Here is a 61209-nt window from a genome sequence, read left to right as displayed (position 1 = left end):
TTTCACTTAATTTAGAGATCGTAGAAGTGAGAGTGATGATGGTTTGACCTGTGGCCCCAATGCACCCATTCTCAGGGGCCTGGGACTAGTGAGACAGAATGGCCCATAGCTTAGTCCCCACAAACAAGAGACTTGATTGTCCAAATGAAGCAAGAGTCAAGTGCTGCATTATAATGTAGGTACTCAGGTAATAGCACCAGAAAGTATTAATAAAAAGCTAACAAAATAGCCTAATTTAAACATATATTTTGTACACATACTTTAATAGGACACTGTTTTTCAAACTGGAATCCAATGACAGTCTGAGTTTTTCTACAAGCATGTCTTACTTTTACATCCAGTGTTAAGCATATTCTGGAGTGCCTGGATGACTGAATGATAACAGCTGCCACATAATTTGGACATGTATTTGAGTCTGTTTTTAAAATCAAGCTGGCACAAGGTAATACTACTTTGTCATAAGTTAGTGAGAAAATAAATGAGGTGAACCTCCTACTTCATGGCTTACTGTACAAATGAAGATTTTCCAGTAGTTTGCGAGAGGAAAGTGATGGGAAAGGAGAGTCCTCACAAGACATACAAGCATGCTGAAGGTCAAGAGCACACACTGGCCAGTCAGTAGTATGTTCAGGTTTCTAAGGGCAGTTTTGTCTCAGCAAACATCATGTATCACATTAAATGAACATTATTTTTTATTTGTGCATAATTTGTAAATTTACGTTGGTGTTGAATTTGTATAAGAGCTTTATGAACAGCAGAGTTCATATTTAGTTTTGTTTGTTTATATTTAAGAAATAGTAGTATAAAAAGAATTTACATAAATGATTGGGTCTGAGAGAATGTTTTTCTTTTAAGAGTTCCCTTGAATATATTTTTCAGCTGAGAAACAGTGATATAGATAATGACAGTACATAGAGTCTGTGCACTATGTGTGTAATGTTTACTTAAATATGTGGTAATTATGTACTAATACATCTTTACTATGCTCTTAGCCACTAGGAGTTGATGACTGTTGTGCATCCTCCCTTCTTGCCCCACTTCAATTTGTTTGGTTTGTCCCTTGGGTGTACCTAGTCTGAATGCATTTACCCAATTCGTCCCTCCCTTCCATTATAATGGAATGGAATAATTCTAATATGTATGTATTAGTTCCCTACCTTCTTTGAGGGTCTGGGCCTGGAAGGAAACTCTGGAGTGATCTACCTTCCTCAGATGCATAACTTAGCACCCAGAGAGTTGATGAACTGCAAGAGTGTTGTGAGAGACTGAACAGGACTGAGAATTGCCAACCAATCTTTATCGTTTTAGTTACTATTGGATAAAAAAATATTGAACTTGACCCAATGATCTATGATCTAACCCTTATAATTTTTTCATGTGATTGATGGATGCAACGTATGAGTGTGTATGTATTGACATCTATATCTACATCTATATATATTAAATAATATATATATTATATATATAATAAGCTCCCCAAATATCACCAACACAACCTGAAAAACAAAGCTTGAGTATATTACTTATCACAGCAAGGGAGAACATCTATTCCACAAAGATTTGGCAGTGTCTCAGAGGGAAGAGGTAAGGATAGAATTCATTAAAATTGGAAGTTTGGTTTAAAGTAGACATTTCAGTGTGGAGACTCGATTAGGATTCAGAATCATGATACAACAGTCCAAGAGTGGTGGAAGCAGCAAGGCAAGAATTGAGGTAAGAAATTCAGAGAATCTTAGGGTGCAAACTTTGTTGATGCTTCCCATTGAAGAGTTAGTGGGTCTTTTGGGAAATTCTTATGAAGGGTATATGGTCTGTGTCTAGACTAATTTTTTTGCATGTGGATGTCCAGTTGTTCCAGCACCATTTGTTGAAAAGGGTATCTTTTCTCCACTGTACTGCCTTGACACCTTTGTTAAAGATTATTTTATGTGGGCCTAAACTGGGACTCTTTGTGCTGTTCCACTGATCTATTTGTCTAGTCTTTTGCCAATACCACACTGTTTTGATTACTGTAGCTTTTATAGTAGGTTTTCAGGTCGGGTAGTGTCAGTTCCCTGACTTTGTTCTTCTTCTTCAACATTGCGTTGGCTATTCTGGGTCTTTTGCCTTTCCATATAAACTTTAGAATCAGTTTGTCGATATCCACAAAATAATTTGTTGGGATTTTGATTGGGATTGCATTGAATCTATAGATCAATTTGGAAAGAACTGACATCTTGACAATATTGAGTCTTCCTGTCCATGAATGTGGAACATCTCTCCATTTATTTAGTTCATGTTTGATTTCTTTCATGAGAATTTTATAGTTTTCCTTATATAGATCTTATATATATCTTGTTAGATTTACACCTAAGTATTTCATTTTGGGGGTGCTAATGTAAATAGTACTGTGTTTTTAATTTCAAATTCCACTTGTTCATTGCTGGTATACAGGAAAGTGACACTTTTGTATATTAACCTTGTATCCTGGGGAAGTTCTTGGGATGAGCAATCAAACCATTTACCTGGGCAGGACAGTCCTGAAAATAAAGAGATGCTCATGAAGACAGAGGAATAGCAAAGTTATATTAATATAGACAGTAAAGCATAGTTTTGGTTCTCAGAGTCCAGGCTGAGTGTGGGGCTAGTTTGGGCTCTCAGTTTTTCCTTAAATACATCATTAATGTCTAAGGTGTGATCATTCTTGATTTTCACTGTTGCTTGAGGTGTCACAATCATATTTCAAGTTTCTGTCTATGGTTGTTCCAGTCTCTAAGTTTCCCACAGTGGTTGTTTATATCTCTGTATCAGGTTTTTCTGCTCTTTCTGCTATATAACCACTTGCTCGATTGTTTGACAGAACAACAGCTGTGATGGAGATCATAAATCTGAAACCGCAAAACAAACAATACTAAATACTAAAGGAAGGATTGTGATCAGATTTTGTATGTTTGATTATGATCAGAGTTTGTGGTACACTTCTCAGCCAGGAGCCAAGAGTGCCTATATTAAACCAAGGGAATATATCCCATCTCTGATCTGAAGAGTCTGCTGAACCAGCTATGAGGTCATTCTCCAGATTACCCAATTTCTGATTTCTTGGTTTACTTCCTGGATTTTTAGTAGTATCACAGATCTCAGAGAAGTCTGCAGGGATGTAAGCACAACATTCTACTGTTAAAGTAGCTCACATTCTCCCTCAAGAAGCCAATCATATCTGAGACAGTTCAATTCTGAACCATGGCCTGCTCAATTCTATGAACTTCTGAGGCAAGAAGTTCTATCATCTTAGTGGCTGTATTAGTTTCCTAAGGCTGTTATAACAAATTGCCACAAACTTGGTGGCTTAAAACAACAGAAATTTATTCTTGCACAGTTGTGAAGGCTAGAAATCTGAAATCTGGCAGGACCACACTCACTCTGGAGGCCCTAGGGGAGAAGTGGTTCCCTGCTTCTTTCAGCTTCTTGTAGCTGCCCTGGCATTAATGGGCTTGTAGCCTCATTTCTTCAACATCTGCCTTCATCACACTGCCTTCTTTGTGTGTCTGTCAAATATTCCTCTGCCTCACTTTTATAAGGACACTTGTCTTTGGATGTAGGGCCCACCTGGGTAATCTAGGATAAGGTCTCCTCTCAAAATCCTTAAATTTATCTTTTTTTTTTTTTTTTTTTTTGCTTACCATATATTGTAATATTCAAAGATTTCAGGGATTAGGAAGTGGAAATATCTTTCAGGGGGTTACCATTCAGCCCACTGCAGTGGCATTGTCTAAATCGCTTGATATTCTCTGAACCACAGCATGTAGGATTTGCTCTACTTTCTGGGCCTTTTATAAAGCATGAAATTAAGAGGCCTGAGGAGAGGAAAAAGAAATCCAGAATTCCCCAAAAGTAGTTAGGGTTTCAGTTCTCTAGTCAGAGTCCCCCTCCCTTTTTTTCTTTCTTGAATTAAATTATCTGCTTATCCTTTTTCCTAGAAGACAAACCAATGGGCCAAAATGTATGATATAAAAGACAATCCCGATAATAAAGCCAATTCCCAAAGTTTTAGACAAAATATCTATAAGGATAATGATTGAGCTTATTTTCATCAGACAGTAAATGTTACATCTGATTTACAAAAAAAGATGAACATAGTTTTTATAGAGGAAAAAACTGTAAGATATGTAATAATACAGAGATATAATGTACATTCTATACCATGAATATACCAAACATACAGGAAGAATATATATTGACAGAATATCAAGAACACCAACTAAAGAGATTCAGTAAATCTGGAGCAGGTACCAAAAAACCTTTATTTTAATGGAACTCCATAGGTTAAGTCTGATGCACATCCTCATTTAAAACCCACTGGCCTTGAAGATGCTAGATTCAAATTAATAAGAAGTAAGGTTGCGGCCAAGAAACGGTTTAAAATAGTAATTGAAATTATAACCGATAATGCTATACTGCTATTGCCTAATATTCTCAGGCAAAGAATCACCAGGACTCTGACAAATAGAAACATCATGGAGACCAAGGGCCTTGAGAAATCTCTAGGTACTTCCCATTTAGCATACAATTTTGAAATTTTTATGTTAATAACATTTTTCCCATACAGATTTAACCTGGAGAAGGCTGAGCATCTCTTCTGATTAGATAACTCTTCCCATGCGTCTCATCAATAGTAACATTGAATAAAGATAATAGTTTCTAGCATCTTTTTCCAAGGTGAAAGAACAAGTTTTTGATTGTCCAGGGGCCTGGTGGAAAATATATCCTGAAAGTTATTTTATTTCATTTTACATTTAGGAGTCAATCTTAGGAAGGAAACAAAATCAAAAGTCAGGAGATTTGGATACTTAAAATAGGAGAGTTGGTGGAAAGAAACGATATTTGGCTATTCATATGAAAGGAGCAATAAAGCATTTAAAAATAAACAAAGAAGTAATATGACTATCAAGAACATTAGCTCTTTCATAAGTGAGGAAACTTTGTTTTCTTAAATAATCAAGGACATGATAAAGTCAATACAAAGCACAGAAAATTATTCTGGTAAAACATGAGATCTTTTTTATCTAGGCAGATTACATGGAATAACCCTTCATATTGTAGGTGAAGGAAATGAACAGCAAACAATGTCTTGTACTATGCTAGGCCCTGGAAATACAAAATAAATGTGACATACTCTAAACCATCCAAGATTTTACAATCTAGGTAAGGAAACATATATGAATTTTTAAAAAGTGAAAAAAATGTGACAGAGATCGCTAGTTGTCTATCACATACCTTTCTCCCCATTCTTTCTAAGTGATAAAATGTGGTTTTGTTGGGGGGTGGCTATGTACCCAAATGGGAAAGAATGTAATCTCTCAGCCTTCCTTTCAGATAGGGGTGCCCATGTGACTAAATATAGGTCAATGGTACGTAGGTGGAAGTTGTTGGGTGGGGCTTCCTAGAAAGCTTCATAATTTTGTCCATGTGTATGTGTGTGCACATACATGCACTGGGGTGGGGGAGGAGGAGTGATGGTGCTTATGAAGTTGCTAAGCTGGGAGGCATTACCTTTTTACTCATTCTTGCCTAGGACACGGGTGTGATGGCTGGAACTACAGCAACCATATTGTTACACTGAGGAAACTTTGCGTTAGGAAGGCAGAGCTTGAGCTTGGAAAACATAGCAAAAAGATGAAAGGAGCTGCTGTAACAATATTGAACTGCCTACCTTCGGATTTCTTTTATGTGATAGAAAAATAATGGGTTTCTTAATGACCGGCAGACACAATTGCTAATTGATGCAACATATAATTATAATGTAGTAAGATGTAAGGTCTAAAAGAGGTATGTATAAAGACCTATGAATGCACATTTAAGGAAAGGATGAATTCTGCATAGGAAAAAGGAGACTGGGAAGGTCTTCACAGAGGGAGTGACATTTGGCCTGGGCTTTCAGAATATGAGTATCTGTCAACTAGGCCAGGAAAGATGGGCATTTTGGATCAAACAGTGACACTGAAATTTCATATAATTTCTGTGGTGAAACTGGTGAATGTTGAAAGATAGATGAAGGACTTAGAAAATGTTTTTTTATTAGAAATGGATGATGTGATAGTAATCATATACAATCATGGAAACCCTTAAGGGTTGGTGGCCAGAAAATGTTTGAGAAATACCAACAGAGGGTACTATTGTAATAAAATGTACATATCTGCCCTCATATAATTTTCTTATTATTTCTGAAAAAGAAATAAGATATATCATTCCCCTGTATAATTCTATCCATTCCAATGTTTTAGCACTTTAAAATTTTTAATGAGTAATTCTCCATTCTTCAATTGCTCTTACCAAGACTTCATTTAACCATTATTACAAGTAAGTTAGGAAAGTCATCTCTCCTCTTCAGTATACCTGTGTTATGCAAGTTAAAATAGTATTCTTTCCTATGCTATACTGAAAATCTTGTACAGAACTAAAATACTACATAAGACCTATAAACATTGAGATTTATTTGACTAATGTAGAAAGGGCTTTTCAGAAACAACCAATATTTCTCAGATTAGTATACATTTTTAAATAATGATATTTTATTCTTACAAAATAGGAAACGCTTATTTCAGTTACCAAATCAAAAACAACCACTTAAAAGACCCTCCATAATCTGACTTTTTTCAAGGGAGGATACAATCAATATATTTCGCTAAATAACAAATAAAAAGGAATTGAAATAAATAATAACATAACATACAAATAAATACATGTAAATAAATAAAAATAATAAATAAAAAAGGGAATTAATGATGAGAGGTAACACTAAAAGGAATATATTTATTCAAATATACACAGAAATAAGTTTTCAGATATGTTTGGGTCTTAATTTAGATGGAAGTTAATTGAGAGGATAATCCCAGTGAAAAGAATTGCCTTGGCTCTTTTATTTTAAGCCAGAAGAGTGGATTTAGTTAACTGTTTTGGTATGGGTGGCTTTACAAAGGATATATAATAGGATTTATGTGTTGGAGGAAAAAAACTGAATGTGATACCAGAAGTTAAGGATTTTGTATGTCTGCAAATGTAATTTTAAAAATCTGGTCATTTTCAACCTGAACCCTTTTTCAACCTGAACCCTATTCAACCAATACCTATATACTTCTACAATATTATGATCAAGGTTTATAATAATGACCCCAATATGTCTTCTGAGTCATAGCAGAATTATTAAATTAGGATATATTTTTATTATTTGCAAACTGGCAATCTGGTCTGTTTTTTTAACACTTCTAGATTAATCAGAGCATCTTTATCGGGTATCCAACCTTGGGCTTGTTCTTTGGCCATCTTCAGTAACAGTTTACAGTTAACAGAAATGAAACAACCAACAACTGATAAATTTAAGATGCGTGTTATTAGAGCAAGAATATCTATCACAAAATAATTACAATCTAACCAAATTTTTAAGGAGTGTCACATAGCTTTTTCTAACAATTATAAGATTTTTTTCAGATTCTGTATTGAAAAAGAACTACAATGAAGCATGAACGAATTTACTTTCATTTCTAATTTCAGAGAATGTAGTCTGTTAATGTCAGCAAGACAAGAGATGTTATGAATAGGCTGAGCCTCATTTTCATTTGTTAGGTCATATGTCCAAGTTTAATTTGAGGGTCCCTATCTAGTTGCATCTTAACTCACCCCTGGCTTCCCCAGAGATGGTTATGACTGTTCTGCCTACAATGGGGGGCCTACAGAGGGCCTTGCTTGCTTAGTCCTCTGATAAACATGAGATAAAAATAAGTCTTAGGAAAGGAAACCCTCCTACACTGTTGGTGGGAATGTAAATTGGTACAGCCACTATGGAAAACAGTATAGAGTTTCCTCAAAAAACTAAAAATAGAGTTGCCATATGATCCAGCAATCCCACTCCTGGGCATATATGCAGAGAAAACTCTAATTTGAAAAGATACATGCACCCCAATGTTCATACCAGCACTACTTACAATAGCCAAGACATGGAAGCAACCTAAATATCCACTGACAGATGAATGGATAAAGATGTGGTGTGTATATACACAATGGAATACTACTCAGCCATAAAAAAGAATGAAATAATGCCATTTGCAGCAACATGGATGGAACTAGAGATTATCATACTAAGTGAAGTCAGAGAAAGACAAATATATGATATGAGCTGTATGTGGAATCTAAAAAAATGATACAAATGAACTTACTTACAAAACAGAGAGAGACTCAAAGACATAGAAAACAAACTTATGGCTACCAGAGGGAAAGGGGGTGGGGGAGGGATAAGTTAGGAATTTGGGATTAGCAGATACAAACTATTATATATAACATGGATAAACAAACAGGTCCTACTGTATAGCACAGGGAACTATATTCAATATCCTGTAATAAGCCATAATGGAAAATAATATGAAAAAGAATATATATCTATATATATCTGAATCACTTTGCTGTATACCAAACTAACACAACATTGTGAATCAACTATACTTCAGTTAAAAAAAAAAAGTCTTAGGGAGGGTTGCCTGAAGCAGAGCCTGAGACTGAGGTGCGGGGAGTGTGGGTTCTTCATGTGATTTATCGGGGGAGTGCTCTCAAGTGCAGGGGAGTGAAGGAAGCAGGATACGGCAGGGGGAAATAACTTAAGCCTACTGGAAACCAGCTTCAACCTGACCCCACAAGGAGTGCTGGGATAGGTTTTGCACCACAAAATTGGTCTACCTTGAGGTAGTCTGGCATTATATACTCTCATCATCAGTCATTGACTGCAGGTTGCAGGGGTGTGTGGGGAGTAGAAGTCTTGTAGAGTACTGAAGCTCTTATTCTGCAGAGTGCAATTATCCAGAAAAGGAAGCGGGTATAGTTAGCTGCTAACACCCACAGCTGCTGGGGGTGCGTCCATCTGCCTTGCAAAGGGGGCCTGAACTGGGCACCAGCAGTGTGTGTACACTACAGTATAGAAACACTGTCATATGTGTATTAGGACCCCAGATCAGCCCTTAAGAAACATAACTGAAAAATACCACAGAAAGCACTGCAGAACTTGAACACAAACTATGTATGACACTTTCTAAAATTATGTTATGAGAAAAACTGGGATGAGATGATGGGAACACATCTCCCTTTCTAACATTGGGTTTAGGAATATCCTCTCCCCTTACCTACTCTCTTTGCTAAGCAGTAGCAGCTGGTGGTGGCTTCTGTGATCAGGGTAAGATGCCCAGCAGTGAAAGAACAGGGTTGGTTGGGAGAATTTAAAGCAGATGAAGTCTCTGGAATGGGGATATGTGGTTTAGGGTGAAAGGAGCTGTAAGGGCAGGGTCTCTTGTTTGTGTCTGAGATCTGCACCCAACCTCTCTGCTTTGTTTATTTCTACTGGCCCTAGGGACACCCTTGTCTGCTTGTTTTCCCTCTGTCAACACTTTTGCTTTGCACCAGGCCTCTGGAACTGGACTTCTCTCAGCTTTACCCTTATGCTGACATTTTCTAATAGTTTGACACTAGAAATAATGGAGGAAATTAAGTTAAAAGCTTTCTCATGCTATCTCTCCTTCTTCTTTTTAAACTTAGCCACTTTTTAAAAAAAATTTTATTGGAGTATAGTTGACCCACAATGTTGTGCCAGCATGATGGCCTATATGGGAGAAGAATCTAAACTTAGCCACTTTACGTAGAAAACCAAGCCCAGACACGTGTGCTATTGTTGGGTGTTGTGAAGAAAAAAAGGCAAGTTGATTCTTCTGCAATTCAAGCCCAGAGGCTTTCCTGGGTGTGCAGGGTAATGAGTTCTGAAGTGCCATAAAGGAGTAAAGAAGGTCAGGGAGCTACAAAAGTGGTACAGGAGTGGAGACAAAGCAGTACTTGGTTTACCTTCAGCAAATTTGGGGACTTACCTTCTTCTCCTTCCCCAGTCCCTTTATCATCACCAGTCTTTCTCCTGAAAACAACCATTGTGGACGGCCTGAGAATAAGTTGGGAGGTGGGAGTGGGTAGGTGTGGAGCAAGCGTAACAAGACCCTGGGTACTGTAGGTTCTGAGGGAAAGGAGGGTATTCCTTTTTTGTTTTTATCTGGGAAAGAGGAGATTTCCCTGTGCTCTTGGGTTGAGGTAGAAATACCTTATTCTACCTGCTGCTAATGTGGAAATTACTACCACTTTGTCTGGAGTCAGAAGAGTATATTAAAGAGTCTCTTGGTGCTGTCTTAAAACAAGCAAAATCTTTTATAATATCCAAGTTTTAGAGACTGATGGGGTGAGTTGGGGGTCCTGCACCTTTTATCTCCGGTGGCCTTAGGCAGTATGGGCAGTAATGGGGCCTGTGTGGCACAATAGGGCACAATAATTGAGCTCACTCTGACTTGCTATTTTAGTCATCTTTGCTGTCAGCCTTCAAAGGAGAGACACTTGCTTTATTGCCTGCTGTCCCTTCTGTCTCTGAAGAGAACCTAGCCTTCCTGACCTGCATGGATATTGAGGCAACTCTTAGGGAAAAGAAGAGCACTCAGAAAGAATTTACGGCCGTTTTCTCAGTGATATTTGAGAAGGGCCAAGACATCTCTGAGTTTAAGTCTCGGCTCTATTTGTTATTAGCTCTGTGACCGTAGGCAAGTTATTGAGTTATCTGCTATCTCACTGGCCTGAATTTTCTCTTTTTTTAAAAAAGATATATGAACCCTTATGTTCTTTTTTTAAAAATTAATTTATTAATTTATTTATTTTTGGCTGTGTTGAGTCCTTGTTGCTGCACGTGGGCTTTCTTTAGCTGCAGCGAGCGGGGGCTACTCTTCATTGCAGTGCACAGGCTTCTCATTGCAGTGGCTTCTCTTGTTGTGGAGCATGGGCTCTAGGTGCACGGGCTTCAGTAATTGTGGCACACAGGCTCAGTAGTTGTGGCGCACGGGCTTACTTACTCCACAGCATGTGGGATCTTCCCGGACCAGGGCTCGAAACCGTGTCCCCTGCATTGGCAGGTGGATTCTTAACCACTGCGTCACCAGGAAAGCTCCTGGCCTGAATTTTCTTAGCTGCTTAGAGAAACAAAGAGGAGGAGAGAGAAGGATAGTACTTACAACTACCACCAATTATCATGAGGATTAAACAACAACAACAAAAATGGGTGTAAAACACTTAACATGGTACCTGGTCCACAGACGCTCAAACGTTAACCATGATTGTCGTTTATTATTTATCAGCGAGAAGGTCTTAGCTGAGAAGACATATCCATTAATGTCAATAATTATAATTTCTATTTCAATATACCGCTTAACTCTGTGCTAGGCAATGTTGTAGGTGCTGCTTGCATGTGACTTTTAAAATTCTCACTACAACCTACTATCATACCCATTCTACAGATGAGGAAGCCAAGGAATAGCGTGCTTAAATCCCTTGCCCAAGATTCCACGGTTGCATAGTGGTAGAATGGAGATTCAAACCCAGAAAGTCAGGTTTACAAAGCCTGTGCCCTTAACCATTGAGGTATGCAGTTAAATAATCAGACAAGAATCAAAAGGAGATGGGGAATGGAGGGTAGAAAAGGCACAGGTTCAAGGTGAACAGTTAGAAACAGGAAATTTAGAGTTTCGGTAGGTCCGGAAGCTTAAACGCATCATTATAAACCGTTCATGTTGTCAACTTAACAAGTTAAGCTCCTATTTAAAAACGAGGTAGTAAGCTTACAAGTCAACTTACAAGCAAGTTGAGAAAATCTTCGATAACTATAACTAAGGGACAGGCCCGGTCTTTTATGTATTTTACCAATTAGGTGTCCGGAATCTCACGAAGCAATCTGCGTGCCAGGGGGCGTCGATGGGCCAATGAACATGGACGTGAAGGGGTTAATACCGGAGTTTGGGGGTGGACCGAGCGGAGGCGAAGAGGACTGTGGGAGCTCCGTTGTACGTCGCCCCAGGGCGCCTGGGAAATATCCAGTGCGCGTCTCTATTATGACCAACCCTAAGTAAGGGCCATCGGCAGGCTGGATCTGGCCACTGCCGGCGCAGCTGCTCTCAGAGGCCGGAAGGCAGGGGCCGTCGGCCGCCACCGGGAGGGCGGACGAGGCGGAGGTTTGTAGCACTTGTTTTGGGCTGAAGGCGTAGGCATGTCCTGCCTCCAGCCGCGCTGGGACAGGGGAACGGAAGTGAGAGGGGGTGAGGAGAAGGGGGAACTGACAGAGTGACGGACCCGGCGGCGAAAATTGAGGGCGTGGGTGTCGGAAGGGGGCGTGTAACTGTGTTACGTAGGTGATGAGTTGTGTGAATCTTTTGGGAAGTATTTGGGGATGGGAGAGGTGGCGAATAGACGAATGGAGGGTAAAATCAGCAGGGTGAAAACGTGTTGTTGGCGGGACACCAGCACATATGAATCGTACCTATATGGGATGATTTTATTGGAGTGATTTTATTGGGCTCCTGGTTTCAGATTCTACTTTTGATGGGTTGACTCCCTTTAACAAATTACCAAGCACTTGCTCTGTGCTGGGTACTGTGCTAGAAGCTCTGTATGAGGAAAGGAATTAGCCTTTATCCTCGACACTTACAGCCTGTCAGTTACTATATGCATTTGGAGACAGGCAATTACAGTACAAGGAGATAGAGATACCCCAAGTGTTTCGATAACCTGCTGGGTGCCACAGACTCTCCTGAGGTTGCCATCTGGGATGATCTTTGATGTGGTGATTTGACATATATTTTAAAGATAAAATAAGCAGGGCAAAACTATGTGCAATTTTCTCCAAGCGTGTTCCCTCCCTGTTTAGCTCGGGTGCAGCTACCTGGAGGACTGAGTAGCACTTAAGGCCCAAACTCGTTTATTCCTGGTGAGAACATTTGTCCATCACAGTGGCACTTCCAGGACCCCTGCTGGAGAGTCACTCTTAACTTGAGATCAAGGCCTCCCCTTGCACGCATAGCCTGTAAGCTCTGGGTAGGACCAGAGTGCAGAACTCAAGGGCTCTCTGCCTTAACCATATGAAACACTTCTGTGCCAGCTCTTTGGTTTTCTAGCATACTCAGTTCATAGCAGGGAATTGTGAATTTACCTGGAATCCTAAGCAATCTTTTTAAAAGTTTGAATCATCAAACCTGCTGCTTTGTTTACCGGAGAAAAAACAGTATAGCAGACAGTCCAAGTCAATGGTTCTCAAACTTTCCTGTGCATCAGAATCAGCTGGGGGGCTTGTTAAAACATAGATTACTGGATTCCACCACAGAGTTGCTGATTCAGTTGGTCTGGGGTAGGCCCCCAAATTTACATTTTTAACAAGTTCCCAGGAGATGCTGATACTGCTGGTTCCGGGACCACACTTGGAGAAGTACTGGTCTAAACAGAACTGAGATGAGTAAACCAGAAAGGACATCTCTAGGGAAGACTGGGCACACTCCTAAAGGTTAGACAAGTCTGAAATAAGTCATGGTAGATATGAAATAAAACGGATGTGTTTTTGTTGTGCATTTGTATGTTTTGAATGGAAGAGCAAAGCTGAATCTTCCTGAACTAAACAAAGTAAGGTTTGCATCAGCTTTTTCTTCACTCATGGGGTTCAGAGTTGCTTAAATTGTTTAAAAAACAAAGTATTTATTTCCTTTTCAGATCCCTTTCTGAGTTATATTCAAGTAGCTAGTTATTTACAGAACTCACACCCCTGCTTGTGTCATCACCCCCCCAAAAATGAGGTGTTCTAACGTGGTAATAAATTATGTTTGAAGTTAAAAAATGAAAAGACAGTTGGGACAATCTAATGAACACAAAGATTTGTATAAGCAGCCAGAATTGAGATGGTGTGATAAGTAGTTTTATTTATTTTTTCACCCTCAGTGAAACCCCTTCCTCTTCAGAAGAAATAATCAGTTTATTCGCTGTAAAGCACAGAAGGGACCAGAATTCTCACTGTGCCAGAGATTAACTTGAAACCTTCCTTGAGGGATTGACCTAAACAGCCTACTGGATGGTGGCAGTCCCCAGTTCTACCTACCCTCCATACCCTCCCACGAGCCTGAAAAAGGCCAGGACAGATTTTTAGAAATGTCACTCATTCTAGACCTGTCAATGTTGGATCCCAAATTTCCCCACAGGCCAGTTACAAAACCAAACCAAACCCCAAAACCAAACATGCAGACACACATAAAACACAAAAAAAAGTCCAAATAAACTGGCCTGGGTCTATTGTGAGCCTTTTCAGGGGCCAGCAAGATGCTAGGATGACCAGTGCCCTGGATGTTTCAGAAATCTAAAGGGCTGTAATATCCACATTGCAAGGGAGTCAGCAGGACACTGTAGGGGAAGAAAAAGTTTTCCTTGACTCTCTTAGGGTCCCTGGCTGGGTCTGAAAATTAAACTGACAAAGACAGATTAACAAGAGAGAAGCATACAAATGTATTTAATGTAAGTTCTCCATGACACAGGAGCCGGCATAGGGAAATGAAGACCCAGAGAAACAGAGCTGAGTATTTTATGCTAGGTTTGACGAAGAATGGGAAGTCATGGAGAAATATGACAAATTAAGGAGTATGAGGGAAGTGTAGTAAACTGGGGGAGACTTAACAAGTCCTGTTTGTTAGGATTTTTCTCTGTATCCCTTTGTATTTGGAGATAAAGATTCTCCTTTCCTCTGGATATAGGGAGGGAACCTCTCACATGAGGGTTTTATGACCTGTCTCAGGGGAGAAGAGGGGCAAGAGGTCAAGTGTCCTTCTTGTTTCTGCCATTTACTCAAATTCCTTCAGCTTTAAAATATTCATTGTGCCACGGTGCCATATTTTGGGGTAGCGTGTTCTGAACCTTGTCGGCAGTCACACACACGACTCTTGAATATCAATTAAATTTCACTTATGGTTGGTGAGCCTTTCAGTTATACTTGTGCACTGACTCCTCCCCTCCTCACCAGTCCTCATCTCTGCCTAATTCGCACTTAGTCTTACAGACAGTATAATTTTCTATGAAATATGAGGAGATAAAAAGGAATAAAATAAACCTATTATTTTGAACTATGTATCACTGTGTCCTGAGTGATTCCTAAGCAGGAATGATTTAATTTTGTTGCTTGAACACTCAATAGCTTATGGACCCTGTGAGCAGACAGATGGATGCTGAAGAGAATTGGGGGCCATCTGTGTCAGAGCAGCAAACACATGATTACTCCAGAATTCAGATTCAGACAGGATTGTTTGCAGTCCAGACTTCTTGCTTGTTACAGCTGATTCCCTAAACAACTTTAAATCAGTATGTATCTGTCACCTGAAGTGGAGTGGGGTTTTAGGTCTGGCACTTAACCACAAGGCTATGGATGTCATTGTTTTGTTTGGAATGGTTTTTCTGAGGATGAGACTTCTTACATCAAGTGAGTGAGAACTATAAAGTAGAGGGGAGAAGGGTGATTATCATAATTAATATCACGTTTCTTTGCAAAATAAGATTAGAGAAAAATGAAGAACTCACTAGGAGGAAGAGGAGGCAGAAATATATTCTGGAATCTGGAATCTGCAACTGATGAGCCAGTTGCTGCGTGTATAACTTATTGCTTTTCCCACAATAGAGGCCTAAACACCCATGTGCCTGCAGCCAGGTTCCCCTTAGGTCCTGTGATCTGTTGCGGACAGGGTAGCTATTGCCGCTATTTATCATGATAACTTTTCTGCACTTGATAAGGTGATGAAGAAACCCTGATAACCTAATCTCATATAAATATGTATTTTTTTAAAACGATGGAAGCATTTTAATAGCCTCTGGAGATCCAAGGAATTCATATAATTGTCTTCCCAAACTGCATGTAAAAGAGCCAAATCCAAAGTCTTACTGAAAGCTGGAGTTCAGGAGGTCAGAAATGGCCTTGCCAGAAATGTGTTTTCTAATTTCAGGGTCCTTAGAGGAGTTCCAGTGCCCTGCAGCCAAAGTCCACCAGGAACATATCTATGGTTTAACAAGTCGGGTTGATTAGTTAGTGAGTTGAGGGAGAAGGCACACCACGGGGAACTGGTGAAACGTCTCAGAGGGTGTTAGAAAGGACTTATTACAGGATTTGGACTTGTGTTAGGTGATTTGGGGGAGGATTTAAAGAAGCGAGGCTTTGCTCTGGGTTGGATTCTGTTAGGAAGTAACAGACTGTACATAAGGGTAATTGCTTATTATTACCCCTATGTAATACATAGGGGTAATTCCATGATTGGGTATCTTAATGAATCTTATCTAGGAGGATAGACTAGAAGGAGGCTCATCGGTAAAGTAGCAGCTATTAGCCAGGATAGGAGGACGTCTGCTTATTTTGTGGTTTGGTCAAAGTGCATGTTTTGTCTCTTTTCAGACATGACTATGCAGTAGTCTTGCTTTTGTCACAGAGTGGCCTTGTCTGATGTTGATGGTCTGTGAAATTGGTTACGCTCATCAGGAGAACAACAAGGCCTAGCTGTGAGGGCCAGGACAGCTCCCATATGTCAGTGGCTGCTTTTCTTCTCAGAGTGATCAGTGCCAGGTCCAGCAGCCTGTAGGAGACCAAATTCCCTTTCTGCCAGGAGCCATATATAGCAGAGAAATGGTTAGATGTGTTGAACAGGAAAGATTGAGGGCTGGGTGTGGATGAAAGCATCTGGTTACCCTCTAACAGAACTTAGGAGCCTCAGTGAGAAATAGCAGTCTCCTGAGATTGTTTCCCTTTAAAAAAATCATAAGAGTATACTTAAGCAAGGTAAGTGGATGGGAGAATATAGCAGATTGTATTTTTCAAAGATGGCCAGAACAGTACCTCTCATCCCATGCTCTCTTCTATAATGTGACCTTGCCACCCTTCCATTGAGAAGTCGGGTTGACGTCCCCTCTGCTCTGAATCTAGGCAGACTTTGATTGTCTAAATCAATAGAATAGGGAGAGATGAGACTCTGTGACTTCTGAGGCTAGGCCATAAGAGGCAGTGTGGCTTGTGCTTTATCTGCAGGGACATTGACCTTTAGAGTCCTGAGCTGCCATGTAAGAAGTCTGACTACCCTGAGACTGCCATGCTTTGAGGAAGCCCAAGTTCATGGTGAGGCCACCTACAGGTCCTCTGGTCAGCAGTCCCAGCTGATAGCAAACATCAACCAGGAGACCTGTTAATGAAGACACCTCTAGATGATTAAAGCCCCCAGCTGTTGAGTCTTCCCAGCTGAGGCTCCAGACATCATGGAGTAGAAGCAAGACATCCCTGCTGTATCCTGAGTTCCTGAACAGAATCCGAGAACAAAATAAAATGATTGTTTTGCACCACTGAGTTTTGGATTGGTTTAGCACAAAGCAATAGTAACCCAAACAGAGGTAGAAATGTTGGTTAACACAAAAGAAATGGAGTGAAAGGAGCAAGGAAGGCAAGTAATTGTAAGAGGGAAAACGGGCTAGGGACAAAGCATTTCGCTTTGCTGTTGCTCCTGCTGCTGCTGAGCTCTTTGATTCCAGAGTGGACGGAAGAGGGAAGAATGGAAAGGGAGGTTATTCAGTACACTAAATGAAACTTCTGTAGATAATTGCACCTCCTTTTAAAATAAGATCTGGAACTATTCAGTTATTTCTTTAATTGAACATCTTGATTAACAGAAGTATGTGGGGTTTTTTTTTTCCATAAGGAAACAAGTAGTGACCCTAATTAACAGTATTTATTAACCAGAGGGTGAGGGACGATGCTCTCCTCTATATCATTGTATGAGGTTGGAGGAAATCACAGTGTTATTTCCAATGACATGTATAGAAGTTTTATTCTTTTAATCTGGCAGAATATGGTTCACTTTTAAAGCCTCCATATGTGTCTATATTTTACACACACGAATAGCTCTTGCTAGGTAAGTCATTCAATCTGTAAGTTAGAATAGAAGTCCTAGTGCTATTATTGGAATTGTGTAATCGGTGGGCACTCAGAAGATATTGGTTATAAATGTTGAGTACAACCACCAACTGACCTCATGGTTATGGGCCAAGTACAGAATGTCTCAGTCTCTTGTTTCCTTGTAAAAATTCATGTGAATTTGGTGTTTGGCTCTTTCAATGTGTTCCAGCCACACTGAACTCCCCCATTTGAACCTTGATCACCCCTCTCCTACTGCTGGTTCTGCTTATTCCCTCTACATTCTTCCTTGAAAAGTATTCCTGTCTGTTCACACATATCCTAATCTTTTCCAACGCTCAAGGCCCAAAGTCAGTGAGCGCCACTTGTTTGGAAACCTAGATCTCGTGTTCTCCTCTTCATAACCTTTCCTTGCTTCTCTTTTCTGCCACCTTCAGTTTGCATTATAGTTATCTGGGCATGTGTCTGGCCCTCCTACCAGTCTGTGAGCCCCTGGAAAACAGAATCTATATTAGATTGATTTGGGGGTGCCCCACAGCTCCAAGAGGGATGTTTTGTTCATCTTTAGGATCTGCAGAGAGGACACCTGAGCCTGGAGATGCTAATGAAGATCATATATCCAATCAGTGGCAGAGCTAGGGCCAGAACCCGGGTCTCCTAATTCACCGCTTGTTTTCCACTAGATGCAGGAGAAGAAGAGGAAGCAGGGGAGAGGAAAAGCAGGAGGAAGTAGTATGCTTCATGAGCGCAAACCTTTGGTATCTGTTTCATTCACTATTGCATTCCCCAGTGCCTAGAGCAGTGCCTGGCACATAGTAGGCACTCAGTAAATATTTACTGAAATAATAAGCAATTGGGGTAAATAGGCATTCATGTACAGGGATGATAACAACGACCTTAGGGGGCATGGGTATTGTTTACTTATCACAAGTTCTTATCTCATGCGTTGCTTTGATGCATGAAAGGAGAAACACAAAGCCAGAAAACCCCAGCTTTTCCTGCGCTTGTATTTTTCCACTGCTCTCTTGCACCACTTACCTTTCCCTGGTAGCAATTCTGAGGACTGTGAGACAGCTCCCACTGAACTCTTGCATTAATGTTCTGATAAAAGAAAAATATGATGTGCTGGGCACAAAATGTCATTTTATGTAAAAACCTTGGGAAAGTTAGTATTTCTTTAAAAGAAAAAAAAAAGCAGAGCTCATTACTAATGGCTGCCTTTTATTGGCCTTGCTGGGGGCATCACAGTGGGACAATATGGCTGGGGTCTAGGGTTGCCCAAGAGGTCCTGCTCTCTCAGTAGAGCTGACCCCAGGTCATGGAGGCCATAGGTGTGGCTGAAAAACAGGTAATAGGATGGATAAAACCATATACCTTTTAGCCCCTGTACTTACTGGCCTGTGGTCATCATCCTGATAACTCCTACCTCAAATCTCACTAAGGAAAATCCCATATACCCTCCCTTCCCAATCTGAATTCTTCCTCCTTTGGCATAGTGATCTTTTGTTTCCTTGCCTTTGCTTATTCTGTTCTGAGAAAGGTATCTTTTCCTTAGGTCTACTCCAATCTTTCTTCTTCCTGATTCCCACACCCAGGGCCAAAGTGATTTTGACTAAATTTATGTAGGAAAAGTATCTCCTTGTCTGTGGTACCTGAAGGTACAGTTTGTAAGATTTAAAATCTGGGGCAGTGGGAGTAGGAAATGCACTTTGGCCTCAGTCTAGTCCTAAGCCACATGGTTTATAAAAACCCCTCCATCTGAGGAGTTAAGGGAGCTTGCCCAGATGAAAAGCACAGCCTCCGGAGGAAGACTGCCTGTGTTGCAGTTTGGGCTCCACACCCCATAGGCTTTGATGACTCTGGGCAAGGTAGTAAACCTCTCTGTGCTGTAGTTTTCTTATCTGTAAAATAGAGAGTTGTTAGGGGGATTTGCAGAGTTAATATAGGTGAAGCACTTAGGATGGTGCCTGGCAAAGAGTAAGTGCTGTTTATTTTATTCTTTTTTTGTATTAGAGTATAGTCGATTTACAATGTTGTGTTAGTTTCAGGTGTACAGAAAAGTGATTCAGTTATACATACACATATATCCATTCTTTTTCAGGTTCTTTTCCCATATAGGTTATTACAGAATATTGAGTAGAGCTCCCTGTGCTATACAGTAGGTCCTTGTTGATTATGTATTTTATATATAGTAGTGTGTATATGTTAATCCCAAACTCCTAATATATCCCTCCCCCACCTTTCCCCTTTGGTAACCATAAGTTTGTTTTCGAAGTCTGTGAGTCTGTTTCTGTTTTGTTTTGGATTGTTTGTTTGTTTGGTTGGTTTTGGCTGTGCAGCGCGGCATGCAGGATCTTAATTCCCCAACCAGGGATTGAACCTGTGCCCCCTGCAGTGGAAGCACGGAGTCCTAACCACTGGACCACCAGGGAATTCCCTGTTTCTGTTTTGTAAATAAGTTCATTTGTATCATTTTTTTTTTAGATTCCACATATAAGTGATATCATATGATATTTGTCTTTCTCTGTCTGACTTCACTTAGTATGATAATGTCTAGATTCATCCATGTTTAAACAGTAAGTGCTGTTTAAATGTTAGGTGTCATATCTGTCATTATTATTATTATTAAAATTATTAAAACAGACCCTTGTGTGTATGTGCCATCAGAAGCCTAAGGGGAGACGTGAGTGGCACCCCACATACGTAATAAATAGGTTTTAGAGAAGCCAAACATGCTGAACAGACCCAAAGAATTAAGGAACTATATCTAAGAAAGTGTTTTCAGGAGTTTTATTTTGGTTGTTTTAATCTTGTACTAAAAACAAATCTCAATTACAAGCCATCGCTTGTGCTTTTGGAATCATGTCTAAGACACAACTGCCTAATCTAAGATTGGGAAGATTGACACCTATTTTTTCCTCTAGTTTTATATTTTAATCTCTTACATTTAGGTCTTTGATCAATTTTGAGTTACTTTTTGCATATAACGTGAAGTAGGAGTCCAACTTCATTCTTTTGCCTGTTAATATCTAGTTGTACCAGCACCATCTGTTGAAAAGACTATTCTTTCTTATTGAATGATTTTGGCACCCTTGTTGAAAATAAAGGTCTGAGTTTATTGCTGGACTCTCAATTCTATTCCACTGATCTGTATGTTAATCCTCCGCCAGTGCCAGTCTTAATTACTATAGCTTTGGGGTAATTTTTGAAAGCATGAACTCTGAGTCCTATTACTTTCTTCTTCCTTTTTTTTTCAAGATTGTTTTGGCTGTTCTGGACCCTTTGAATTTTCATGTGATTTTAGGATCATCTCATCCATTTCTGCAAGACAGCAAGGAGTTTGATAGGGATTGCATTGAATCTGTAGAACAATTTATGGAGTATTGCCATATTAACAATATTAAGTCTTCTGATCCATGGGCACGGGATTGTTTGTATTTATTTAAACAATTGTTTTGTAGTTTTCAGTATACAAGTCTTGCACTTCTTTTGTTAAATTAGTTCCTAAGTAATTTTTATGCTATTATAAACGGAATTGTTTTATTAATTTCCTGTTTGGAGTGTTCATCGCTACGGTATATAAATGTATTGGATTTTTGTATGTTGACCTGCAACCTTGCTGATTTTATTAATTATAATAGGACTTTTGTGAATCCTTTGGATTTTATATGTAAAAGATCATGCCACCTACAAATACTTCTTCCTTTCCAACATGGATGCTTTTTATATCTTTTTCTCCCTTCATTGCCCTGGCTAGAACTTCCAGCACAATGTGGAATAGAAGTGGCAAGAATGGAAATCCTTGTCTTGTTTCTGGTCTTATGATCTGTCTAGGTGTGAATTCCTTTGAGTTTATCTTGGAATTTGTTGAGCTTCACAGATGTATAGATTAATGTTTTTCATCAAATTTGGAGAATTTCAGGCATATTTTCTTCAAATATACTTTCTGTCCCTTTCTCTTTCTCCTCTCCTTCTGGGGCTCATTATGTGTATGTTGGTATGCTCATAGGTCTCTGAAGCTCTGTGCATTTTTCTTCATTCTTTTTTCTTTCTGTTCCTCAGTCTGGCCAATCTCAATTGACTTGTCTTCAATTTTGATGATTCTTTTTTCTGCCAGCTCAAGTCTGCTGTTGAGCCCCTCCAGTGAATATTTTATTTATTGTACTTTTCAACTCCAGAATTTCTGTTTGGCTCTTTTTAATAATTTCTGTCTCTTTATTGATATTCTCTGTATGGTGAAACATCCTTATCATACTTTAAATCTCTGTACATGGTTTGATTTAATTAGTTCTTTCAACATACTTATAATAGGTTATATGAAGCCTTTGTCTAGTAAGTCTAATGTCTCAGCTTCCTCAGGGACAGTTTCTATTGACTGATTTTTTTCCTGTATTTGGGCCTTCCTTCCTTCCTTCCTTCCTCCCTCCCTCCCTCCCTTTCTCTCTCTCTTTCTTCTTTCTTTCTTTCTTTCTTTCGTGTGTCTCATATTTTTTGTTTAAAAGTGGACATTTTGAATACTGTGGCAACTCTGGAAATCACATTCACACTGCAAGGGTTTGTTGTTGTTGCTGTTTTTTGTTGTTGCTATTTGTTTAGTGTCTTTCTTGGACTAATTCTGTAAAGTCTGTATTTCCTGTTGTGTGTAGCCACTGAAGTCTTGCCCAGTTATATCACTGTGGCTTAGTTGTCAGCTAATAATTGGTCAGAGGTTTTCTAAAGTGTCTTGAACCAATAACCCTCCCACTTTTTGCAGAAAGGCTCTGCGTGTATTGTGGTACACTGTCAGTGCTCTGGTAAGCGGTTCACAATTATGCCTTAGCCTTCACTTCCTGTTTTCACAGACTCTCAAGGTTAGCCAGAGGTGAGACATGGGAGCCTTCTAATGTCTTTCCTGGGCATGTGCACAGCCCTTAATGTGTGTGTACTTTTAGATCCTCAGGAATGTACTGTAGCTTTTCAAAGACCTTTTTGGACATCTCATTCTCCAGATCTTCCTTTTAAGTTTTTTGGTCAGTCTTTTGTTTTTCCCAAGAGGTATCATGGCCTAGGCAGCTGTGATGTTAAACAATTGCCACTGATAATGTTTGGCAAAGGCCCTGTAAATAGGGCTTTTCCCACTATCTCATGCCCTGCTGAATCATGTCAAATAACTACAAGCCATGGGAAAGAGGCTTTTTCAGGGAGCTGACAGATCAAATAGTCATAGTGCTCTGAGGATGGGAGTTTTTGAGGAGCTCCAGGCTATTCTGCCCCCACCAGTGACTGTTAGGCAGCTGGCTTTCATGGCCTTTTACCATGGGTGTGAGGCTGCTGGTTTTCAAGGCTACCACTGAACAGGAGAGAGGGGGTTGAAATAGGGCAAGTTAAAAGGCCCCAAAGATCAGTGTTCTTAGCAAGACTCAGTAGTTTTCTTGAATAAATGCTCCTCAGATTGTCTGCAAACTTTTGAATCATTTCCAGTTCTGAAAAAGTTGATTTTAACACTTTTTGCCAGTGTTCTCATTGCTGTTTTGCAAGAGTGGATCTTCAGAGGTTCCTACTGTGCCATTCTGAAAGCTCCTACTCATAGATTTTTATTCTGTTTAGGGTACAATCAGATCTCCATCTAAAATAACAACCTTGTGTGGCTATTTGGCTCAGAACTTCTTAGCAGTGGGCAGGATTTGGACTAACAATGAAAATGCTGAAGATGGCCTCTTCCTGTGTCTTCAGGACTCTAAAAGACTGTCCTGGACTGAGGCTGGGCTATGATCATGAGTAGGACAGTGGGTGAAAACTATGGGCAGCCAGTGAGATAATGTTGTTTTTTCCCCAACTAGGTTGTTTCTTTCTGTGCTCATAGGCATCTGAAAACCTGGAGATATGTTTGAGCCAAACTTCTCCAGAGATGGGCCAATTCCCCTTTACTGTTCACCGTATTCCCCAGAAAGTTTATTGGACTTGGACCTTTCCTTGAGAAGGAATTTGGGAGAGAATGATATTAAAAAGGGGGAAACAAACACTTACTGAATGAACCAATGAGTAGTGGGCTGGAGAGATCAGGGAAGGCTTCCTGCAGGAGGCACGGGTTTGATCTGATCCTGCAAGAATGGGTGCATGTTGGTTAGCTGAAGGAAATGTGTGGTGAGTAGGAAAGCAGTTAAATTTAATGCAACTGACTGAGATATCTGTAATTAATTCCCCTCACTGAGCCACTGTAAGAATATATCCCAGGCTTATCCCTGGGAGAAAGCCAGAGACTAGGCAATGATCAAAAAAATGGGGGAGGCAGTATATCATAATGGTCAAGAATTCAGGTTCTGATGTCAGACTGCCTAAGTTCAAATCCCAGACTTTCTGCTTATATGCTTATTAGCTGTATGATCCTGGGCAATTTAACCTCTCTGACCCTATTTATCTGTGAAATAGGGGTACCTTCCTGCCTCACAGATTTGGTGAGAAGATTAAATGGGATAATGCATCAATAGTGCAAAATACAATGCCTTGCACAGAGTAAGTGCTCACCAAAAGGCATCCATATATTTTTTTCTTCCAGTTTTGAGATATAATTGACATACACCGCTGTATAAGTTTAAGGCATACAGTATAATGATTTGATTTACGTATATCATGAAGTGATTATCACAATAAGTTTAGTGAACATCCGTCATCTCATATAGGTACAGAATTAAAGAAATAGAAAAAACAGTTTTCTTTGTGATGAGAAGGCTTAGGATTTACTCTATTAACAACTTTCATATATAACATACAGCAGTGTTAATTGTATTTATCATGTTGTACATTATATCCCTAAGGCAGCCAGATTTTTAATCTGAGTCCAGCCACGAATCCAGATACCAAATGCGCAAAGCTGGAAACCATGTCGGTATGGTCAGAATTGAAATTGTTTTTGAATGCTTCCTGCAATTGCTTTGTTTATTTCTGTTCAGTTCACCTTTAGAATTTGGTAGCATATTATTGAAAATGCCAGCGTGTTTCCATATGTTAGGAAGAATTGTATGGAGTGTTTTCTGTTTATGTTTGAGAGACAGAACATTAAACAGGGCACTGCAATAGAGGCAGGGATCCCACAGAGAGAACCCCCAGGGCCTAGGTGAGATTCAGAGGGATGGAATCAAGTCCTTGATCAGCTTAACCTCCTGGGAGTAGATTCTACTACCTGAGCTTTTCTCTCCTTGGGTTTCAGAGGTCCAAGGTTTTTATTTATTCGCTCATCAAACAGGCACTGGGGAGGGTAGAGGCGCAGTGGTATTTTTTTAAACTAGAGCAGGGGCTCTGAACCCAGGTCAGGCTTGAATCTGAGCCCTAACATTTCCTAGCTCTGTGACCTTGGGCAATTTGCCTAACCTTTCTGTGTCTCTGCAGGATAATATCTGTCTCACAGAATTACTGTAAGCGTTAAATGAGTTAATACATGTGTACATAAAGGACTTAGACAAGTTCCTGGCATATAGTAAATGTTCAACAAATGTTAAATGTAACTAATTTTATAGTGGGTGGGAAGGTGATTATTTTAATTTTCTGTTTACATGTTTAACTCTGTTTATATGCTCAATTAAACAGAATTCAACTGTTCACTCTTGTGTCTCCCATGCCTAGTAATTTTGTTAGGTGAATGAATGTTCACTGGTAAACAATCCTAATGTAGTGAGAGGTGCTATAACAGAGCTTGAGTACAAGGCACTTTGCAGGACATGAGGGATATGATATGTTATGCTCAACTTTGAGCAATTCAGGGAACATTTGGTTGAGAGGGGCTGTTCCCTTCTAGAATTTTCAGTGCAGTCAGATCTCTGAGAGCCAACTGCATCCAGGAACTAGGTAAAGCGATGCTAGAGAGCCACCAGGTGGCAGTGCTGCACAGGGATTCAAGTAGCAGAGGAAAAGAGGAGCCCTTTCCAGCCAAGAGTTCATGTTTATGTCTGACGCAGTTTTCTCTCCTCTCCACAGAAATTCAAGCCATGATTTCTTCCCCTTTGTTGTGCTGTTTTGGAGCACTGCTATTCCTACCCAAGGCTGCTTGGGAGTCATCTGGCGCTCAAGCCGCTCTGTCTTTACCAGGCAGAGGAGAGAAACGATGCTGAGTATATTTCCAGTTCTTTGCATGTTGGGCTTCTAGCTCCCACACCACCGACTTGTTTCTCCTGCTTTGCCCTGGATGGAATTAAAAGAGTGAGGTGAAAAGCAAAACTAACATTTTTTGAGACAGCAGGCACTGTATCAGAAACTTTATATAATCATGTTGTTGAATTGCCACAGAACCCTGAGAGATTAATTTTGTCATTTATTTTGTCCATCATCTTGCTTCAGCAATTATTAACATAGGCGTGGCCAGGCTTGTTTCAGCTATACCCCCCATCCAACACCACTGGATTATTTTCAGGCAAATCCCAGATAATTTTTCACTGCATAATTTCATTTTTAAATACTTTCTTACATTCCTCTAAAAGGTAAGGACTTTTAAAGTATTTGTTTATTTATTTATTTATGGCTGTGTTGGGTCTTCGTTTCTGTGCGAGGGCTTTCTCTAGTTGCAGCAAGCGGGGGCCACTCTTCATCGCGGTGCGCGGGCCTCTCACTGTCGCGGCCTCTCTTGTTGCGGAGCACAGGCTCCAGACGCGCAGGCTCAGTAATTGTGGCTCACGGGCCCAGCTGCTCCGCGGCACGTGGGATCCTCCCAGACCAGGGCTCGAACCCATGTCCCCTGCATTGGTAGGCAGACTCCCAACCACTGCGCCACCAGGGAAGACCCTAAAAGGTAAGGACTTTTAAACACACCACAGTATCATTATAACACTTTAAAAAAACCCAAGCAATAATATCCTAACATTATCAAATATATACCAAGTATTCAAATTTACCTAGTTGTCTCATTTTTAAAATTGCATTTGGTTCATTCAAATCTGGATTCAAACAAAGTTCATAGATTTAATTCATTTGATATATGAGCTGTGAGCCATTTTACATAGAGGGAAACTGAGGATCAGAGAGGATCATCAGTTCAGTATTCAGAAACAATTCTCTATTGAATCAGACCTGGTACCAGATGTTGGGGATACAAAGATTAGGAAGACCCCAGTCTCTGCTTCAAGGAACTCAGTCTTATGCTCCTGTAATGCTCTGTGAATATATCTATCACAAGACTTAATACATTATGTTATTAGTATGTGGTTGTGTATCTGTCTTCCCAGATAGGTGGCAAATTCCTTAGAAGGCAAGGGCCAGTTCATGGTCAACATTGTAATCTGTAACATCTTATGGAAAAACCCAAACGAACGTTTTGGCCAACCCAAAACTTAACATAGTCCCTGGTACATAGTAGGCATTTAACAACTATGGGGAAAGGAATAATTTTGTCTGACTGGGCAGTGGGAACCAGTGAAGAGTTTCAGGCAGGGCGGTGGCATGATAAGGTTATCACTGTAAGTAGGTGACACACGTCATCATTTGGATTGGAGGCAGAGAAGGGGCTATTGCTGAGTTCATGCTACAGAGGAGGAGTGCCAGACTAAAACAATGGCGGTGAGTATGGAGAGGAGAAGACAGACTGGAGAGTTACTGAGGATGTGAATTTGGCAGTATTTGGTAATTTCTTAGATGTAGAGAATGAACGTTTCTGGCTTGGATAATGGTGGTGCCACCAGTAGATTCAGTGCAAAGAGGAGAAGCGAGTAAGGGTGGAAGATGAGTTCCACTTTGGACATGCTAAGGTTGTGTCCTTGTGATCTACAGGAGGATGTGTGAGACCAGAGCTCAGGTCGGCGGTCAGGAGTGAAGATCAGGGGATCACAGTGTGTAGGTGGAGCTTGAAAGCCTGACGGTAGATGCCATCACTCGGGAGAGGACATGCAGTGAAACAGGGAGTGGACTAAGAAGGGAACCCTGACACTTACCAAGGGAGTGGAAAATGAGAAGCCCATGAGAAAGATGAAACAGGAACAGCCGGGGAGACTGGAAAAAAATCAGAACAGTGTGGTGCCACAGAAGCCAAGAGAGGAAAGAGTTCAGGAGAGAGAGGGTGGGAGTGGTTGACACTCTTGAGGCAGGTAAGGAAGTGGTGGTAGAGGATAGCTCAGTGCTGCAGCCAGGGTGTGGTCGGTGGTGGAGGAGTGGCAGGTGGTGAGCCAGTGCCAAATGCCAAAAAGGCCTTGGTCACCCAGCTGTGGAGTTAAGACTTCATTCTGTAGATAATGGGGAGTCATCAAGACGGTTCAAAAAGGAGTGACCTGGTCAGATCGGGGTGCTCTAGAAGAATCAGGCTGAGGCAGTGTGGAGGGTGCTGTCGAGGAATAGGACTGGAGGCAGGGCTCCTTGGAGTGGAATAAAGTGGCACTTGGGCAGTGGAGGTATGGACTGTCTTCCAGGACTTTCAGTAGGTAAAACTGGCAGGCGTTGAAAACGGTAGCTAACACTCACTCAGCGTTTATTATGTGCCAGGCGCTACTCTCAGTGTTTATGTGAATTATCTCACGTAATTCTCACAACCAATCTATGGGGTAGATAACATTATTGACCTCATTTTATGCCTGAGGAAACTGAGGTACAGAGAGATAAAGCAATTTGCGGAGGATCACAGAGCGGGTAAATGACAGAGCCTAGATTTAAGTCCAGGTGGTTGGTTCTAACCCACTCTAACCTGTTTCACTGCATGCCACTCTTAACTTCTAGATTGTTTTGCCTTGATTAGATGTGGGGAGTGAGGGGGTTAGGATTAGGTTCAGCTGTGAGCTATCAGACATCCAAAATAACAGTGGATTAAACAGGATAGAAATTCATTTCTCTTTCATTAAAGAAAGAAATTCATTAAACCCTAGAAGGCTTAATGGCCTGTCATCTCCACAGTGTGACACTTGTCCCCATGGTACAAGATAGAGTTTTAGTCATCACGTTCATGTTCTAAGCAACAAAATGCTGGGTGGAGGGAAGGAAAGAACAGATAATGGGGACAACTGGCAGTCTCTGCTGTAAGAGAAGTTCCAGAACTCTGCCATGGGTGATTGCAAGGAGGATGGGGTTACCAGGAGTTGAGGTAGAGAATACAGGAAACCTGTTGGACCTTTATTATTTTTGTTTGTTTACCCAGGGTCTTTCCCTTCCCTTGGAAACAAAACCCTGTTTATTCAGGGGGAGTGCTGCTCCTTTCCTGTCCAGCCATGGAGTTCTAGTTGGGGCTTCCAGTCCAAGTACCCTATCATCTCCCCAGTCACAGTTGATTTGATTGGTTGACATATGGGCGTGTGATCTAGATCAGAACAATCAGAATCCTTCTCTTCAATTTTTTAAAACCAACTTAAATGGGGGAAAGTATTGTGTCCCACTTTTGTGGCATAGCTTGGAGATGTGTGGCCAGGACCTCTTGGTGGCCCTTTTACAACTCCAGGGAGGAAGCTTGTCTGAGAAAATGCAGTCAGCATGCAGGATGAGCTGTAAAATCCTATTAGTGTTCAAGTCTCTGGTCTTGTCCTTGAGGCCCATCCACATCCTTGCCCTTTGTATGATTATGTGAGACTTCCAATAAATTCCCTCTTGTGTTCAAGTCAAAGTTGTGTTTCTGTCACTTGCAACCAATAAAGTCCTGATTAAAGCTGTATTCTAAAAGTTAATTCTGGAATCAATGTAGATGTGCTTAGGGTCTGTGTGTGTGTGTGGGGGGGGGGTCATAGTAAATAGTAACCAGAAGCAGAAAGATAATTTATGAGACTGTTTTAATAGTCTACATGAGAAACAATGAGAATCTGAACTAAGGGGATGTCAGTGGGTACTGTCGCTCCTGGCCAGTCTTGCCATGTCTCTTCTACACCTTGAATCAGTTGCCCATATCTACATATTGATCATCTCTACCTGGATGGAATGCAACAGGTTGCTGTTCATTTTGAGCATGTTTTCCTCTGTATCCTTGGACATAGGTATAATAGCTGCTTAAAAACTCCTCTCTGTTAATTCCAACATCTATGTCATCTTGGGGGCTAGTCTTCATTACCTTTTTTCTTCAGTATGGGTCACATTTTTCTGTTTCCGATATGCCCAGTCATTTGGATTTGTCAGAGGACATGTTGTAGAGAATCTGGATTCCATTGTGTCCCTCTGAAGAGTATTGATTTTTTTGTTTTAGCAGGTAGTCAACTTGACTGAACTCAAACTCCATACTCAATTTCCCCTGCAGTAAGTACCAGCTGAAATTTCTATTTAGTTCTTTTAGTTTTATCTGAGCTATTTGGAGACTGCCCTGTGCGTGCATGGTTCAGAGGTTGGCCAGAGAGTTGGACAGAGTTTATACACAGAATTTAGGGCTCCACCTGTCAAGATCTCTCCATTCCAGTATTTTACCTCCATAGGCTCCAGCTGCTGAAATCCTGAATTCTGTCTTCCGGTAAAGACTCAGTTTTACAACCTATCTGGTCACTGATTGGGGCCTGCTCTGTGGCTAAAAGCCTTAAAAATTGGGAATCTCATCTGGTTCTAATCCTATCCTTTAAGTGTAGTTTCTTTTCCAGTTTCTGCATGCTTCAGGTTGTTTGTCAGTACTTTCAGGTAGTTGTTTTTTAATATTTTGTCCAGAGTATATTGTTGTTATATCTGAAGGAAAGGTGGCTTGATAGAAGCTACTCGGTCATTTACTGGAAGCCAGAACCTGCCTGGTCACTATTGTATAACCTGTGGCCAATGTAGCAAGACTCTTCTAGTCAGGTAATAAGAAATTATACCCAGATTATATCCAGATGTTAGCTCTCAATGATGTGACTTGAAAAAGGCAGTTTTATAACCGGATAAGCTAAATGTGATGAAGTTTCAGGATGACAGGTTTGGAGGTATGAGAAGCTTGATAAGCCCCCACCTGGGCTTTCCCATGAGCTAAAATGAGTTCACTCTGGACAGGCAGGGCCCTGCTGCCACAAACCTGAGTGCCTTTTTCCATAAGGAGATTCACTTTTTAAATATCCCCTGTCCTGATATCTCTTAGTCACCTCCTCTTTAAAAAAAGTTATCTGAGTTTATTGTAGTAAATGTAACTTCTATATAATTCATAGATCAGAATGAGAGGCCAAGGCCCCTACCCAGTCCTCTGCCAGATCTAGTATCTGGGATGGAGAAGAGTGGATAAATTGCAAAACATTTTAGCAGGTTGAATGGTTGGGGATTGGTGACAAAGTATTTGAGGTGGAATTAGAGGGTAGAGTTAAGGATGACTTCCAGATTTCTGCCTTGGGCATCTAGAAGGATGGTCAATACAAAATAGAGGATGTAAGAAAGAGAGCAAGTTTAAGGGGGAAGATGAATTCAGCTTTGGCCATGTTTGAGGTACCTGTGGGACATCCAGTCAGAGTACATCTGAGTCTGAGGACTGGAGAGAGATCTGGGATGGAGATGTATAATGGAGAATCTCCAGTGGATAAGTGATAGATGAGGCCATAGGTCTAGATGATGTAACCAAATAGCATGTACAGGGTGAGAAGAGAACTGATAACAAAGCCCAGTAGTTAAGGGGAGAGCATAAGAAATGAGTCACTCTAGGAAACTGAGAAACAGAAAAATTAAAGACAAACAAGGAAAGGTGGTATACAAAAGTCAGGGGAGGAGAATTTCATGAAGGAGTTAGTGGTCAGTAGGGTCCAGTTCAGCAGAAAAAGCAAGCAAAGCAAGTACTGAAAAGCCGGCATTGGATTTAACAACTAAGAGGTCTTTACCTCAGAAATTGCAATTTCGGTGGAGTGGCAAGGAGTGTTGCCAGATTGCAGTTTGAGGAGTGCATGGGTGTGGTAGACTTTAACATGTGTTTTCTGTTAACCATTCCTTCCAGTAATCATACTCCTGTATAGTCCCCTAGTCTTGAATCTGGTGAAGTCTCTAAATAAGTTTAACTGATAGAATGCAGGGAAGTGATGGTGCTTGACTTATGAGAGTAGGTCATAAGAAGCCTTGTAACTTTTGCCTTGATCTTTTGGAGCTCTGAGCCATCATTTAAGAAGTCTGATCACCCTACTAGAGAGACCACATGGAGAAATTGTGAGACGACATGGAGAGAGAGAGAGAAGCCCGGCTGCACCCAGGGTTCCAGAAATCCCCACCAAGACACCAAGCATAAAGGAAACCAGAACCATCTTGGCTCCACCAGATCAGCCTAGCCGCCAGCTGGATGCCACTGAGTGACTCCAGTAGATGCCACATGGGGCAGAAAAACTGTCCAGTAAGCCTTGCCCAAATTTCTCACCCACCCATTCATGACAATAATAAAATGATTATTGTTTTCAGTCCCAAGTTTGCAGGTGGTTTATTACACAGCAGTGTATAACTGGAACATTGGGCATTGAAGTAATAGAGATTGTAAATGCATGTTATACTTCCAATAAGCTTGGAAAGGGAAAGATCAGATGGCAGCTGGAAGGTCTCATAAGATTGTGGTAGGATTTTTTTAAAGATAGTAGGGACTTGAGAATGTTTGCAGCTAATGGGGAAGGAGCTAGGAGACAGAGAAGGTTGAAGATACAGAAGAGAGAGGTGATGACTGATGCATGAAATTTCTGAGAAGGCAAGGGATGAGATCCAAAACTCCAGTAGAGGAGCTGATGTTAGACATAAGGGTAGTGGGGCACTTTAATCTCTAAAATAGGAGATGTCTTCCCTCCTCTGAATCTTTAAAAATCTCAGGCTTTCCCAGGTACTGGACATAAGAGAGTATATGAAGGTTGGTTGGACAGTAATGGATCTCCCAAGAATTGGTTGACTGTGGTACTTTCTTTCGCTTACTCACTTAACCTAGACCAGGAAGTGACTAGAATTCACATCCTTAGTTCTGTTTTTCCTGTTAACAAAGAGTTTATTCTGTGTACTGAGAATGTTGGGAGCAGGAATAGGTATTGGGCTTGAGGATAGTGATGAAGATTTGGAAGAGCTATTGTGAGAAGTGAGAGCAGGAACTGACTGAAGTTTTGTGGGAGGATTTCCAGGTGGTATTAGATTGAAAAACCACAAAAATGAGAGAGTACTGATCATTATACCCATGATATTTTCATTATCAGTTCTTAGAACCCATAGCATAAGATAGAAAAGACAATTCTTGTGTGGATTCAGAGCTGATATCTTGGGGGCAAGGTTTGATGAGAATATTGGTCAGAGAGGTTGAAGCGATTGATTATAAGATATAGAGTAAAAAACAAGGAAATGGGAAGCCATGCTGGGAGGAAAATGGATGGATCAAGGAGGTCTTGATAAGATTGAAGAGTTAGTGCAGTGGGGATAAGAGAGAGAATGAGCTGGAGAGACAGAAGTAGACTAAACTTCACTGTTTCAAGAATAAAGAATTCTAGGTGATCACAAAGTTCAGGGTATGGCCATGAAAGAAGGTCATTGGAGACAAGATGATCAAGGGAGTGAGAGGCCAGGGTGTTGGACGAGTAAAAACGTGGAACTTGAAATTACTTTAGGTAATGGAAAAACTTAGGGGTGGAAAAGAAGAAATTAATTGAGATGCCATAACCCTCAATGAATATAAGGGAGTGAACAGAGTTCATAAGCTGACACAGCAAGAAGGCTGTGATGTACCTTACAGAGAAAATGCATGCATTGGATAAGCTTCACTCAGGCATGAGTTAGTGATGTTGACTGTGAGTTCAATTTATTGATTTAACAATACGGTACATCCAGAAAAGGGAAGAGGAAATTTGCTGACCTATATGTGACACCACTCCAGAAATCACTAAAATACCATTTGTGTGCGATGAAGCTATGGCAAAGATGGAAAAGCAGCTAAATTGTGGGTTCATAAGATGACAGCCAAACTTTCCAAAGCATAGTAAACAACATTTTTGTGAGGCTGAGAGCCAAAGAAATTTAAAGTCACGTTACTTTAAAGTCATTTTCCCGGGTCAGGAAAACGTTAGACCCTTCTTGGTATTATAAAGAAAGAGTGCAGGGACTTCCCTGGTGACACAGTGGTTAGGAACCCACCTGCCAATGCAGGGGACAGGGCCTCGAGACCTGGTCTGGGAAGATCCCACATGCTGCGGAGCTGCTAAGCCCCTGTGCCCCAACTACTGAGCCTGTGCTCTAGAGCCCGTGAGCCACAAATACTGAGCCCGTGTGCCACAACTACCGAAGCCCGCATGCCTAGAGCCCGTGCTCCACCACAAGAGAAGCCACTGCAATGAGAAGCCCGTGCACTGCAATGAAGAGTAGCCCCCGCTCGCCACAACTAGAGAAAGCCCATGTGCAGCAACGAAGACCCAACGCAGCCAAAAATAAATAAATAAATAAATAAACTTATTTTTTAAGAAACTGCATATAATTCATTATTTTAAGAAATATAAAATAAGGTGTCTTTAAACAGAAACACAGGCGAAACAAGGTTATATGTTGATTGGTTGATGAGAATGTGACCAGGGGCTTGCAGGAACCTCAGTGACTCAGCATTTGCTAGTTCACTGCTCAAGGTAATTTTATTGAACATAACTACCATGTATAATGAGAATTGACGTGTATATGTGTATGTGTGTGTGTTGGAGTATTTTAATGCAAATTTCAGACATCCTAACATTTCCTTTGTAAATATTTCAGTATGTATCTCCAGCACAGTGGTTCTCCAAGTGTGGTCTAGGGACCCTGGAGACACCTGACACCTGAGACACATTCAAAGTTCTGGGAAATCCTCCTTTTTCCCACTACGTATCTCCATAAGGTTGGATTTTCTTCATACACATCAACCAAAATAACCACAATCATATCACAATGATGAAGCAAATACGAGAGTCTAGCTGTCTTGTATTAAGGCAGACATTACAGGGATTTTCAAAAATATAAAATATTTCTAAATTCGTTTTTGTTTTGGAAAATAGTTATTTTAATAAAATTTGTTTATGTTAACATGTGGGTTTATTGTTATTTAATGAATTAATAAATGTTTTTAGATATTTTCAGTTTTGATTTTGAATATAGTAAATATTGGTAGATCTATAACCTATATAAGCAAAAGTCTTTAGGGTCTAAAAACATAGTAGTGATCTTTTTTTTTTTTTTTTAAGTAGGATCTTTTTTTACCATGTGCATGTAATTTTATTTTAAACTGTATTATAAAAAAGCTGTCAGAATTTTAAAAAGAAGCACTAGTGTACTTCCTTTGAGCACATGTTTGCAAAACTTGCCAAAAGGAAAAGGAATTTTTAAACTACCCCAGCTATGCATGAAAAGGAAGTAGCACAGAATGATTCTAGTAATTAAAGTCACCAAGGCTACTTTTTGAAACTCTGGAAATCCCACAGTAGCTTTTTAAAAAAACTTTTTGTTTTTATTTATTTTTCAAAAACATTTTAATGCTACATTTTATATACTTTTATTCATTATTATTATTTCTTGGCCGCGAGGCATGTGGGATCTTAGTTCCCTGATCAGGGATTGAACCCACGCCCCCTGCATTGGAAGCCTGGAGTCTTAACCACTGGACCACCAGCGAAGTCCCCCCTTTTGCTTTCAAATAATTATGGCCTCACAGGAAGTTGCAGAAGCAGTGCTGAGAGGCTCAAGTGCCTGTCACCAAGCTTCCCTCAATGACAGTATCTTATGTAATTACCATAAAATATCAAGTCCAGGAGATTGATATTGGTACAGTATTGTTAACTGGACTACAGACCATATTCAGTTGTCATCACTTTTTTTAAAAATTAATTAATTAATTTATTTTTGGCTGTGTTGGGTCTTCGTTTCTGTGCGAGGGCTTTCTCTAGTTGTGGCAAGCGGGGGCCACTCTTCATCACGGTGCGCGGGCCTCTCACTATCGCGGCCTCTCTTGTTGCGGAACACAGGCTCCAGACGCGCAGGCTCAGTAGTTGTGGCTCACGGGCCTAGTTGCTCCGCGGCATGAGGGATCTTCCCAGACCAGGGCTCGAACCCGTGTCCCCTGCATTGGCAGGCAGAGTCTCAACCACTGCACCACCAGGGAAGCCCCTGTCATCACTTTTTGCATGCATTCATTTTCATGAGTGCATGTAGCTCTCTACAGTTTTACCCCATGTATAGATTTGTGTAACAACCACCACAGTCAAGATATAAAACTGTTCAGTTATCTCAAAAGTGTTCCCTTGTGCTACCCCTTTATATTCTCAGCCCCCTGCTCCGTCCCTATACCCTGGCAACGATTAATCTCAATCTCTATAGTTTTGGCATTTTGAGAATGTTATATAAATGGAACCCTATAATACGTAACCTTTGGGGATTGACTTTTTTCACCAAGTGAAATGCCCTTGAGGTCCGTCCTAGTTGCTGTGTATATTAATAGTTGGTTCCTTTTTATTGTTGAGTAGTATTCCACTGAATGGATGTACCAGGTTTGTTTATCCAATCACTAATTGAAGGACATTTGGGTTGTTTCCTGCTTTTGCTATTATGAATAAAGCTGCTATGAATATTCATGTACAGGTTTTTGTGTGAACATGTTTTCATTTCTCTGGGATAAATGCCCAAGAGTGTGCTTGCGGGGTCATATGGTAAATGCATGTTTAGTTTTATAAGAAACCGTCAGAATGATATCCAGAGCCTTACTATTTTATATTCCCAGCAACATTGTATGACAGATCCTATTTTCCACATGTTTGCCAACATTTGGTATTACTATTTTATATTTTATCCATTCTAATGAGTATATAATGGTAGCTTATTGTGCTTTTAATTTGCATTCCCCTAATGGTTAATGATGTTGAACATCTTTTCATGTGCTACTTTGCCATCTGTATGTCTTCTTTGGTGAGATTCTATTCATGTCTTTTGCTCATTTTCTAATTGGATCGTTTGTTTTTTACTGTAGAGTTCTCAGAATTCCTTACATATTCTAGATACCAATTATTTGTTGGATTTGTGGTTTGCAAATATTTTCTCCAAGTCTATTGCTTGTCTTTTCATCCTCGTAACAGGCTCTATTTCAGCACAATAATTTTTAGTTTGGGTGAAGTCCAGTTAATAGTGCTTTTTTCCATTATGTATGTCATGTTTTTTGGTGTCTAGTCTAAGATCTTTTCAGCAAGATCGAGGTCCCAAAGATTTTCTCTTATGTTTTTCTGCTAAAAGTTTCATAGTTTTACATTTTATACTTAAGTTCATGATTCATTTTCAGTTAAATTTTGTATCTGGTGTGATGTTCGGGTTGAAGTTCTTTTTTTTTTTTTTTTTTTTTTTGCCTGTGGATGTTCAATTGTTCAAGCACCATTTTTTGAAAAAGCTATTCTTCTATTGATTTGTTTTACACCTTTGTCAAAAATCAGTTGGGTGTATTTGTGTTGGTCTCTTTCTGGGTTCTCTATTTGTTTCCTCTGATCTGTATCTCTCATTCCTCTAATATCACACTGCCTCAATTTACTGTAGCTATATAATAAATCTTATCATTGGATAGAGTGATTCTCCCCAGTTTATTCTTCTTTTTCAAAATTGTTTTAGCCATCATAGTTACTTTGCTTTTCCTCACAAATTTTAGAATAAGCTTGTCTATATCTATGAAAAATCTTTCTGGGATTGTGATGCTAATTATTTTAAACCTAGAGATCACTTTGGGGAGAATTGACATCTTTACTATATTGAATCTTCTAGTCAATGAGCACTGCATGTCTCTCCATTCATTTAGATCTTTGCTTGCTTGCTTGCTTGCTTTCATCAGTTTGGCAGGAAGAGATATACCTATGAAATGAGAGGACTGGTAGTTTCTCAGTGGCTTTATCTTGCTCTGTAAACTCTGTAGCCTTAGTTGCCTCCTTTGTGGTGACAGCTCCCTCATAAGGTCATTGTGAAGATTTAAAGAGACACTACAGGTCTGAGTCCTGATTCTGATATGTTTATTTTCCTACTTATTGTTCCTCTCTTTAGCTTTTGGGCCTCTCAAGTCCTCTGTCTGTGAACCCACATGCAATAATAGTGGGACTGACTTCCAAGGGCTCGTTGTGAGAAAGTGATGTGAGAATTGAAGTAAAGCGCCGAAGAGACTGCCGGACACAGAGTAGGGGCACCATGAGCAGTGGCTGTATTAATATCATTATATGAATGTAGGGAGGTAAAACTATAATTTTTCCCTTTCACTGAGAGAAACTGTTGATAGAAATCAAGGACCTAGTCCAAATACCTGCCAGCACAAGGCAGGTAGCAGGATCTCACTGAAGGTTTGGGAGAGTGGAGGAAGTTCATCCCAACACAGCAGACAACACGAAAGAGAATCTCAGAGCCAAGTGCCTGCTATGACCTGAATTTTATATAAAAGAACAAGAACATATATGTTTGTGTTTGTGTAAAAGCAGATCTGGAAGAACATACACCAGACTAGACAGCAGGGAGTTGGGGTAGCTTTCACTTTTACTTTGTTTCTTTCTGTGTTTGAAAGCTGTTTCATTTTAATTGAGCATATGCTACACTAAACAATGTTAAAACAAATTATTTTTTTTAAAGGCCAACCAGTAAACAAATTAACCAATCAACAAATTACACAAAAGAATCTTAAGGCAGTTTCACTCAAACTTCTCTTCCATTCAGCCTCCTTCCTGGCCCTTGGTCTCCCTCACCTCCCTGGCTTAGCAGCTCCCATTCTCCAGAGTTCCTTCTGCAGAGAAGTATAGCTGCTGTCTTCCTCTAGACCCAGGCCATTTCAGCTGGGTCCAGAGAGCCTCACTCACCTCGCCAGCTAAACAAGCATCCCTGCAGGTGTATTCCTAAGCAAAGACAGTTCCTGTTCTGAGAGGAATTATTTGGTTCTTACAGGATTTTTATTCTCTCCCCCCTTCACATGAGTAAAGTAGCCTAAGGCTACTGAGTTTAATAAAATTCCCTGTGAAGAGGCTGAGAGGGAGGGCTTAGGTAATCCATCTACAAGCCTATTCAGAATGTTTGGAGAGAAGCGTTTGGTGCAGTTATGATGGTAGTCTGTGGCACAGTGCTTGAAATGTACCAGGCACTCTAAAACTTTGCAAATGCTCACGCATTTAATTCTCACCACAACCCTTTGAGGGACTTCCTGTTATTACTCCAGTTTACCAAGGAGGAAGCTGAAGCACAGAGAAGTTAACTACCATACACAAGTTCACACAGCTTGTAAGGGAAGGAGCCAGGGTTTCAAGAATGCCCAAATCAAGTCCCTCCTCTCTTGATCCAACTGCCCAACCCCTCCATAGGCAACCTAACTGGCCACTTTTACACAAAGTACAGTATTCAGATTGGAATCACTATATCACTTCTCAAAGAGCTTAGCCAGTGCCCAAACAGCTCATCCAGTGCCCAACTCCCAAAAGCTGGACTGAGGAACATGGTTTAGTCGGTACAGTGTAGCAACATACTCCTGCTTGAAACGAAATTTCTAATTATCTTCTTTTTCATCCATATGTCATTGAGGGTAGTTGTGTTATCACAAAAGGAGGATTTAGGGTAGCCAAACAAAGAAGGGGGTGATGTAGTCTCATTCCAGAAAATGCAAGTGAGATCATCCTTTTATTTTGGTTGAGTACCTCAAGATGTGGTATTCATCAAGGGTGACGGTAGAGTGGTTGGGACTGTGGATCTAGAAGTTTACAGAAGCCTGTAACCATCTTGAGGCTAAATTCTGCCATTGGTCTTCAGCCAGAGAAGTGCCTCCATCTGCTGGAAATGGATAATAAAACATGTAGAACTGAATGATAATGAAAGATCTGATTTTCAGCCAAGCTTGTAGAATGCACCTCAAACAGTACTCAAAAGCAAATTTAAAGCCAAAGTGTGTATATTTAAAATGAAGACTGCAAAAAAGACTGAAAATGTGTGCAGCAAATGTCCAGTATAATAATTTAGTTAAGGTAGAAGGGAACATCCGATAAAGATAAGAGTAGAAATCAATGAAGTAGAAAACAAACAGTAGAAAAGTCAGCTAAACCAAAAGTGAATTTGTCCAAAAGACTAGTAAACAAACCTCTGGGAAAATGTACTGAGAATAAAGAGAAATTTTAAAAATGGATGTATTCCAAATGCCACCAGATTGTACACTTAAAATGGTAAATTTTATGTTACACGAATTTTACCCCAATAAAAAAATATTTGGAATGGAAAAGGGGAGATATAACTATGGATAGAGTACAGAAGAATCATACCATTTGATATGCTGTTTAGTAATTGCTTTAAAATACCCCATTAAAAATATAAAGGATTATAGATGAAACAAGATGCAAAATGTTGATAATTCTTCAAGCTCGGTGATGGGAACATGGGCGTTCATTATACCATTCTCTACACTTTGTGCATGTTTCAAAAGTTCCATTAAAAAAGTTAAAATACAACTCCCCAAACCGTTTGAAAATTTAAGTAATTTGGTGATTTCTTAGAGCTAATTGACCTTTAAATATTACATATTAAAGTCTATAGGGACTTCCCTGGTGGTCCAGTGGCTAAGACTCTATGCTCCCAATGCAGGGGCCTGGGTTCAATCCCTGGTCAGGGAACTAGATCCCACATGCCGCAGCTAAGAGTTCCCATGCCGCAGCTAAGGATCCCGCATGCCACAACTAAAAGATCCCATGTGCCTCAACTAAGACCCGGCGCGGCCAGAATATAAATATTTTTTTAAAAAGTCTATAGTAGCTCAGGGTTAAAGAGTATTACAGGCACATTAAGAAATGAGGAAGGGCCCTGAATATGAACCAGTGCTACCAAAGTAGGTCATGCCATGGGCCACTTTTCCCTCCGGTTCCTGTAGAACATAGTCCTTCATTCAACAACTCTACCTCTAGGAATGTATCCTTAGGAAGTAGTGGTTACATGTGAAAATCTGCATGTGAATGAGGATGCTCTTCTCAGCAGGTTTATAATAGGGTAACCTTGGAAATAACGATATATAAGGAGTCTGGTTCAATAAATCATGGTTATTAGCAAGTAATTGAATATAATACAGATACGAGAAATAATCTACTTAAAACACCTTGGACCTCATTTTCCTTGTTTGTAAATGGAGAAAACCAAAGGAGGATAGGAAAAAAGAGGTTGTACTCCTCCACTAATTTTATTAGGCCAGCAAATCCTTGATACCACAGTCTGATAAGGATATTACAAGAAAGGAAAATTACAGGTTAATATCTCTTATGGACATAGATATAAAAATCCTAAAAAATATTAGCAAATTGAATCCAGCAATATTTAACAATTATAATAAATCAGGACCAAATTGGATTTACCAGGAATTCCTGGTTATTTTCTTACTAGAAAACCAAACAATGTAACTTAACATATTAATAGGTAAAAGGGAAAAATGTGATCATCTTAATAGATACAGAAAAACATTCAATAAAATTCAACACCCATTGAAGATTTTAAAAACTCTTAGTAAATTAGGGATGGAAGGAAACATCTTTAATCTGATAAATGGTATATCAAAACCCTGTAGCCAATGTCATACTTAATGTTGAATTGTTGAAAGTGTGTTGAGCTCAGGAATAAGACAAGGATGTCCCCCATCACCACGTCTTGCATTCTAGGTCCTAGCCAGTGCAGGAAGGCAAGAAAAAGAAATAAAATGAATATGGATTGGAAAAGAAGAAATAAAGCAGTTATTATTTGAAGATGATATGCTTGTGTATGCAGAAAATCCTAAAGAAGCTACAGATAAAAATTTACAATTATTAAGAGAGATTAGCAAAATCAGCATACAAAATCAATATCAAAATATCAATTATATTTCTATATACCATCAACAAGCACTTAGAATCTTGAGAAAGAAAAATGGAGCTGGAGGATTCAGGCTCCCTGACTTCAGACTATACTACAAAGCTACAGTAATCAAGCCAGTATGGTACTGGCACAAAAACAGAAATGTAGATCAATGGAACAGGATAGAGAGCCCAGAGATAAACCCATGCACCTATGGTCACCTAATCTATGACAAGGAGGCAAAAATATACAATGGAGAAAAGACAGCCTCTTCAGTAAGTGGTGCTGGGAAAACTGGGCAGCTACATATAAAAGAATGAAATTAGAACACTCCCTAACACCATACACAAAAATAAACTCAAAATGGATTAAAGACCTAAGTGTAAGACCAGACACTGTAAAACTCTTAGAGGAAAACAGAGGCAGGACACTCTTTGACATAAACCACAGCAAAGTCTTTTTTGACCCACTTCCTAGAGTAATGAAAATTAAAATGAAAATAAACAAATGGGACCTAATAAAACTTAAAAGCTTTTGCACAGCAAAGGAGACCATAAACAAGATGAAAAGACAACCCTCAGAATGGGAGAAAATATTTGCAAATGAAGCAACTGACAAAGGATTAATCTCCAAAATATACAAGCAGCTATTACAGCTCAATTTCAAAAAACAAACAACCCTATCCAAAAATGGGCAGAAGACCTAAATAGACATTTCTCCAAAGAAGATATACAGATTGCCAACAAACACATGAAAAAATGCTCAGCATCACTAATCATTAGAGAAATGCAAATCAAAACCACAATGAGGTATCACCTCACACCAGTCAGAATGGCCATCATCAAAAAATCTACAAACAATAAATGCTGGAGAGGGTGTGGAGGAAAGGGAACCCTCTTGCACTGTTGGTGGGAATGTAAATTGATACAGCCACTATGGAGAACAGTATGCAGGTTCCTTAGAAAACTAAAACTAGAACAACCATATGACCCAGCAATCCCACTACTGGGCATGTACCCTGAGAAAACCATAATTCAAAATGAGACATGTACCACAATGTTCAGTGCAGCACTGTTTACAATAGCCAGGACATGGAAGCAACCTAAATGTCCATTGACAGATGAATGGATGAAGAAGATGTGGCACATATATACAATGGAATATTACTCAGCCATAAAAAGGAATGAAGCTGAGTTATTTTTAGTGAGGTGGATGGACCTAGAGTCTGTCATACAGAGTGAAGTAAGTCAGAAAGAGAAAAACAAACACCGTATGCTAATGCATATATATGGAATCTAAGAAAAAGGTACTGATGAACCTAGTGGCAGGGCAGGAATAAAGACGCAGACCTAGAGAACAGACTTGAGGACACAGTGGGGGAGGGGAAGCTGGGACGGAGTGAGAGAGTGACATTGACATATATACACTACCAAATGTAAAATAGATAGCTAGTGGGAAGCTGCTGCACAGCACAGGGAGATCAGTTTGATGCTTTGTGACGATCTAGAAGGGTGGGATAAGGAGGATAGGAGGGAGGCTCAAGAGGGAGGGGATATGGGCATATTTATATACTTATAGCTGATTCACTTTGTTGTACAACAGAAACTAACACAACGTTGTAAAGCAATTGTACTCCAATAAAGATTTTAAAAATTTAAAAAATAAAAAAACAAAAAAAACAAAAAAACAACAAAAAAATTTTTTTAAATAAAATGTAAAAAAAAAAAAAAAATAGGTGGAAGACCTAAATAGACATTTCTCCAAAGAAGACGTACAGATGGCCAACAAACACATGAAAAGATGCTCAACATCACTTATCATTAGAGAAATGCAAATCAAAACTACAATGAGGTATCACCTCACACCGGTCAGAATGGCCATCATCAAAAAATCTACAAACAATAAATACTGGAGAGGGTGTGGAGAAAAGGGAACCCTCACATACACTGTTGGTGGGAATGTAAATTGATACAGCCACTATGGAAAACAGTAGGGGGTTCCTTAAAAAACTAAAAATAGAACTACCATATGACCCAGCAATCCCACTACTGGGCATATACCCAGAGAAAACCATAATTCAATAAAACACATGCACCCCAATATTCATAGCAGCACTATTTACAACAGTCAGGACATGGAAGCAACCTAAATGTCCGTCGATAGAGGAATGGATAAAGAAAATGTGGTACATATATACAATGGAATATTACGCAGCCATAAAAAGGAATGAAATTGGGTCATTTGTGGAGACGTGGACGGACGTAGAGAGTGTCGTACAGAGTGAAGTAAGTCAGAAAGAGAAAAGCAAATATCATATAATAACGCATATATGTGGAATCTAGAAAAATGGTATAGATGATCTTAGTTGCAAAGCAGAAATAGAGACACAGACATAGAGAACAAATGAGTGGATACCAAGGGGGAAAGGGATGGGGTGGGAGGAATTAGGAGACTGGGATTGACACATATACATTATTGATACTATGTATAAAATGGACAACTGATGGGTACCTGCTGTATAGCACAGGGAATGCATCTAGTGCACTGTGGTAATCTAAATATGTGGCCATTAATAGTAATTAAATTAATATTAATAGTAATAGTAGAAAGTAGTAGTAATAGCTATCCTCTGAGGTTGCTATGAGGATTAAAGAGCTATACTGCCTTTAAAGGGCTTAGAACAAGGGTTCCTGACATGTAATAAGCTTTCAATAAATCACAGTTGTGGTGATTTTAATTTTTATCACTATTATTATGGAACGATCAGGAAGAGAAAGAAGATTCAACAAAGGAGACTGAGAAAGAGGCACCGAAAAGATCTTAGGGGGGGAACTGTGAGACAGGTGTCATGGAAACCAAGGGAAGATAGTATCTAGAAGGAGGGAGATAATGCAAAAGAAGGTCATTCAAAGGCTAGTTTCTCCTGACGAAAGACTCATTTCATCTCTTAGCGTCTAATGAGACTGAAGGGAAAAAGGAAGGGAGAAAACCCATAATCTTAAATGAAGGCTATCAGACACAAAATTATTTAAAAGCTTTCTTTTGGCTATAACCCTCAGACTGATCTGAATGCCCAGGTCTCCCATCTCTTCCAAATAGGGAAATTACATACTTCCCAAATAAGGAAAAGCCAATGTCACACAAAGTGAAATAAAATATCGGGTATGCATCATTTTGGTGAAATAAAAATTTAGACAACTTCAAGTTTATATGACATAGAGAAGGACTGGGGGCGGGAAGAAAAAGGAATGGATTAGAGGATTTCAAAGCAGTGGTCTATACTGAACCCCCGAGCTAACTCCAGTGAAAAGGAAGGCCCTGGTAGGTGTAGCATTTTTTATTTTTCTTTTTACTCTACCTGGTCCCAGAAAGAAATTATGACAGCATAAACTTTATTTGGGTAAATCATTCAACAAGTGTTTATAGGGTAAAATTGAGAAAAGGTGAGCAGAGAGAGTAATATTTTAATCTAGGATAAATGAGTGGGCAGATTCCCTCCAAGGGTAGATTTAGAGAAGGATACAAAGGAAGCTACAGACCTACAAGAGTCAGAGAATGTTGGGTGCCCCTGTGGCTTTGGGGGCCTGACTGGAGCTACCTCCTGCCCAGGGGTGCAGGAGGGGTCCCCTTTGGCTCCAGAGAGATGGAGGTGGCTGCCAGGGGCCCAGAAGTGCCCCAGAGGGATGCAAGGAGTGGGCCTCTTGAGCATTTGCTCCTGGCCACTTCTCAGCCGATATTGGGCTCTCGAAATAGAGTGCAATGGTCTAAGTCTCACAGATTTGTGGTAGCAAGTAAGATCTCCATTAAACTCATGGTCTCACGTCTCAACCACACCTCCTTCTCAAAGTTTGCCCTGTTATTTCTCAAGATTCTTATATGAGCTCAGAAACAAGCGCGCGCCTTTATTTCACGTTCAGTCTCTGCAACAGGTGCCTCCGTGAGAAAGCTCGATTCCGAGGTAGGTCTACCTCTGTCCATATGAGGTTGCAGATCCCAGTCCTCAGGACCATCGCGGAGGGCAGGGCAGGGAAGGGAAGGGTCAGAAGCAGTCTCATCCCTCATCCTGCTCCCTCGACCCCTCCTCCGCTGTAGCCAGACGGAAAATTCCCTCTCCCACCTTGTGAATACAAGCCAAAGCGATTTCCCCACACCCCACCCCGGGAAATCGTTGGCCTACCAGCTCCGCAATCAGCCGCACAGAATTCAAGTTCGGATTCGGCTTTGATGGCCTGCCACGGAGAAAGGGAATGGGAATTGGACACGGACACCCACATATCCCTCACCAGGAAGGGATCAGGAGATGCAAAGGGGGTTCAAGGCAGACAGCTTGCGATTCCCCCACCCTTCCCGCCCCATTATCACCCCCTGAAAACGCCCTCCCGCCAATCCTGGCAAATCCTACCCATTCGGCAGCATCCAGTGGAACCCACCTCCTTCCTCAGCGCAGCGGGGCCGCGGGAGTGCTCCTTCCCCTGCCTCGCAGTCCCCGATTCCCCAAACGGGGAGCCGCCCAGTCCTGATGGGGCTTTTCCCTCCTCTCTCCGGGCCTGGCAATCGCGCCCCCTTTCTTTACCTGTGTTGGGCTGGTGAACAGCCCATGCTCCGGCGTGGACAGCTGTGGATGCCGCCTTCCGGTCACCGTGGCCCTGCAGGGGAAAAAGACGACGCCTCCTCAGCCGCTAAGCGACCCAGAGCCGCCAGACGGAGCCGCTTCGCCCAGCTAAGGGTAGCCGAGTCGAGGCAGCGCGGTTCCCAAGGCAGCAGCGGCTGGCCCCGCCCACCCGCTGGGCCCTCCCGGCAGCCGCCGCTTCTTTTAGCCTCTGCCCATTGAGACAAAAGAGCAAGATGAGTCGGGCGGCGCGGCCAATCAACGGGGCGAGGGGGCGGCCTCCCCGCGCAGCCTCCTGCCCGAGGCCATTGCTAGCAAAAGGGGGGAGACGGCCGGCTGGGGCTGCGGCACACAGGCGCGGGAGCCGGTGCGGTGTCAAGTCCAGCTCGGACTCTCGGACTGGGCCGATTTGCATTTTACCCGTGAGTTTGCTGCTTCCCCCTCGCTTCCTTTCTCCTTCTCCCCTTACACCTCTGTGGTCTTCCGCGCTTTGAGACCGGATGCCTTCAACACGAGGTGGGACAGAAATCAAGTGAACAATAAGAGTTCCTCACCTTTGTATAGGGGGAAGGGAGGAAAATCATTTACTGAGCGCTTTCTGCGTGCAAACGCGCTTGCACGGACATCTCATTTATTCGTCTCAGCAGCCTTGTGAAGGAGTAGCATATGCCCATTTAACAGAGAGGGGACTTAAGCATCCAGTCACTATGGTTAGGAAGTGCAGAGCTACGAGCTCACACCCAAGTCGACTTGACTGATTTCAAAGGCTGCCCCTTGTAAACACTCCTCTCTACTCTCAGATTGAGGGTTAGTTGAGAAAAGCCAAAGCCAAAGTGGAGATGGGAAGGCCCACTTGGAACTACTATATAGAACTGGTGAGCAAGGACCATCATCTCCATTTTGCAGATGAGGAAACAGTCATAGAAAGGTTAGGTGTCTTGCCCGACATCATACAGCAAATAAGTATCAGCATCCGGTTTTACACCCAAGTCTGTTCTCCAGATGCCAACGATTTGCCCCGCTGAGCTGCCTTGGGGGCATTTTTTAAGCAGGTGGTCTTAAACCAGCTCAACAGCAGTCTTGGTGTGCTGGTAGTGCTGAGAGAGGGCTTGGGGAGGCAGTGGGAAGAGGGCAGTGGGGAAAAGGTAGGGAACTTTTATGGTACATATTGTACAGAAGAGGAAACTGAGACACTTTTCTTTCTCATTTTTACACTACAACAAGTTGCCTGCTTTTTCTTTAAGTAAAAAGTTATTTTTACATCTTATGACCCCCAAAGGAGATAAGACTCAGAGAGGTGAAATGACTTGCCTGAAATTACAAGGTGAAACCAAAACTTGTATCCCATTTCCCTGATACCAGAATCCATGCTGTTAACCAAAGTATGGGTACAAGGCTGGCTGCCTCAGAATCATTTTTAAAAGCCTGTTAGAAATGGAGATTCCTAAGCTCTACCTGTGGGGAATTCGGATTTACTAGGACTAGGGCTGGGGAGGATGATTTATATTTTTAACCAGTGCTGTAGTTAATTCTGAGGTGTAGAGAGGTTTGTGAACAACTGCTGGAGACACCACGTTATGCTGGTGGTAATAAGTAAATGGGGCTGTGGCCAATGTATCTGTCCATACCATATCTGTTGTGAAATGTAACTCCGGAGCAGAGTTTCCTATCTAGGGTCCTTCCTGAAATTGTTTGCAAAGAGTAGAAGTTGGACTCTGTATATTCTTCTGAGTCTTAGCTTTGTAGATTTTCAAATGAGTCTGTGGCCCAGAAATGGTTAAGGACCACTCCCCTACAATCTTTCTTCCTAACATTTTCTCTCTCAACTTGTACTTGAGGAAGAAGTGTGAGAAATGAAGCACAATTTGACCTAACCCCGGAACTACAGCTCTCTGCCGCTGATATAGCTCTTTCATTTCTTAGCTAGAGGACACGTTGCTAGGTTGCCCTTCTGTGAGCTCTTGAGGGGACCTCTCCTTTGCTGGATTTGGCATCACTGGCCCCAGAGAAGGAGCAACTCCATGGAAACGGCACGCAGGGCTGTCCAGAGTGAATGGGCTGTGAAGCCAGTGGCAGAGAAATCTGTACCATTTTCCATGATTTCTGGTTCTTGAAGAGCAGGTCTTACTTCCCTTAGGTAGATTGTGGTTAGGAGGCCCCTTTCAGGGCTTGTTCTTGACTCCTGATGCGTCGAAGCAAGTGAACAATCTGATGCCCTTCGACTGCTGTTGGGTTGTCTTCGACCTGCGTACTTCACCTTCTCCTTTCTGCTTTCTTATTGACTACCTCAATACCTAGAGTCCCTTGGAGTAAACAATGCACATTTGGAGATGAAGCATCTTCCATCTGAGGACTGTGGGCTTGTTCGTGGATGGAAGAGTGTGGGGGGTTGGAGGGTGGAGGGTGTAGGAAGTAAAGAGAAGGCTCACTTCACACAATCAGGGGTGATGCTAGCAGCAGCTCTAGGGTTTCCTTCAGACTCTTGCTTCTGCTCCCCAATATCATGACATCTGACCCTGGGTCTCTTGCAGATTCTTGTTCTGTGTTTAAATTGGCTTCATCACCAAAGTAGGTGATCTGCAGTTGGACCTGGTGGGTGTGGGATCAAATAGGACAAAGAATAGATCTTATAGCTCTGACAAAAAATAGTGGAAGGAAACAGATTGTGTACAGGTGCCTGGATTGGGCCATTAGAACAAAGTGAGGGTCTCTTCCTGCAAGACTGGGAGGCGGATTTGCTAAGCTAGCTCCAATTAGATATAGGGCATCCCTGATCTCTGGCCTCGTGTGTGGGAGTGTGTTCCAATTCATGGCTCTAATGAGACCACATTTTCCAATTTCAACAAAGAAACCTAAAAAGCCTGAAGGTTAGAGAGGTAAAGCTATTAGTTGAAGCAACAATAACTGCCCTTGGCTGCCTGCCTCCTCTGTGCCAGGAACTTTCCATCTGTTATCTTATTTAAGTTTCTCAGCAACGCTGTTGAGACAGGCATTGTTATCCCATTTTGCAGATAGGAAAACTGAGTTTCAGGGAGGTTAACACACTTTGTAAGTGCAGGCACTGGGACTCTAGTCCGGGGCTGTCAGACTCCAAAGCCCATGAAGGACTCTTCTCTGTTGTCTTCCAAACAAGAAATTAAAAAAAAAATCTTCCTTCATTTTATTTTTTATCAGTATTTTTTAATTGAAGTATAGTTGATTTACCATGTTGTGTTAATTTCTGCTGTACAGCAGAGTGATTCAGTTATACATATATATACATTGTTTTTTAATATATTCTTTTCCATTATGGTTTATCATAAGATATTGAATATGGTTCTCTGTGCTATACAGTAGGACCTTGTTGTGTATCCATTCTATATATAAAAGCTTACATGTGCTAGCCCCAACCTCCCACTGCATCCCTCCCCCAACCCCCTCCCCCTTGGCAATCACCAGTCTGTTCTCTATGTCCGTGATTCTGTTTCTGTTTCATAGATAAGTTCATTTCAAACAAATAATTTAAAATGTACTCTGCAGATGACCCAGTGCATTAGACTGATTTCAGCCTTTAAAACAATGTTGTTGTAATCTTACCTATATTACTGGGATCTCATTTTTTAAAATCAAGCTACTAATATAATTTATGGACCAACTTATATACCGGGTAATGCACTAAGCATTTTACATACTTCATAACATGAAACCTTCATGACAATCATTTTACAGATAAGGATACTGAGGCTCAGAGAGAGGAAGAGATTTGGCCAAGGTCATAAAGCTAGGAAGTGGCACAGCGAAATTCAAACCCAGGGCTGTCTGACTCCAGAGGCTGTATCTTTATGCTATAATGCACTGCAGTGGGGAAAACAAACAAGGCCCTCATTTTACATCCGCTCGTCTCTGTCACCCACAGATCTCTCTTCTTCCCACAGCCTGTATCCAGAGCCAGGTACCACTCATGTTTTAGGCATCTGTGCCTTAGGCCTCTTCCTCAGCCTAGAACTCCTGCCGTCACTCCTCCACCTAACGAGAGCCTGCTCATTGGTTAAGGATCAAGTCAGATGCCCCTCCTCAGAGAAATTGTTGGCTGTTCCCTATCCTAGGTGAAATAAATTGCTCTTACGTTTTGCTCTGACCTTGATTAGTGTATGCTTTATTTTACCTCCCAGTATAGTTTAGCTCATGGTTGACCTGTCTCCTCCAGTAGATTCCCAAGCCCTCGAGGGCAGGTACCAATTCCTGTTCACCTCTGGCTCCACAGTGACTTACCTACAGTGATTTCGTAGATGATCAATATGTGTTTGTGAGCTGGCCAAAGGACTGGCTGAAGGATGCCGGAATGAACAGAGAAATGTAGGGCTGGATCTTGGCGCAGTCATGCAAGCTGTGCATCTGGGCTAGACTGGCCAGGGGAGTCTGGAATCCCCTTGGCTCACTTTACTAGGCTGTACACATAGGAGGCACATCATGGGGTCCAGGGGGTAACTGCTGTAGGCTGACTCCAGACTCATTCTGTGGCCTCTATTTAGAAATTCTTGTTTAAGGGGCCAGGCTGTCCTGGATTGTTTATATAACACCTTTGCATTCACAGAAGAAAGGTCTTCCTTGCCTCTCATGTGAACACAAGATACCACTTCATCTGGTTCTGAATATTCTGCAGGAGTGTCTGCAGCATCCTCACAGATGATGAGGTCGGGAAGCATCTTTTTAAAAAAAATACTGTTTACTGAGGCCACCATGCCATGGATGGTCAACCACTTTATCTCATTTTATTTTGTTAATCTTTGCAACAACCTTTTGAGGGAGGTCTATTGTCCTTAGTTTGTAGCTGAAGAAACTGAGACTGAGGAAGTGTCTTGCCTAAGGTCACACAACTAAGCAAGTGGTGGAGGGAGAATTCAGGCTCAGGTCTGTCTGCCCCCAAAGGCTGGCATTTTAACGGAAAAACACATGGGAGTAAAGTAGACTCCCCCTCCCCCATAAAACAGGAAGAATTAGATTTATAAAATGATGACAGATATTTAAGGTAAATTGTTTCTAAATTATTGTTCAGCTTTAATCCCTGAAAATGACTGGCAAAAATGGCAGAAGGAACCCGGGATGGAAAAAGCACAATTCCTCTATCAAATACTGGCCTGAATTCCCCCACGTCAGCCACCTGCCACATGCACAGTATGAGGATGCCTAGAGAGCATTCCTCCCTGTCTGCTAACTTTATAACTGAGATGCATTACACTCCAAGATGTCAATATATTTCTAAAGGTCACACGAGAAGTTGATAAGAGAACTGGCACTGAGAATTCTGGTCTGCCAAATTCTAGCCCAGTTTTCTTTCTGCTAAATCAGCCCTCCCTATGCAGTCAGTGAACACATGTTTACAGGTTACTCAGGAAAATGTCGGGAGGAAGTGGAACATTACTGCACTCTGAGATAGAAGAGGGGACAAACGTTTCCCTCGCCACCTGACCTTACGTAGGTGCAGGTAAAACTTGGGGAAGAAATCCTTGGTAGGAATGCTGGGTAATATCAGGCGCCCCTGTGGCTTTGGGGGGCCTGACTGGAGCTACCTCCTACCCAGGGGTGCAGGAGGGGTCCCCTTTGGCTCCAGAGAGATGGAGGTGGCTGCCAGGGGCCCAGAAGTGCCCCAGAGGGATGCAAGGAGTGGGCTTCTTGAGCATTTGCTCCTGGCCACTTCTCAGCTAAAGGGTCCAAGGCAGAGGAGCTCTCCCAGCCTCCTTAAGGCCATGAGGGTTAAGGAACTGAGGCTTAAGGCACACCTGGACTGCTGGGGGTGGGGGAGGGGTGGTGGCAGAGCACAGGAGACTGTGCCCCACCCCCCTGCACCTAGAGAGACTGTGGCTGAGGTGGATTGTAAGGCCAGTTGTGGAGTCATGGATGCAACAGGAGCAAGAACCAGGGAGGAGCTTGAGGGGGGTGATTCTGGAAGGAGAAGCACTTCAAGGAAGGTTCTGAGTGCGGCAGCGCAGGGAAGGCTGCAGGGGGCTTCTTGCAGTGACTGGCCTTTAGCCCTCCCTCCGTGCCTCAGCCTGTGGGACCCCTTTGTTTCTACTGAACAGGCTAGCGTAATTAGAGCCTCAACACCCCTCTCCTCTTGGGACCACACAGCCCAGGGTTCTGTGTGAAACCTCTGGGTCTGCAGTTCCTACCAGGCTTCCTGTCGATCTGGATGTGAGTCCCCTGCCCGACCATCGTGCCCTGTCCCCCTCTCCCGCCTCTCCTACCCACACAGCTTCCTGTTCCTCTCCTCCACACACCATCCCCGGCACAGCACACCCTGTCCTCTCACCCCTAGTTCCTTCCTGACAATCTCCCTCAGGTTCTCAGATCTGCACTGAGCATTCATTTCTTCTTGATCCCAAATTTCCTTCATGGACCCTGGCTCCCCAGTTACCTTTCATGCAACTCCATCTGCTCCCAGACCATTCTGGGGTGGGAGCAATATTTTGGAATCCTTGAACGGCCTCTTCCCTCTAGTATAGTGATTCTGAACCAGGGGCAATTTTACCTCCTCCCTACCCCCCGGGGACATATGGCAATGTTTTTAGATATTTTTGTCTGTCAGAGCTGGGTAGGTCACAACTTGTGCTACTGGCATCCAGTGAGTAGAGGCCAGGATGCTGCTAAACATTGCACGATGCACAGGGCAGGCACCTATGACAAAGAATTATCTGGCCCCAAATGTCAGTAGCAAGTACTCTGAGAACCCCTGCACTGTTATATAGCTACAGGTCTACAAGGTTAAGCTTGGAAACTGTCAGGTACGGAGCCTTTTCATGCTAAACTTCCAGGAACAGCTAATCTTTCTGTTCCTCAATTGGGAGAGGGGGGCGGGGTGTTGCCATGAAACAGCTACCACATCGTCAGGAATCTGCAGAAAGAGAGGCAAGGAGATTCCCCGCTCCCTAAATTTACTACCAACTTTTAGAGAAAGTACTGGACTACAACTTTTGAATGCCTTTCTGTCTCTACAAGATAGTGCCACTTTTTGGAAAGAGAATAGCAACTTATTATTTTAACAGTTTATCAAATGCAAGATGTCATGTGGTGAATGCAGTAAGGTTTTGGAGCCCTCCTTTCCCAATTTTATTTTCTTCAACCTTCAACCTTCTTTGAATATGAGACTATTTGCTGGATCAGAAAAACACTGTAGAGGTGTCTCTGTTCAGCAAAACTCACTGCCTTTGTTTTAATTTAAAGTGGATGAATTCTTTCTTAAGAGCGCGCTTGTTTCTCAGAAACTGGCCCCCCAAGTTGCTTGTTTCCTTAGAGCTGAGTTTCTTGGAACTCTGTTTCTAACTAAGCAATGAAAATGCTCACCAACAGATTTCATTGGTCAGTCTAACCTCTTTTTTTCCCACTCTTGCCAATCTCTTCCTTCTGCACCCAGTTATCTTCAGCATGGGGGAACAGAACCACTCTCCTGGGAAGGAGCTTCAGCACTGGACACGAACAGAGTCTCCAGGAAAGAGAAGCTGGCACTCCCAGGCCTACGCCCTTGGGGCCATTTCCAACTTTATGTCTACTTTTCTGACCTTTCCTATCTATAAGGTTGTGTTCCGGCAACAGATCCATGCTGTGGCGGTGTCAGAGGCTGTGCGGCAGCTTTGGCATGAAGGCCCTCAATACTTCTACCGGGGAATCTACCCGCCTCTTCTCTCCAAGACGTTGCAAGGGACTCTGCTGTTTGGGACTTATGATAGCCTGCTGTATTGTCTCTCCCCTGTTGGGCCACACTCCCTGGGACACCGCTGGGCTGCAGGGCTCATGTCTGGTGTAGTGGAGGCTGTGGCACTCAGCCCCTTTGAAAGGGTGCAAAATGTGCTCCAGGATGGTCGCAAGCAAGCTCGCTTTCCCAGCACCTTCAGCATTCTCAAGGAATTCCACTCTTATGGGCTTTGGGGGCGGCTGTCGCTGGGTTACTATCGTGGTTTCTGGCCTGTCCTTCTCAGGAACAGCCTGGGGAGTGCTCTGTATTTCTCCTTCAAGGATCCCATTCAGGATAGCTTGGCAGAGCAAGGCCTGCCCCATTGGGTTCCTGCCTTGGTGTCTGGGAGTGTCAATGGAACAATCACCTGCCTAGTTCTGTATCCTCTGATTGTGCTAGTTGCCAATATGCAGTCCCATATTGGCTGGCAGAGCATGCCAAGCCTGTGGGCCTCTGCCCAGGATGTGTGGGACACTCGGGGCCGAAAGGTGTTCCTGATCTACCGTGGAGGTTCCCTGGTCATCCTAAGGTCCAGCGTGACATGGGGGGTCACTACTGCTATCCATGACTTCCTCCAGAGGAGGTATCGTTCCAGGAAAGAGCTGAAAGACTGACTAGCTGCAGGCAGTGTGGCCATGGCAGCTTGTTATTCTAAGCCTTCCTGGGTTGGTTTAAATAGCTTACTTCTTTAGCTTGGTCACCTAATACAACTATTCTTTAGCATCTTTCAACTGTCAGTGCACTCGAGAAGTTCCCAACTACCAGCCTGTTGGGCAAAGACAAAGCCAACAGTGTTCCTTGGTTAGCAAAAGAAATTCACCCTGGTCTATCCACAGCTTCAACAGGCTGAGACCCAGGAAGCCTTTAAGTAATTTGTAACCCACATGAAATGTCATTCCTTTAAGGAATTCACTGACTCTAAAAGATGTGAATAAGAGGAAACTCTAAAAGATGACCTTAATTAGGCACTGTGAGTTCTGGGACCCCTCCAGTTGTCCTCTGGACCAAACTGAGTGGAGGACCAGGAATTCCAATTTCAGAGAACTAAGCTTGACTCTTAGGATGGGGATTCCGTAGACTTTCTCAGATGGGTACATTTTCATGACATTGTTCACTACTCCTGCCACCACCACTCTCACTTCTCAAGGCTGTGGGTACTAGTTTCAGGGTAGCAGTTATGGCTGGAAATCCTGAGTTAGACTTGCCTCAACTGATCATGTGCCACAAGAACTGGTGGGAGTGGGAAGAAGTGTGGTCCTGGATGGATGGGAAGAATAGACTTTGAGGGAAGAGGTTTAGTTGCATGCAGAATAGAAAATTCTACTATAGGTTGATTGGTGTTAAATGCTGGGACATTTTTGATAGCAAGGCAATAACATTGCCTAGAAACCACTTGAGTTTCCCTAAGAAATCTGGAACTGAAATGACTATATCTCTTCATAAATAATTGCATATTTTATTGCTGTGGATAAATATAGTTGCTGTGACATAAGTTAAAGATCTGAAATTGTAGCCTGTCATTCAGAGCCATTCAAAATATGGTCCCCATAAAACTTGTAGCATTTTATCACACCATTACCACTTACATAGATCCTATATCCTAGCCAAACTGGACTATTGTTCCCTCCCCAAACATGCCACTAGCTTTCCCATGGCCATGCTTTGGCCCACACTATTTTCTCCACCTGCAATACCCATTCTCCACATGCCAGTCTGCCAAAATCCTTCCAGTTTCTCAAAGCCCAGCTCAGATGCCCCCTTCTCTAAGGAGCCTTTTCTGATTGCCCCTAACTGAATGTGACATTAGTCTCGTGTGATGCCCCTCTCCAATATTCATATGTGGCACTGATTCCATTATGTCACTGATTTCATGTGGTCCTGTGTTCTTGATGTTCTTCAATACCTCCTACTAGACTGTAAAACTCCTTGAAAGCAGGGATTCTTGTACACATTTTTAAATCTCCCATTGTGCTTAGGTGCTCAATAATGTTGGCTGAATTATTGAATTGATTATCAAGCTGTGATATGGTCTTTATCCTCAGGGTGCTGTCCCTTGTACATGAAGATAATGTTATTGATTCGCTGTCATTAAGACCTGCCTTTGGGGTGTGGTTTTTGCTTTATTAGTGGATTTAGTTTTGTGCTAATGATAATGATGCTGCTGATGATGATAATAATAACAATAATTAAAGATGACTTTCAACTGGGACATTTGATGAGTTTGTGTTATTGGTGACATGTTTGTTGTTGACAACACTGTAGGATCTGAAATTTCACAGAGACATTGCCTAATGGTCCGATTCATCTTAACTCTGGAATTTTGAGGATTTCCAAGATGACATATGTTGCAGTTTTTCCCTTATAGATGATATCATGTAATGATCTCCACTTGCACCTCCTTACCAAACCAAAATTGTCATTTATAATGATCTGACTGTAGATCCTAGCTGTGGGGATTCCTCACTGAATATCAAAGAAATTAAAGACACAGCTATAAGCAATATGAGATCAGAAAGCATTTGCCAGCAAGGTCAACAGAAAATGGCTGGTCCAGAATCGTTGTAGATGAGTTCCCATGTCTGATCCCTGTGCAGACTTAGATGGGGTGGGACAGTACTCTGCTTGCAGATTCAAGTATGGGGAACACAGAGTTTGTACAAGGGAAGGAAAAGTAGAAGAGCAGCTATTTCTATTTAAAGGCTAGCTTTCAGAATGAAAAAAAGTATTTACAAAAATCATTACTTAGCTAATGGCTTTGGTTTTCAAGCTGAAAAGAAGGGGATAAACTATCGTACTCCCCCAATTTTTTTATTCAAGAGATGCATTTATCTCCAAGTACACTGTCCATTTCCACTTATGTCACTGTGTCAGTCCATGTGTCAGTTCTTCATTTTAACTTCTTATTTAGAAATAATTTTGAACTTCTAGAAAAGTTGCCAGCATAAGTAGAGTTTAAAGAATACCCATAAACCCTTTACCCAAAGTCACCTACTATTAACATTTTACACCATTTGCTTTATTATTTGAGCACTCATTCTCTGTCTACACACACATGGTATTTTTTCCTGAACTATCTGAGTTGCAATTTTTAATATTTCTAGATTCAATATTTGTAGATTCAAATGCTTTTTAAAAGACTAAGAGCTTTATCTCTATGACACTGGCACTGTTATTACAGAATATTAGAAAATGAAAACTCATGGCATATTTTAAAGCTACATTAGTGATAATTGTTTAAATTTACTATATTTGCCTTTTTAAATACTTTACATTATGTGTGTTAATACTTGAAGCTATGCAATTATAAACATGAATTTACAACTAAAGCATGTTATAATTGAAATAGTTTATTTTTACAAATTGATTCATATAAAAACCTAGGTAAAATTCCAAAATTATATAGACCAATCAACTTTCCCCATTTAAATCTTCTAAGTAAAATTTAAGAGTGTAATGGTTTTCTAGTAATTTTAAATATCAATATTTAGTTTTGTGGTGTTAATATTATATTTTCTGACATTTAAAAAATGGCCTTTGGACTTGAGATCAATAAAATGAAGAGGTAATAAAAACCTACGTCTGTTTAAAACTTATAAAATATAGAAGTTAACACTAAAGCTACTTGGTACAAAAAGTTGAAAGAAAAAGAATAAAAATCCCTGTCTGAGCTCTGTGTATTTTTGTCTAAATATAAACTACATCAGCTTCCTAACGCTCAAGAAATAATAAGTAACTAATGTATTACAGCTATTATCATAAGTATATGGTTTATGAAGACTTAATTTTGCTTTTAACATTTAGTTTTAAACATTAAACAGCATTATAATTTAACAATGTGTTTGGGATAACTGCATATAGTGTAGTATATTAAAGTTAATAAAATAATGTTATATAGGAGATAAAAAGCATGATAACTCAGGAAAAAAGTGAAAAGTTTTCCTAAAAGAATAAGGTAAAAAATACTGTATTTCCCTATTCTGTTCACTCTCCAACTTCTCTGTTTCTTTCATACCATCTTCCTTTTCCTCAAACCTTCAACACCTCCTCCCTCATCCTCAGTCCCAGTTCATGACCTTACTTTCTATTTCATTAGGAAAAGAGAAACATTCAGAAGAGAACTGCCAGTTAAAAGAACATTTATAAAGCTCTTGCCCATGTAATGACCACCCAAAACAAGAGATGCAACATCTTGATAACCGCCACTCCTAGTCCTCCTGCACTCCAGGCCCCTCACTGATGACATTCCTCCACCCATCCTAGAGATAACTCCTATCCTGACTATTATGATATCATTTCTTTACTTTTCTTTATAGATTTATCTTCTTGTTCCCTGAAGGGGGACACCTTCAAGGGCCTGAGAGTAGGCTCTTGTCTAACACTCAGAAATGAATTGTCCGAGGAGACACACATACTGACAAAGCAAAAGACTTTACTGGGGAGGAGCACCTGGGCAGCAGGGTAAGGGAACACAGGAGAACTGCTCTGCCACATGGCTCGCAGTCTCAGGGTTTATGGTGGTGGAGTTAGTTTCTGGGTTGTCTCTGGCCAGTCATCTTGCCTGTGCCCATATTTGGTCTGACTCAGGGTCCTTCCTGGTGGCGTGTGCATCTCTCAGCCAAGATGGATTCCAGCGTGAAGGTTTCTGGGAGGTTGGCAGAACATATTATGGGCTGGCATGTCCTCCCTCCTTTTGGCCCCTCCTGAATTCTTCTGGCTGGCTGTAGCTTGTCAGTTCTATGTTCCTTATCAGGACCTCCTGTTGTGAGATAACTCATGCAAGCAGTTATTATCCTGCCTGGCCAGGGAGGGCAGTTTCAGTCAACAGTTCCCTAACATTCCGTATAAGCATCCCTAAAGAGCACAGTTTTATTTTACAGATATTTGAACTGTATATACTTTATGTACTTGGAATTGTGACTACTTCTTTCATATTATTTGTGAGATTCATCCATATTGTTGCAGGTAGTTGTAGTTATTTCATTTTTCTAAACTGTGATAAATTTACTTTAAAAAGATGTTTTTTAGAGAAGTTTTAGGTTCACAGCAAATTTGAGAGGAAGGTATGGGAGAGTTCCCATATACGCCCTGCTGCCACAGGTACATAGCCTCACCAATTATCAACATCCCACACCAGAGTGGTACATTTGTTATAAGTGACGAATCTATATTGATACATCATTATCACCCAAAGTCCAGTTTACCTTAGGGTTCACTCTTAGGGCTGTATATTGTATGGGTTTGGACAAATGTATAATGACAGGTAGCCACCATTATAGTATCATACAAAGTAGTTTCATTGCCCCCCCAATCCTCTGTGCTCTGCCTATTCTGCCCCCCCGCCCAACCTCTGGCAACCACTGATCTTTTACTATCTCCATAGTTTTGCCTTTTCCAGAATGTCATATAGTTGGAATCATACAGTATGTAGCCTTTTCAGATTGGCTTCCTTCACTTAGTAATGTGCATTTAAGGTTGCTCCATGGCTTTTTGTGGCTCATTTCATTTTAGCACTGAATAATAATTCCATCGTCAGGATTTATCACAGTTTATTTATCCATTCATCTACCGAAAGACATCTGGATTGCTTTCAAGCTTCGGCAGTTATGAATAAAGCTGTTATAAACATCTGTGTGCAGGTTTTTATGTGGCTGTAAGTTTTAAACTCCTCTGGATAAATGTTAAGGAGCACAGTTGCTGGATTGTATAGTAAGCATATGGTTTAGTTTGGTAAGAAACTGCCAAACTGCCTTCCAAAGTGGCTATACCATTTTGCATTCCCATCAGCAATGAATGAGCATTCCTGCTGCTCCACATCCTTGCCAGCATTTGATGTTGTCAGTGTTATGAATTTTGGCCATTCAAGCATGTGTATAGTGGTATCTCACTGTTGTTTGGTTATTTCACTTTTATTTTTGTATGTACTATTGTGTGAATATACCACAATTTATCCATGAAAACTTTTAGGGACATTCTGCTTGTTTCCAGTTTTTGACTGTTACAAAACAATGCTACCATGAATATTCTTAGTAGTGTATATAACTACAGACGTCTCTAGGATATTTACCTAAGAGTGGAATTGTTGGTTTATAGGGTATGGGCACTTTCAATGTTACTAGATGATGCCTAACTTTTCCTAATGACTAACTTTTCCTAATGCTGTGCACCAATTTACACTTACTAGCAGTTCCCATTGCTCCACCTGCTGGCAACATTTGTTATTATCAGACTTTAAAATTTTTGCCAACCTGGTGGGTGTAAAATGGCCTCTCATTTGATTTTAATGATTTTTTTTTGTTCTTTTTCTTAAACATTTTTATTGGCGTATAACTGCTTTACAAAGCTGTGTTAGTTTCTGCTGTATAACAAAGTGAATCAGCTATATATATACATATGTCCCCATTATCCCCTCCCTCTTGCGTCTCCCACCCACCCTCCCTATCCCACCCCTCTAGGTGGTCACAAAGCACTGAGCTGATCTCCCTGTGCTATGTGGCTGCTTCCCACTAGCTATCTATTTTACATTTGGTAGTGTATATATGTCAATGCCACTCTCTCACTTTGTCCCAGCCTACCCTTCCCCCTCCCCGTGTCCTCAAGTCCGTTCTCCACGCCTGCGTCTTTATTCCTGTCCTGCCTGTATGTTCTTCAAAACCATTTTTTTTTTAGATTCCATATATATGTGTTAGCATATGGTATTTGTTTTTCTCTTTCTGACTTACTTCACTCTGTATGACAGACACTAGGTCCATCCACCTCACTACAAATAACTCAATTTTGTTTCTTTTTATGGCTGAATAATATTCCGTTGTATAGATGTGCCACATCTTCTTTATCCATTCATCTGTTGATGGACACTCAGGTTGCTTCCATGTCCTGGCTATTGTAAATAATGCTGCAATGAACATTGTGGTACATGATTCTTTTTTTTTTTTTCTAAAGATTTTTATTGGAGTATAATTGCTTTACAATTGTGTGTTAGTTTCTGCTTTATAACAAAGTGAATCAGTTATACATATACATATATCCCCATATCTCTTCCCTCTTGCGTCTCCCTCCCTCCCACCCTCCCTATCCCACCCCTCTTGGTGGTCACAAAGCACCAAGCTGATCTCCCTGTGCTATGCGGCTGCTTCCCACTAGCTATCTATTTTACATTTGGTAGTAATTATATAAGTCCATGCCACTCTCTCACTTCGTCCCAGCTTACCCTTCCCCCTCCCCGTGTCCTCAGGTCCATTCTCTATGTCTGCGTCTTTATTCCTGTCCTGCCCCTAGGTTCTTCATGACCTTTTTTTTTCTTAGATTCCATATATATGTGTTAGCACACGGTATTTGTTTTTCTCTTTCTGACTTACTTCACTCTGTATGACAGTCTCTAAGTCCATCCACCTCACTACAAATAACTCAATTTTGTTTCTTTTTATGGCTGAGTAATATTCCATTGTATATATGTGCCACATCTTCTTCATCCATGCATCTGTCGATGGA

At 41.2% G+C, this 61209-nt stretch overlaps 1 protein-coding gene and 2 long non-coding RNA genes across 13 annotated transcripts; 1 reads left to right on the top strand and 2 right to left on the bottom strand.

Annotated features, from left to right (window-relative positions):
• Positions 1–10685: 10685 nt before the first annotated feature.
• Positions 10686–11808, bottom strand: LOC309620791. The gene is made up of 3 exons (XR_014239623.1): positions 11671–11808; positions 11122–11188; positions 10686–11006 (listed from the first exon to the last, which is right to left on the bottom strand). It is a non-coding gene; the product is annotated as an uncharacterized lncRNA (long non-coding RNA).
• Positions 11809–11914: 106 nt separating this feature from the next.
• On the top strand, positions 11915–55930 carry SLC25A53 (solute carrier family 25 member 53). 11 transcript variants are annotated; one of them, XR_014239583.1, is made up of 5 exons: positions 11915–12044; positions 25730–25956; positions 26389–26537; positions 29892–29941; positions 31725–32028. XR_014239583.1 is itself a non-coding variant. In XM_082377458.1 (3 exons), exon 3 carries the CDS (start codon positions 53415–53417, stop codon positions 54333–54335), a length of 921 nt encoding a protein of 306 aa, XP_082233584.1. In that variant the 5' UTR covers positions 11915–12044; positions 25730–25956; positions 53404–53414; the 3' UTR covers positions 54336–55930. The 11 variants fall into 11 exon arrangements, 3 of the variants coding, with proteins under 3 accessions (XP_082233584.1, XP_082233586.1, XP_082233585.1); XR_014239580.1 differs by lacking the exon at positions 26389–26537 and having other exon boundaries at positions 29895–29941; XR_014239581.1 differs by lacking the exon at positions 26389–26537 and having other exon boundaries at positions 31764–32028.
• LOC309620807 lies at positions 45139–46173 on the bottom strand. The gene is made up of 3 exons (XR_014239652.1): positions 45835–46173; positions 45582–45633; positions 45139–45403 (listed from the first exon to the last, which is right to left on the bottom strand). It is a non-coding gene; the product is annotated as an uncharacterized lncRNA (long non-coding RNA).
• Positions 55931–61209: the final 5279 nt, after the last annotated feature.

The sequence above is a fragment of the Balaenoptera borealis genome (assembly GCF_965194805.1).
Source record: "Balaenoptera borealis genome assembly, chromosome: X".
NCBI classification, from domain to species: Eukaryota; Metazoa; Chordata; class Mammalia; order Artiodactyla; family Balaenopteridae; genus Balaenoptera; species Balaenoptera borealis.
This window is presented reverse-complemented; position numbering and strand designations above follow the sequence as displayed.

Bases quoted from the DNA above. Each gene is read 5' to 3' on its own strand.
- SLC25A53 (XM_082377458.1), top strand. From the start codon at position 53,415: ATGGGGGAACAGAACCACTCTCCTGGGAAGGAGCTTCAGCACTGGACA.